Source organism: Oculina patagonica, chromosome 4, assembly GCF_052425735.1.
Source record: "Oculina patagonica isolate OP01 chromosome 4, crgOcupat, whole genome shotgun sequence".
Lineage (NCBI taxonomy): Eukaryota > Metazoa > Cnidaria > Anthozoa > Scleractinia > Oculinidae > Oculina > Oculina patagonica.
The window spans coordinates 37,273,011-37,345,099 of record NC_135761.1 but is presented as its reverse complement, the minus strand read 5'-3'; the positions used below and the strand labels follow the sequence as shown (position 1 = coordinate 37,345,099).

Below are 72,089 nucleotides of genomic sequence, written 5' to 3'. Positions count from 1 at the left end.
TCACCACCCTCCTGCCAGCCCTCTTGCCAGTCATACTGGGTATAATGGTTCTCCAGCAGACATAACACTGATGATGGTGCTGATTACAGTTTTGCTACTGGCCTTGCTGATCACAACCCTCCTGCCAGATCTAAATAGCATGACGTCGGTTCAAACAACTCTTCTGAAAATGTTTTTACTGGTGGCAGTATCTGCTCCATTGGCGTTGAGGAGGAAGTTGATCCAGAGGGTTTTTCAAGTCTCAGAGAAAGTAATTTGGACAGTTAGCTCGAGATTCAAAGGAAAAATTTGAGTTAAATGATCTTCTATTTTGCTTTGCATAGGTTTTTGCACTATTTAAGTTTTGACTAAATTAAGCGAGTTATATTTACTAATTTTAAGTGGTTCAACACGTTTTAAACGTTTAAGTTTTTGTGAAGATTATATTCTTCTAGATAGCATATTTTGTGTCCTTTCAAATGAGATATTGAAGACTCATTTGCATGTCTGAAGAAAGGACGCAAAAAAGAAAATAGCGAACTGAGAGATGTATTGGCTAAGATGAAACAAATGGAAGAGCTTTACAATTAAAGAGAATAAGAACACCTAAAAACTAAAGCTGCCATGCATAAACGCATCAAGGAACTTGAAGGGTACACTGAACTACTTCCAACACGAGCCTCATAAAAACTTATCATATCGGTTAGAAAGGATAGGTTAGGTCATGAGAAATTAAGCCTGATAAGTTTGCCATAAATCAACTAATCACATTGGTTAGAAAGGGAAGGGAAAGACAACTCTTCGGTAGTGCAATTGCGTTCAGTGGCATGTAGTTTTCCTATAAATACTGCAATTCAAACAGATTAAATGATTTTTTTTTTACATTTTAGAGTTATTAATTTTTTACAGTAATGCAGTAAAATTTGGGAGTGATATCTTTTATTTTGTAAGGGCAGCAGTCCCTAAGGGTTAAAGGAAAGACATCTACAATGAAAAATAACAAGAAAACAAATCTAGACAGCAATGAAGATGCTGATGGATCCAACAGCGGACAAGATGAGCCAGGCCCCAAAATACCAAAGGTTGCTGTTTAAGGGGTTAAAAGACTTTACTTACAATCTTTTGACATTTTAAAAGCAGCAGAGTACAGAGGATGTTCGAGAGTGTATTCAGACATGTGAGAATGTGGATTTGAAGGCTGCTGAACTAAGCCAGGGTTTTCATTAAGAAATGTAATAGGAGGAGAATAGTGTAAAGTAACCGGAGGATGATTTTTAAAGGTTCTGCATCTTAAAGAATCCCGCCCACCCACTTTGCATTGCGCGCCTCAAAAGCATAATCCGCCATTTTGTATGACATCTAGTTTTGGATAATTTTAATATTGTGGTCAACAATCCAAGCGCATCCTCGCGTACACGCTGTGTTCGCTACTTTAACTCCCGTCAAAATCTTTAGTAATTATCTGTGGTTTATTTCGAGTGTCTATTTTATTGGTTTCTTTCAATTTGTCATTTAAATACTCGTTTGTATGTCGGATGGCATTTCGTGTTTCAAAGTGCGGTCGGCCGAAGACGGAACAAACCAAGAAAATTATTCTGCGGCAATCAACGTTCGATCTCTGGATTCAAAGGAAGGAAAGCCTTGGTATCAAAGGGCTTAGTAATAGCCAGTTTGCCGAAATATTACTTCACCAAAGCCTGGAAGACCTTCGTGAACGGTGCAGATCATACGAAGCAGATGAAGATGAAGTCGTTCCAAGTTAAGTTCTGAGCGAAATATTCCTTGTTTAAACCAGTCTACTAAAATATTTCACATCAGTCTAGAGAGCAACAGTAATTAATTTTGTTAGTTTTAAGTTTGTTTTCAAGCCATTTGTCCATTTGTTGACGTTCCTGAACTGGATCTTGTTTTCTTGTGTTGAAATCCTCATATTTTCTCTGCATGTACACAGATACGGTGTCTTAGATCTGTGCCCATATAAGGAACGGATATCAGGAGTCCCCAGATAATAACAACAATAGAGGCGCGCAATGCAAAGTGGGTGGGCGGGATTCTTTAATAAAAAAATAAGTACAGGCCTTTGAAATTTAGCCGGAGAATTCTCCGATCTCCGATGCCTAATGAACACCCTGCTAAGCACTGAAAAGTAAAGAAACAAATCCAATAAAAAACTTCATTCCTGATCTGTATGAAACAACACTGAATGTGAACTCTGATATGCCTTAATGTTGCCACAGGGTTTTGGTTCAGGCAGTTAAAACCCGAGAAGGCACCCTAGAAACCCCCACATAAAGAGAAGAAAATTTCACAGTAGCAGAAAAATCTCCATTTTTTAGAACATGGTTCACAAAGGATTGCCAAAAAGTGCGCAAAGGGTTGCTTAAAGATTGCTGGGGGTGAATAATGTGCCGCAAGGGGAAAAAAATGGCCATTGCACTGCACGTGATAACAGGAAACATCTTTTGCTTGAATAAATGCTTGATTTTTTTTTTTTTTTTCAAAATAAAAATTAGTGAAAGTTACATAGGATGTTTCAACATTGTTGGATGTCAAGTAATATGTTTGGCGTTAGTTCTTACATATAAATATGTAAACAATTGAGCAGATAAGGTGACAAGTATATGTAGTTAGTGACAATTAGGTAATTTAACAAACTTTAATTTAATTGATACCGAAAATGACATGGAAAGCATTACAGGCATATCATCCAGGGAAGTAGAGTTTTTAAGAAGTCAATGAAAGTTGTGAAAACAAGTGAAAATCAATTGCGTCTGTTTTGCACATATGTGAGATTATTATAATTTATAAGAGAGTGTAATGGGCCGAGAGAACAAAGAGAACATTTAAATACGCCCTTTAGCGGCGGTAAGCTTACGAACATTGAGTTAACCGGTAGATCAAGTACAAGAGTAAAAGTTCAAGGACATTTTTCTAGCATTGTAAGTAGTGTATTACATTATTACAATAACGTTATACTGTCCAGTTTAGGATTTTCGAGAGCTATTCGGCACAATTAAGTTATATTTTGTTCTTATTTATAGAACTTTTGACTACATTATATTGTGAATTGCGTACAAAGACAATCACGATCCAGTACAGAAATCAAAGTCACCGTTTCCCCTAAAGCTGTGGTGTTGCTACTTATGTCTCATCACTTCGAACGGCACATTGTTCGAAACAGCGTCTTATGGTGTAGGTTAACAGAAACCTTTAAACGTAAACACTGTCATATAATTACAAGGTTATTCATTTCACTCAAAAACTGCTTGTATTTGATTCATGAGTGGGTAGAATAAGGATCAAATATTGTTTTTTGATTCTTTAAACATGGCATATTTTGAAATTCCTGGAATTTTAAAGCTTTTTGGCTTCTTGGCAAGACATTATTGTAAGTTCATTTTGAATGTAATAGGGTTGCATGTAGTCATCACATGTTTTCAACATTATAACTAAAATGAAAGGAAAGTAAGTAAAATTTAATTTACTATCAGCAAGTTAATCGTACGAATCGAACACCAGTAAGAGTTCACATTGCAATGTAGTGTGTGGAAAGACCACCTGTGTACATGCATTAAATCGAGGTCAATAACATAACAGCAAGGCATTTTCCTACTCCAAAATTTCCCCTGATATATGCAGGACACCCAGTATGTGCACAGGACACCACACAAAATTAGGAATGCGGTCTCCTTCGTGGAGCGCGAAAAAATTTAATATGCAAAGCTGGAGGCAGTTTTAGTGAGAACTATTTCTAGTAAGCTAATATGTAGAAAGAGCATCTTTCAATTGCGAATGGAATTCCACAAGGTAGCAAACAAGTCTATCAATAAAGCTTTAAAGGAGAGCAAATGGATGCTAAATCATTTAATCATTGTTCAATATAAACATACCTTTACGACGGATAAAAAATATACCACTTGGATCGAGTTTCCGACCCCATGAATACACCAACACGGAACTGTCAGTAATCAACTCCGCAATTTCAAACCTGCAAATTACAAAGCACGAATTTCAGTGGGATAAAAAATAGCTAAGAAAGCTACAGATTAGCTAAGAAGAGCAATGGAATGCTCTTACGACCAGAGTTTGTGAGATATAAAGTAAAACGCGGGCAAAACCGGTGCGAGATTTACATCACACCCCGCGTGCATCTTAGCTCGACAGTTTGCAAGCACAACATGCATAAAAGCGTTTAATTTCGCACAAAACTGCCCAGCACGAGGTGAAGTTTGTATCGAACAAATTATTTTACCTTATTGAAGCTCTGTCTGGTGTGAAAAGCTGCCCCCGTTTGCTGTATTAGCTGCACTGACTCCCAGACTGGACCTTGGCTCGACAACATTCGTGGCATAATGTTACGCTGAGTAACCAGGCCAGCGTGAACTCTTCGGCCTTGGCGACGAGATTGTCGAACGTTGCCGAAAGTTGCCGATCGGTTGTCAGAGCTTGTCGTGATTAAGTTACTGTAGACCTTCAGAGGCCAAATTTTGCAAAAAAAAATTATTTGCTCGTTCTAAGCTAAAACACTTATTTAAAGTTTGGTGAAAAAGTTAATGTAATATAGTTAATTACCGTACCCAAATTCGCAACTAGCCAATCAGGAGCGCGATCTACTGTCCTGATATCCTACGATATCAAGTCATTGCTCGTTTGGTCTCGCCATGGGTATTTTGGCTCGATTGCGTCTCGCCAAAATACGAACCATGGCTAGACCAAACTCGCCTGATATGCCACCGAAGCGTTCCAAAACGGTACGATAACTTATAAATAGTTACGAGATATCGAATAAAAACTTCTTTTGAGAAGAGTTAATAAATCTAAATAGCTAAAGGTGTTACAATCCTAATAAAACATGGAGAACCCTGTCCAATTTTCGCGGTAAACTTCATCCGGCGACTCAAGTAACGCAGATTTGAATGTTTTAGTAACATCAAAAGAGCTGTGTTGTTTAGCGTGGGTTAGGCCATAAGGATCCCTGAATTTTTATGAAAGAGTCTGTAAAACATTGATATGATTTCGTGTAAAAAAGAAAATCGGAAAGAGAGAAGAAATCTTGGACGAAACATCGTAAAAAAAACAGGCCGAAAAAAAAAACGCCAATGAACGTCAGAAGCAACTTGATGTTCAGTCGGAGTTCAATAATAAATCGAAGAATAACACTCCAGGAAAAGCTTTCCCGAGCGAATTCATCCCCGTACTTTGTTTGGGATTGCCGCTCAGCCGATTTTGGCTGCTATTTTCGCCGCTAGTTTCCTGTGTTAGAATCCATTCTGTTTGTTCTTCTATCCCCAGTTACTAACTGCTAGTATTCCAAATATTTGGACCAAATATACGGTTTCTGAAAAGTGTGTTATCTTCTTGGGCCACCGTACGAATCAATTTGATTTGAGTGCAAAATAATGTTTTCAGAGTATTTCAATGGTTATCTTGGTAAGGAGTCTTTGAGAGAGGATGATTTTTTAACTTATTATTCCCTTCAAAGATTACAATTTTCATGCGCGCCTTGCGCGGTAAATAGCAAATGATATTTGGAGCTTGAGTAGCCAGTCATCGCGTGACAAAAACGCTGTCCATTGTTTAAGCTTGTTTAAGTACATACTCATATTATCCGATCTAAGCCAACTCATACTGGAGACCTAATGTGAGTTATATGTAGACTGACTAAAAATCTTCGGGTGAAACGACGTTTGGTTGTGTTGTCCTGCATTTCCTTTATAAACAGTTGAGTCATTTTTCTCTTTAAAACAGGAAGTGCAAAATTCAAAGTGACAGTCGGTGGTGGACATGTGCATGTGTTATGTGGTGACAATTTCAAAATGGATGTGGCTGACAAGGAAGGTGAGATAACAGAATACTTTAAAGAAGTGGTAAGTGGTAAATGTTAGATATAGTGAAGCAAATATCTTTTTTTTGGAGCCAGAGACTTCAAGACATATGGTGTACATGTAATCTTGCAACAAAGAGAGACAACTGAAATTCTTAGTCAGCTTTGCAAAATCACATCAAGATGGCAATTATTACCCATAATCTTGTGTCGAAATTCATTAAGACTGACAAAAGTTTTAGAGGACCATTTGCTAACCTATAGTTAGTGCTATAACTTTTTTGAATTTCCATAGCAATTTCTGAAACAACAATCTCCATCACTGTAAAAACCTTTTCGTGTGCAAAAGCCAAATTTATAACAATCGGTATTTCAGTCATCCTGGTACGCGTCTCAGTCAACTTGAGGATCCTTTCCTTTTAACATCACATGCCACATATATTTTGCACAATTTATGGTTATATAAATTTCTGTCTCTTTTTATATGGAACATACGGTATCACTCCCTTCTAGGAATATCATGCAAGAATTCACACAATGTCAACAAGATCAAGTGATGTAAAGATTACTGGTCCAGGTAAAAGATTGAATTTTGGTTGTTGTTGGGTTAAAAGTAGCTACGGCCTTGTTCAGACATCGTGCTCCTGCCGTGCCGAACTAAATTGCAATTAGGTTCGACTGTAGCACGGCAGAAGCACGACTCTGATTCAGACGTCGTGCCAGAGTCGTACCAAATACAGGAGTACTGAATCAACGTAACAATTAGTCAGCGGTGATCCAACAAAAATGGCGCCGTTTTCCAAATTGCAGCAAAAACTCAAAGAAAAGCAACAGAAAAAACTTTTCCTTTTGCAAGTACGGCGAATGTTAGTTTGTATGCCCGACTAGTTTCCGAAAACTTGCTTATTTTGGATTTAGACCCGCTAGTTCTTCTTCGCCCTGCTCCCTGTCATTAGCGTCATGTACTTCGTTGAATGAAACATCCTCGACGTGCTTTTTAGCAGAAAAATATTCATTGTATTCCTTTGGCTGGCCGCCATGGTTTTTGCCGTCTGGCAAGAATAAAATTCAATTTGCATACTTTTAAGTATGCAACTGGTGACGATGTAAAACATTGTCACCAGGGTCTTCCCCGTTTTCAAAATGGCGGCTAAAAACGGAGAAGACCCTGGGAACGAGGTTGTGCGCATGGACCGTAATGGAGAATTATTCTCGGGTCTCCTCGTAACTCCTCGCGGGAACGTAATCCCGCCAAAATACATTAATATAATTTATGAATTTGGTTTGGTGCGGCAAAAGCACGACGTTTGAACCGCTGCCGTGCCAGAGTCGTGCGGCACGACATGCCGTGTCGAACTAAATTGCTTAGCCGAACTCAATTCAAAAGTTTGATTCAGACGCCGTGCTTCTGCCGTGCTTTTGTCGAACGTAATTCCTGAATTTAGTTCGGCACGGCAGGAGCACGATGTCTGAACTAGGCCTACGTCACGAACGAGGCATCTTGAAAAACTCGGCAAGTTTTTTTAAAGTTTGTCTGTCGTAATCCATCTTAATCTTCGTCAGTTTTCTGCGTAAAAAAACTATTTCCCCTGGTGTGGAAGTAATCAGAAGTATGACTTGCAATATCATGACATTGCGCCTTTAATTACATGGTATCTGTTTTTGTAACACTAAGCTCTTGTTTTATTTCTCAACAGATGAGTTGGTATCAGCAATAACCTACAGAGTGTACTGCCAACTGGCCACACTCTTAGTGAGAGACATAATAAATTTTGCAGGTAAATTGTTCAACCTAACCCTGGAGGAAGCCATGTCTAACTCAAGTGTGGATGCTCTCTTCCAGTTGATGAAGGAACGACGTGTGAATCATGGTCAACTTGTGCAAGTTCTAGTTGAAATGCAAAGATTCGATGTCTTAAGTGTGCTTACTGAATTATTGAATCAGGCTATCCAGATCATCCGGAACAACATCCCAATGTTTCAGATAATATTATATAAAAGGTTGATTGGTTGGTCGGACAGATAGTAGTGTAATGATAAACATCATAGGAGATACTTTTCCTATGATGGCTTGTGACTGTAATATGAAAGGTTAAACTTAAATCGAACAGCTAACTAATCCAGTTTGTTATTTTATCTCATCAGGTGCTGAGAAAACTCTTGAGGATGGCAAAGCTGCTTGAACTGTTAAAAGAAACCGCATCTGACAGACTATTTGACCTAAATATAACACATGCATGCTTTTACGAATACCGGTAGCTTTTTAACAACTTAATTTTTAAGTGTCCAGGCAACTATGGTGTCTTTGTTAGCAATCAGATAGCTTAACTGGTCTTATAGTGCCACAATTACAGCAACCAAAAATGCACAGAAAGAGTTGCAAGTGGTTTTTATTTTTTGCAACTAAATTTGCTATAAATAGTGTATTTTGCTCATATTAAATTTTTCTTCTTTTATAGGGTAGACAGATTGCAATATTTTTGTATTCTTTTGCATTTTTGTAATTTTATCTCTTAATTAATTAAAATAAAGCAAATAACAAATAAAAGCAAAAAAATGGAAAAGTTTTTTTTTGCCCTCTATAAAGGCTCTTGTGACCTAAACATATGCTAGTTCCATACCCTTCCTCTCTCGCAGACATAACCCCTCTCACGTCAATACATGTATATTGTTTAATTTGTAATGTTTATTGTTTCTGAAGATAAACACCCATTTTTTGATACACTTAAAAAAAAAACACGTACATACTTACACTTACATACAGTATTGGAAATTACAGTGTTATTTAACTTTTTTTACATGATTAAAAAACACAATATAATAGATAATCGATCAAAAAAGAGGTGGCAAAAGAAATGAAATCACAAAAAGTACAAAAAAGGAGTCTATGCATTAGCTTTAAGTATTACAATTTTTTTTTAAAAAATCACTATGTTATTGATATTAATTGAGAGCATTTTTTTTTAAAACACCTTGATCTTCAAATGGAGATGGTTTCTTATCAAGTCTCGAACACTGGCTGTCCGTTCCGTAAAAGGGAACGGACAACAAAGTTGGCTATCAAATAAAACATAATTATATTCAAGTTGTAGGTTTCTGCCGCTAACCCTTTAAAGAATCTATCAAAACAATAAGACAACGAACCCGAGTTTCCTGTGAGCGAACAGTCAACGAATCACGCAGACTTTTCAACATTAAGCAGCTCGCATGCCATCATAATCAATCCAACGGTAAACAGATCAATACAGCTGTATTGTAACAATTAAATTCATGTCAGCTTGCAGAGCAAGGGCTTTAATAAATTGAAAACTTAGGGGTAACCCTTCTTGTATCACGGTGGGCTACGAGTTTGCCTGTACGTCCGAGGGTTAAGATAAGAAGCATGTCCACAAGATCGAATCAAAAAACATTTTGGCCTTAAATTAATTTAGTTACCTTTAGTGTAAATATCAGAGACTTCGCTCCTAGTTCGTTCTTTTATCAAGAATGGACCTTACAGTTACTAAAACGATCGCGAATTAAAAATAAGTCGATAAATATTTTATAAAATAATACTAAAAAAAGAGTAAATATTAAATAGCATCTCTGATTTTGAAATTCGATGAAACATTCTATGGCTGTTCATTTTAAGCCTCGACTGAGGAAAATACCGCATTGCTTTTAACGCAATAGTAGATCCCTGCTCCATTATGCGTCTCTATTGTCTCGAGATGGTGGGTGCTTACGTCATAACGCTACCATGGTAACCTATTTCATCTGAAATTTTAAACGGCTGTATTGATCAATTTTCCGTCCGATTGTTTATTGTCGAAGGTATCGTCACTCAAAAACCCGACAGAGCCACCTTTTATGTGAAGTTTCGTTGTCCTGTTATGAGACAATTCTCTCGAGTGGTTGTAAAGTTTTAATGTGACACTGTTTGAAAGGAAAATGCACATGGAATTTGTTGAAACAGCGCTGCCACTATAATAATAATAATAATAATAATAATAATAATAATTTTATTTCACACAGTCATTAAAAAATACAAGCAAGTTAGGCGGGCGGTTGCGTTATCTATTGCAATGTCTACATTGTTAGTATCCTGTGTTCTTCTTATGGATCTTGATCCTCTAAGGCACAGTAAGGCCGAGCGTATTAGAGCAAAGGAGACTCTTGCTCTCACCCATTGCATGGGTGAGAGCAATTACTAACCGAGCGCGAGGGCCGCACTGGGGAATATTGGCCCGAAGTCGTGGCAGTACGTACAAAAACGACCGAGGGCCAATATTCCCCAGTGCGGCCCTAACTGAGGAAAAGACGACGAAATTCAGAACAAACTTCGGTTAATTCATTTGTAAGGTATCATTAAAACGATAACCGCCAAGGAAATCATTCACCAGCTTGGCCGCGTTTTTTAAGACATTGTAGTTAAGTCAAAACAACTTTCAAAAAGTTCTTTCTCATTTACATATACAGTGGAACCCCGATATAACGATCTTCGATATAACGATATTCCCGATATAACGATGAATATGTTATGTCCCGGCAATAGTAAAACGTATAGGACGGAACCTAGATATAACGATTCCTCGATATAACGATATAATTTTACTGCCCCCTTGGCATATCGTTATATCGGGATTCCACTGTAGGTAAGTTTTTTAAAACGTTGCCAATTAAGAATAAATAACTTAATCACAAGTGGATTTTGAAACAGACATGTCAGAGCGGTCAGATCGTTAGAGAATGTTGTATCCTTATACTAAATTTTACTCGCGTAGAACGCATTTATAAGCTAATTAACTCAACCACAACCGCCATATTAAACACAACTGGCGTTAAAATATAATGGAAAACTAGCTTCACGGTTGTTAATTTAGTCTTACTTGTATGTACTTAGCGTACATAGGTTAAAATTTGTAAGTCTGTTCTCAAAACAGAAATAAAACTTTTTTACCTTAGGTGTTTAACAATCTAGTAGAAACTTCGAATTGCCATCGAAACCTTCCAGTTCTTAGAATCAAGATTTGGGATAAAACTCTGAGTCAATGATGACGCGTGTGTGATCACGTGACCTCCGAACTTACATGCAGATTTTCTCGATGTTGTTCTTCTTGAGATCAGCGAAAATGTTTTTTGGGTAGCATCTCGGTTTTTGGTCTTTACAAAATAGAACAATTTAAATGAATGGTTCATTAGTAATATAAAATCGAGAGAACTTGATAACATAACTTGTTGGATATAGCTTCTTCGGCTTCTGGGAACAATAACTACTGTATAAAATATAAATTGTCTGCCTTCAAAAGCCAAAACTCGAGGAAAGTTTTTATTTAATTTCAATAGCCCGTTCATTTTAGGATAACACACACTTTTACAATCACACATAAATCATTGAGTTTAAAACATAACAGAACTTTTCACTTTGTTAAGATGTACTCTCAGAAAAGTCGACCAAAATTCTCAGAAAACCGCAGCATGAGTTGTATTGTTTTAAACTCAAACATCGTTGGATCGATTACTCGCCGCTTGTTATTTAAAATTTGGACAAAACAAACGATTTATGTTTTACAGTAGCTGAAAAGGGGTCTTTTGATTGTCAGTATTCGTCTCTTGCTGACGAGAGAAGTAATGCTAGCTGTCCTGGCAAAGTTCCCGGCCTTCACAACATCTACAGAACAACGCATTGTAAGCAGTGGGGCGAGAAATCGTAGCGACGAAAGTTTCTTAACTTTCGTTGCTACGATTTCTTCCCGGTTTATTTTTTCTTTGCTTTCGTCGCTACGATTTCTTCCCGGTTTATTCCTTTTTTTCGCCCCACTATTAAACTGCCCCAGTGCCCCAGCTGGGTCTCCGAGGATGCAGGACCCCAAGCGGATCCTGGGTTCTAGATTAATTGGATCATGGAGAGAATAATTGTGTGTTTTACACGAAGTTCAACTTGCAGAGCATGTCGTTCGTTCGGCCGCGGTTCGAGGTGTGATGTTTTTGCAGTGAATTATTCCGCCGTACAAGTAAGTATTTATGTCTTTTACTAGCTTGCTCTAAATCCTAGTGCTTCAACACGCTTCAAAGACTGCTTAGACTCTGGGTCTTTAAGTATCGAGCGTGTTGACCCGACTCTGATACGATGAAAATATGACTTCAGTTCTTTATGCCTTGCAGGAATCCTGCAGAATCAGACGAGTCATTATTTGCACGAAAACAGTACCAAGTTTTCGCTCTAGAGGTTCAGGTGGGCAAATTAAATCGTTTAATACAAACTGTTCTTCATTTTGAACAGTTGTGGGGGGAATTGTACGCTTTTATGCGATTGTCTTGAAAAACAGTCGAGCAGAAACCCACGCGGGGTGTCTGTGATAAATTATCACACCTCTGTTTCTTGTAGATTTTGATCGTTAAATGGAAGTTAAATCATTGTTGTACCCTTTAAAGGTGGTTTGTAACATCCTTAGCTTTTTTTTACCTTGTTGAGGCTTGTGCTTTGTACATTACAGGTTTTAAATGGTAAAAACTTCGGAGTTTATAACTCTAGTCGATATTCACGTGTTGTCATTTCACGAATTCGTAGGTTTGATTCAAGTGGCAGGCAGGCACATGGTTAGTGGAGCAAAGTTAGTGAAGTCAAAGGTTTTTTTCATCCACCCTAAGGTTTGTGTATATTGAAAAGTAATTTATAGATTTTTCTTAAAGTACCCTCCTAGTCAAATTTGGATATTTTTGACTACTGAAGAAAGGGACATTTTCACTCAGATTAGTCTTGAAAACTTTTAATCACAATAATGATAATGACTATTTATATACACAATCACTTTTATATCTGGTAAATTAGTTGCTAACACACGGCACAATGGAATCTACTTGTTAATTTGACATTGCAGGATCATCATGTATCTGCAAAACAGATAACTATTTATTACAAATTGTGAAGGTTCTAACTTCAGCATTTTGCTGTTGAAATAATATTTAACAAATAGATTCCACTTTGCCGTGCGTCTGTTCAGTTATAGACCACAGATGACGTCAAAGTATGGTAAGAACAAAAAAAATCACCCACAAGCGGTTAGGCAAGTGGGTCACTGATGTTCTTACCACATTTTGAGGTCTACTGTGATCTATAACTGAACAGACCCATAACAAAATGGAATCTATTTGTTTTATATAATAACAGAAGATTACATTACACTTTAGTGTGGGCAAAGCTGCATGCAAACGGTGGTGAAAAGTTGTTTTCATTTTACGCTTAAGTTTTCCGTAACCACGAAGCACTAGTAAACCGATTTAATAAACAGAATAATAAGGGAATAAAATGACTTTTTGAGGGAATATTGTTTATTTGCTCCCTCGTAGTGTCATTTGTGGCCCGAGCGCGAAGCGCAAGGGCCAAAGTCATTTTATTATCATTATTATCAATAAACAAGGCCAAATAACATCCAGATAGGTAACACATTCAGTTTAATGAAGTTAGCATAATGATTTTCAATTCAAATAACACAAGTACTTCGTCACAAAAATTATGAAAATTATACACGATGCTACTGAGGCTTATGTCTTATTGTGTAGTTGTAGTATAAAAGAGCTAGCTGCAGTCTCTCTGAAAATAATGTGCAATGGGTTGATTCATGGATAATAATACTTTACGAACTTACATTTTCCAATTGAACTTCGGCGTAAAATTCCTGCAACTGTTTTAGCTAAATTAGCTCGACCGGAGATACACAATTCAAGTGAACAATGTCTCGTTTCTCGCAAGACAACAAGGAGTTGCTCTCTTTGTCTCTTCCGCCTTGTGCATTTGCTTCTAAATCCGATTTTTTGGCTGTATTTTGTCCGATGTTTGAAGGAAAGCTTATGGTTATTGAACCAAGCAGATTACTCTTAAACAGTAACTTTAAAATATGTTGAAAAATAAACTATAAACTACGTGTCATCAGGGATACTGCATAACACTAAACTGTTTAGCATCAACTGTAAATGTTCATTAAGGAATGTTGTGCAGTGCAGGGTTCAGTATAAATATAAATGGACCAACATTTCTCTTCTAGCTTAATAATGTTCTCGATTAGTCCTTTTGTTTACTATTTACTGGAATCTTCAACTTTTGCATTTGGTTTGTAAATGTTGTGCAGTGTAATAAGTTTTACGTCAAAATTGTCAGGGAGGTCTGCTCTTCATTTTTGATAAAGAGTGCTTTTGTGATGGTGCGTTTTGAAAACTTGTCTCTTAGTTCTGCACATCCACAATTTGCACAATGCGGAATTCTCTTGTCAGCATTTAATTGGAAGGTGTCATTACACTTCTTACAGGATTGGTAAGTTGTTACCTTTTCCACCCCATCAACTGGGCATGAAACTGTGTTGAGCTGGTTACCAATCAGTTAGTCATTTTGCTGTATTGTGATTTGTACTTGTGATATCGTAGATTGGCAGTTGAGGATGTATTTGTTGCTGTTGAAGCTTTTGACCAGGGCTCGGGTGAGATTGTACGTTTGTCCATTCTGCACACGGTCAATATCTGATTCCCCTCATTACTTTCCTGGGTGTTTCGTGTATAACCATCCATTCCCTTTCATTCCAATCGCTTTAGAAAACTGCCTAATGTATCAGAACATAGACTCAATTTGAAAAGCGTCTATGACATTCCCTGTAATTTGATCACAAAATTGCAAATGCTTTCTGAGAAAGCAAAATTTAACAGGAAAATTACAAGCAAATAGCCAGAATTAACAAGAACAAGATAATGTTGTTTCTGACATTAACACTCTTTTCAATGCCAATGTAAATGTAAATGTCGTAATGTATCTTTTAGCAATAGTAACTCTCAATAATACAATGAGAAGAAGTTAAATCAAAGTTAAGGTCGAGGTTTAAACTTATAAAATACAAATTGACAAGCAGATAAAACAAACAGGCAAAAACATCAACTGACATTGTTCTGGTGCTGGGGCTGTGAAAAAAAAAATTAACATCAAGAAAACTTATGAAACACAAATAGTTGACAAACAAATAAGATAAATATGCAAAAACATAAATGGACATTGTTCTGGTGCTGTGAGAAGAGTCACTTAGTAGTAAACAGGAGAAAACTGCAGAAATCTGGGCTCATAATAAAGGTGAACAGTAAGATGGAACTGATGGTTAGCGACATTTAAGATTTGAATATAAGGTGAGCCAAAAATGCTTATGTTAACTAATACCCAGCCACCTAAGGGATATTCCCAAGGAACTACCACACAACAAACCTTGGGGTTTCTGCTCTCGCCTGTTGTACCAGTATTCCTTTTGCACAAAGTGCAGTTTCTTCTTCATTATTTCCCTAACTTTAATCTCTTTTATTTCGTACTTGTTTGCCCTTGTTCCATATGGCTGGTTTGAGCAGGTGCTCTCCACCGCTTAGATCTGTCACTGTGTTTTGACCCTCTTTGCTTACAAATGAGGCATGTGTACCATTGCAAAAACACAGACCTAATATTAAAAAGAAAAATCAAAGGTACAACTGTATTAAAAAAGGCCTCCTTGGGCGTGTAGATTATTTTAAACTCGCACATGAATTTGGTTTGTTATGAATACCTTTCTGCTTACATTGCCTACAGACATTCTGGAGTACAAGCTTCTGCTTCAGCATTTGTGAAGGAAATTAAGTACAAGAAAGTACAAATATTTATATAACTTTATTTATTTACTGGTTGTTGAGGCTCACTAGACCTCTAGCAATAAAATATGCTTAATTGACAAGAAATTAATTACATGTAAAGAGAAATGAAAAGAAATGAAACATGATGACAAGAAAAAATAAAACATATATTTAAAGAAAAGCAATAAATAAAAATACAACTTTGTCTAAATTTCTGATTCTATAAGTTAACTAAACAAAGCAACACGCGGTAAGACTTCTGCTACTGCTTTATAAGAAGCTGGATTTACAAACACTGGATCAGAAACTGATATATCAATTAGATGATTTGGATGTGAAGAAAGAACACCTGACCATTCAACTGTGTAACCTTGGACCATGGAAGAAACCTGGTGTGATAGACATTCCTCTTCATTTAAAGGCAATCGCCACTTCATTTTCTTTAAACCTGTAGTTTAAGTTTCTGATAGGTTCCACCAATGCTCTAAAAAGAACATCTTAGGCCAACTCTTGTTTCGTAGCTATAAGGTCAACCCTCCACATGTAATTGATGAAGAGCTTTTTCGTGTTTCTGCAAATTGATCAGCAATCTCTACCTTTGTTCCTTTAAGTAAGTACGTGGACTTGCCGGTATATTCTTTATCTTGATAGGGAAGAAATCTGGGTCTGTTTTTTGTTGTTGTGTTTTGCACCTAGACTGTGGGCCCTTTCAGTCTCTATTTCATTGTTTGTCAGCTTGCATCTTGTTTGCTAGAACATCTTTTACAGTGGCAAAGGCATCCTCTTTCACAACCTCAGGCAGATTTTAGAAAACCAGCCTGCTTCTCATTGAGTTTGAAGAGGCACTTGGGATTGATACACTCTCTTTTAGACTTTGGTCTTTCTTTTTGGCATGTTTTCCAATTCGGGAAGATTCTAGTGTTTTGCCTGTTTTGCCTTACTCTAACTTTGACTATCCATTGTTACTAAATGTATCTTTTTGCTGTTAATGTGCCCCTTCGACCATTGCACTCTACCTGTGTTCAGCATTGTATGGGTCAAGGCACTTGAGAACATGTGATCCTCCCAATTTCTTTGCCAAAACATTTGCTTACAGGCAGCAAATGGGCAGGTCATCACCTTTTCTGGGCACTGGCAAATGTGCAAGGTTTCATGGTGCCTATAATGAAATGGCATTTTAATAGATACCAGGAAAACATCACATACAATATATTCAAAACGTTGTTATAACGCTTCATGAAGTCTTCTCTTTTTTTGTAAACGTCAATCTCCAAGCTCGGTTGAACATGGACTAGTTAAGTTAAATTTGGAATTTTAAACCCAGCTTGATTAAAGCAGCATTTAACCAAGCTTGGTTAAAACTGGACTTAACTGAGCTTGGTTAAAACAGGACTCTTAAACCGAAGGCTGTTCAAAACCAACTTAGATACCTATGGTCACTGGTCAACCGTTGGTTGGTTGCCGCAGTTGGGCAGTCAAAACCTGTTGGCAGTAAAGCGGTTGGAGTCAAGGATGATTGTTCCAATTGAATTTTTTTGTAAAAATTCAACAAGTAGGTGGAAGATAGGACGACAAGCTTAAAATCACCATACTCACCAGGCAAATCCAATGCAACACAATATATGTTGCATTGTTGGAATGACTTGAATCCCTCCAGAGCAGTGCTAGAGAAATTACCCATGCCAAATAACCTATAATGAAAGAACATCACATTCAAATCGACGTTTAAAAAAAAAATCAATAATTGAATAAATTAATAAATAATTAGTAAATAACTAAATAAACACAAAGCAATACTACCGAAATCACTAAACTGTTAGCACCCCGGAAAAAACGCTCGATCGCATTTGAATTTTGGGCTTGCTCACGTGACCATTTGGAGCGGCCGGATTGGTCACGTGATATTTTCGCGGGTTTGTTTTTGCTTTCACTCCTGGCTGAGTACGAAGTGAAGGGATATTATGGAACAGGTTTGCACAAGTGTGGAAAGTTTTTCGCCTCTTCGGCAGAAGACTTCAATTTTTACGGATTCATAAGTAGGAGTGGTATCACCAAAACATTTCAGGATATTTAAGCTGCGATCAAATTCGTCTTCATTATCTTTGACGATGAGAACTGCTACCTAAACTTCATAGAAGACGGCATCATGGGCGAAGTGTTCAGACCACAAGAGACAAACTACAAATTCTCGAGGACTGTGGTATTAAACCGTTTTTCGTGTGTTAAAAGTTGCATGTTTGGGTTGATCGAATTTTCTTTCAGATTATTCACACAGATAATACGATACGTTATTTTTGCTCAGACAACGTAACTATAAAGACTCTTGAAAACTGTGATTTTCAGCCGTTTCCATTAAGCTTAACATGTTTGTGTTAGTTGCACGTTTGTGTTTACATAAATCGATAACTTCTGTTTTGACATTGAAAGATTTGAGACCACGATTTCAACCAAACTCGGGATTTGTGTTTACAGAAATAGAGATGTGTTGAAAGCGAGTTACTAATTACAGAAATATGAGAACTGCAATTTTACAACCCACCAACTTTCAATATTTTTGTCTTTATTTGCAACATTACTGTACTTACTGAAATATTTGTTGTTTACCAATTAAAAGATGGTTTGCGTTAAATTATTATTTTCTCTTGATTATATATAATCTAATGTAATATGCTTCAGGTCTAACAGATTAATACCGCCGGTTTCTTGACTTAAATTGTTCACGGGTTATTTCGTGACTGAGGAACGCTAAGCGATTTACAATCAGCCTTTACCAAAACAACAAAAGATGAATAAAACTGAGTTAAAATATACCTGATACTCAACATTGTGGAGAAAATTGGCTTCATCTCCAGTGTATAAATTGGACATTCGATACTGGTTAGCAATACAGTGTTGATCAAATGAGAAACAACAAAGCCTGTTCCATTCGCTCGATTAGTTGGCTGCTGCTTGTAAGTTATCGAAAGTCTACGTTTCATCATCAGTTAAAGTAATCTAGTTCTGGGTCCTCCAGCCTTTTCGGTTGATCCCTAGCTGCAGTGAGGGAGATTTTTTCCGTTTGACAAAAGGTCTTCCATATGTTTGAAACGATAACACCGCACCGCTCACTTTGTACTTTTATCCTGTTGCTCTAAAACTTCCTGGGTCGAACTCTTTTGAAACATCTCCGCCTCCGCTCAAAATGTAGCGACCTCAAATCCTTTCCAATTGATTTCCCACTGTGGAAAGCTCACCCGTGAGCCTTCCTTTGAAAGCAAAGTTGTTCTGCCCGCGAAAAGAAACAGAATGTCACGTGACGAATTCGGCCGCTCCAAATGGTCACGTGAGCAAGCCCAAAATTCAAATGCGATCGATCGTTTTTTCCGGGGTGCTAACAGTTTAGTGATTTCGGTAGTAAACAAATCATGCACTTTGTTGGCCGAGGTACCATCAAAAGTTTTTTATATATTTTATATTTATTCTTGATCGTTAGCTTTCATCCGCAGAGGCGATCTCTAGATCTGAAAGGTGGTAATTGGCACCTAATAAAGATTAGGATGTTAAGGACAGTGAGAGCTGAGCACACCAGATATAGTTTTTAATAGTAATTGTTGTCCATCAGTTCTTTTTTTCTAGTCATTTACATCAAGAAACAATGTCTGAAAACTGTTAAGTTTTGATGAAAGAACTGAAATGTAGTGGTACTCGGCTTGTCATTCTCTATTCACGCTATTTTTGAAAATGAGAAACTACACGTCGACTTTATACCAGTTTTAAACAAAGCTTGCAAGTCACAGACAAGCAGCTTGCCATCGAACTTTTGAAAAGTCCAATGGGCGAATGCCAACGCCTTTAATCTGAATTCGTCCTGGTTGTCTTGGTCACCAGTTACTATACCATTGTTGTTAAGAAACTTCATCCACATGCCCTCTGCATCCTTTAAATTTTGTGTGGATTTTGTTCCAAGAATAGCCCACTATCTGATGGAATGTGTGGTCGTAGGTCAGCAAGGTTGTTTTTTAGGGATTCTCTCAAAACCATAAGAGGTTCCTCTTTTTCACAAAAGCATGTTAGATCTCTCAGTTGTGCCAGCAGCACCCTACATTCTACTGCCCAGTTCTTTAATCTTGTACAGCTTCCTTGCTGATTTGAAGACCTCTGTTCCTCACTTGTCTCCAATGTGGAATCAGATTGTTGCTCACAGGAAGACACTCCAGTGCCAATTGGTAACTCCTGTGCACAGGGTTGCTGGTTTGACTGGGATTCATTTTGAACTTGTTTACTTTTCATGACAGGAATATTACTGTCTACACAGAAATAAGGACTCGGTCTGTAAACTGATGATAAGTAGTCCCAGCTATACTTTGGTACAAAATGATTTCCTTTTCCTCACTACGTTTATACGAAAGAAAATCATTTTTCTTCTCCAGAAACGCTGAAGTACAGAACACACTACAGCGATGTAGAGGCGGGCAGAATGTAAAACACTTGCTTAGTAAATCATAACACAACTAATCAAAGATACAGAGAAAAATTGCGGATATGCAGAGCTGACATGACATTTTCTCTTGCCTGAGAGAAATTTATTTGATCCTCTGCTGCCAAAGCATCTTCGGTTGTCAATTTATTTTATTTTATTTTATATACACTCAGCTCAGTTCCTGTTCAAAAAATGCTTTTTTTTCAAGGCCATGTCATTGTTATTGTTTTTGTTGATGATGGTCAGATCAGATTATAACTGTTTGATGGATCATTTCATATACATTACATCACTGTTTGGTTATTATTGTGAGGATCAGTGTCTGTCGGATTTATTGAGAAATGATTATTATTTGATATGAGTAGTAATTTCTCTGTACAATGCGATGATACCATGATGACTTCATGTATGTGTTGTCCTTGAACAAACCATTTGTCTGTTTCATTCTTATCAATTTGGATGCATTCTTTTGGTATCACAAGATGTTTGGTACTTTGTCTTCCCCTTTGTCAATTTAATTGCATGGTCAAATGCCTTGTCACGAGATAACCTGACCAAATTAACAAGGCAGACATCCACACGTTTGTTGACCTTTCCCTTTAGATAGACCCTTTTGAACACACGGTGAAAGGCTTCTGCAAACATGTTTGTGTTCATAGTAAAGCAGAATCCCCATTGTTCCTTCTCGGTGACCTACTCTTTCAGAAAATACAAATGAAAACTTCGTGTTTTTTTGTTTTTGTCTCTTAAGGCAATCTTCAAAGTTGGCTCCAGTCATTTGTTCCAGACAGGTTTTTATTAGCTTATAAACTTCAGATTCCACTGTGGCATCTCCAACCCTTCTTCTCAGCTCTTCCTTCCATGCTTTGTCTACAAGCCAGGTACAAAGCAGCTTTTTTGGTCTTGGGCCTTCAATCATGACAGCAACCCATGCATTGTAGAATTGATTGGCCATGTCACTCATGAAAAAGTCACTCTAGATGTTTCTGCAGTTATTTCTTATGTTCTTGAAGATGACCATAGCTTTCTGGTCTTCATGGCTGGATAGGCACCAGGCCACAGGAATCCCTTGACCAAACTCATCTACCAAATGAATGGTTGTCAAGAAAAAATCATAGCCATTTGTGCCATGCGTGCCATTACAGCACACTTCTTTTTTCCCAAATTTTTGCAACATCTCACTCTGAAATGGGGTCTGGACAACCATACAGAAATCCTCTTTTGCGAGATCGTAGTCATCTTCAGCCTTCTCATCTTGTAACTTGATGAATAGGACTGGACTATCTTTGGTGTCCTCCCATTCGTTGATCCATGCCAAAGGGCTTTGTCAATCATTTGCATGTCGTTGTACCGTCTTCAGCCGGAAAGCTCTTTCAATATTGGTTATCTCTTGTCTTTCTAATATATGATGCCTTTGAAAGTCAGAGGTAAAGTCCTTGCAGATATCATCCAATATACGTTCCTTTAAAAACACCTTGTTGGAGTTTGGCTGCAATGACCTCATGCTGTGGAGTTGGTATTCGCACATGTTCCAAGGACATTTCATGTCCATAATGATTATAACAGACACTGACATTAACTTGCCCGTTTGGAGTCAAAGTCACTGTCTTGGTAGCTTTATAATTGAATTCAATTTTTGTAAATCCTAAAAGAAAGGAATATATAGACAAGCCTAAAATCAGAGCCAGAATAATTTGGCATGCCATTTTTGACATAGTGTACTTAAAGGGGCAGTATCAGAAGAATTACTTCAAAAAGTCAAAGTCAAAAGAAGCATTATCAATGGAAACCAAAAAATAATGGTCTAGCTTTGTTCTCTTGCGGAGTCTTTCGCCGTTTCAATCATAACTATGAATAAATCCAAGTCGTCAACGGGGAGCTCAATCCAGTCATTGTTGTCTGCGTATTTTATGCTTACTTCCTTGCCACGAAGACTTGTGAATCGTGTTGATATACGCTCTGTCAAGGATTCCATGCATATCATTTTTACTTCTTACGAAGAAAGAAAAATTTTAACGCATTTTTCTTTCGGTCCTCTCACTTTAAATTTGAATCTATCCATGTCAGCCGCGCGTACACTACAACAGTTCATGCAGGAGGCAAAAATTCTTGGAATTCATTGAAGAAAGTGGGACGGGCAGTAAAAGAAAGTGGGTGGGACAGTGATACAAAAACTCGGACCCAATCCACAGTTCGGTGATTTTCGTAGTAGCCATAGGAAAGGATTCTTCCGATAAGAACAAATTGCTCCTTTGTTATTCCAGTGGCGTGGGGGACGAAAGAGTTGTTGTAACCTTCAATGGCAACGGGCTTGCTGCCACAAGAGAGTAAATACGTCTCTCTCTCGTTGTTCACCAGTGCTGCAATAAAAACACCATTTGTTGTTTGAGCCTCATAATATTAAATATATAAAAGGACTTGGGAAATCTAGAGGAGCTATTCAAGTCAAAAAAGGGTATAAATCCCTGGAGTGTCAATTGCCAAAGTTTGATTAGGTTTCCATCAGAGATTGTGCAAATATTGCACATGTTATTTCAAAATTTAGAGAGTAACCTTAGAATGTGCAGTTGTAATGCAGAGGAACCATAGTAGACTGCTTTAAAATTGTGCTATAAAACACTCACTACTGTACGTTGTAGTATTTACCATATGTTAAATTGACTACATACTGTGTTATACTTACCATGTTTGTAAGGTGTAACATCCTGTAATGAAAGTGATAAGGATAGTGTTTCCGTTATGATTATTCTGCCATAGATAATGTACAATATATTACCATCTAGTCTTGTCCATTGTTTTTTGAATGGCAAATCATTGCACTGAACCTCATAGAATTTAAAGGGAACACCAATCTTTTCAAGTTCTGTTTCAAGGCATTTTGTTCTTTTCTTGTAAATGTCAAGCTCAATAACCTTTAAACAGAAATGCTAAAAATTAGGCACAGATAAATGTTCGTAACCATAAACAAAGTGTTTCACTTGATTTCCTTTATTTTTTCCCAAATGATTAAGTAGTCTGATGGTTTTAATGAACACAAATGTAGACAGCATAAAAAGCCTTTCTTCAAACATATACCGTAAAAACCCGCAGATAAGCCGCACCTTTTTTCCAAAAATTTTCGCTCGAAAGCGGGGGTGTGGCTTATCTGCGGGAACATTCGGAAAAGGTGCCGTAAATTTTTGTTAACTGATGATGGAAAATTATGTAAATTAAAAAACATAAAACTACAAGAGAGTACCGGTCATTGCTTTTGCAAGTTTGACAGCTCCTATACTGTTTGCAGTGTCGACAATGGCCTATAACTTTAACAGTAATATTGATACTTTTACGAGCGAGAAAATACCACGAGTATTCACGAGTAAGATGGCCAATTGTTTCTCTCTCATTTTGCACTTTGATGAAAAATTTGTCAAACTGATTACGAAACTCTCATTATGCAACAAGTTTATCTCCAATAGATGGCTCCCAAATCTCTTTAATTTGTCAATAATGAATATGATAGCCACGAAACTCGAACGCCTCCATTATCGCCATCCTGTTTTGCTTTACGTTCTCGCCCTAGTCCCATATTTCGCGTCCGATCAAATGCCTGGTTACTAAGCTACGAACGTTTGCAAACGCGTGTTCTTGTTGTTGTGACACAAAAATCTATGGAAAAACTGCATTGAATGAAGAAATACCTGTCAACAAATGCCAGAAAAAGATCACCCATAATATGTCAAAGTTGGTTTTCATTATATTAAAGAGCTCAAATTGTGGGTAAGACTGAAATATTTTCTGTTTCAATGTTCATTGAGTTTACGTTCGATGAAGAAGACTTCCCAAAGACTCAACTTTGGATTTTTGACTCGACTTTGGATTTTCTTTGATTTACTTTCAAAAAACTTTTTTTCCAACATTTGAGTTGTTAAACTCAGGGTGCGGCTTATCTGCGGGTGCGGCTTATACGCGGGTGTTTACGGTATTTACCTGATGAAAGACTAGTCCCATAACCCTGAGGAAGAGGTGCAGTGTATCAATGATCACTTTTTTTTTGGCCCGTTGCTTGGCCAAGGTTAAATTTTTCTTCGAGGTAACTCTTCTGGGTGTTGTTGAAACAGGTCACCTTTTTAATTGTCTTCAAGGCCCAGCCTTCAGGTAACAGGCTTGCACTTTCAAAGGTGTGGCCTTGTTGAGGGGTTGCCAACACTGTCTCACTCATGCCATCAGCTAGAGGGCGTGGTACTTTTTCATTGCAATGTCATAGAGTGTTTGTTTCTCAGCTACCATCTTACATTTCTGTCCAAACAGAAGGTGTTTTCCTAGACTGGAGTGTCGCTGATACATCTTTACACAACCTTCATTGGGGCACCCAAGGAGCTCCCACGAGGACTCGTCTTTCTCAACGGCTGGTTACAGGAAGTAACACACCAGTGGATTGGAACAAATGTCTGGCATATAAATTAAAATAGTACACATTGTGAGCATTTGAAAATTGAACACTCACCGCAAGATAATAAGTCAAGGTCTTGAAAAAATTTGCTTTTAAGCGTTTATAACCACGTAGTCTGCACATGATTCGACAATACATTAACATATGAATTGGTTGGATGGATGATGAAGCCCACATGCAAGATGTTTGGCCATTTTTTAGTATCCCTGGCTATACAGTTTGTACACAAAAGCAGGTCCTAGATGACCAGACATCTGCACATCTAACTTGCTTATGCAGTGGGAAAAGAAAGTGTGTAAGACATCAATTCGCAATGAGAGGAACTTTCAAAGTCACATAAGTGAAACCAAGTCATTGTTGAGGGACAGAGAATTGCATTTCCATTCTAACAGGTCCAACAAGGCGTTGAGTCTTGTCAACGTGAACAGGTTTGGAAGGCAGAATGAATTATAACCATGTTGCCTGGAGAGAAGAGAGCACACTCAAAGTGGTTGTGTGTGTTGGAGAAAGGCTGGATAGTATTCGTTTGCCAAGTTCAAGAGCTTAAGTGAAAAGGATTTAGGAAAGTTCCTTTCGGGCTAACAAATAAGTCACCTTTCATCGCTTGTTACATACCACTGGTAAAACTAGGGAAGTATGTCAATGTCGTTTAGTATTGCAACCAAAGTTTTGTGGTCTACGCAGTTTTTTTGTACCATTGCTTTGGGATGAATCAAAAAGATGTGGTAGCATGAAAGAGAAGAGAAAAAAGTGTTTGAGTCAAAGTATTGCAATTACATGAAAAAATGTACAGTTCTGATACTCTTCGAAGTCTAAAAATATTAGAAAAGCTGTGATAACTGCAACAGACTAATTTGGTCTCTACAGGTATCGCTTTAAAAGTTTCTCACACTCGATTGTGAAATTGCTTGTAGGACTCCTGTGTAATGGCCCTTTCTAAGGCATCTTTCCTCAATTTGTCTGCTGCGATATTTAACACATTTTCACAGGCGAACATCTTTTACAGTGGCAAAGGCATCCTCTTTCACAACCTCAGGCAGATTTTAGAAAACCAGCCTGCTTCTCATTGAGTTTGAAGAGGCACGTGGGATTGATACACTCTCTTTTAGACTTTGCATCTTTCTTTTTGGCATGTTTCACAATTCAGGCAGATTCTAGTGTTTTGCCTTACTCTAACTTTGACTATCCATTGTTACTAAAAGTATCTTTTTGCTGTAAATCTTCCCCTTCAACCATTGCACTTTACCTGTGTTCAGCATTGTATGGGTCAAGGCACTTGAGCACATGTGATCCTCCCAATTTCCTCGCCGAAACATTTGCTTACAGTCAGCAAATGGGCAGGTCATCACCTTTTCTGGGCACTGGCAAATGTGCCAACGTTTAAAAAAAAAAAATCAATAATTCAATAAATTAATAAATAATTAGTAATAACTAAATAAACACAAAGCAATTAACAAATCATGCACTTTGTTGGCCAAGGTACCATTCGCAAAGGCAATCCCTAGATCTGAAAGGTGGTAATTGGCACCTAATAAAGATTAGGATGTTAAGGACAGTGAGAGCTGAGCACACCAGATATAGTTTTTAAGAGTAATTGTTGTCCATCATTTCTTTTTTTTAGTCATTTACATCAAGAAACAATGTCTGAAAACTGTTAAGTTTTGATGAAAGAACTGAAATGTAGTGGTACTCGGCCTGTCATTGTCTATTCACGCTATTTTTGAAAATGAGAAACTACACGTCGACTTTATAACTTTATACCAGTTTTAAACAAAGCTTGCAAGTCACAGATAAGCAGCTTGCCATCGAACTTTTGAAAAGTCCAATGGGCAAATGCTAATGCCTTTAATCTGAATTCGTCCTGGTTGTCTTGGTCACCAGTTACTATACCATTGTTGTTAAGAAACTTCATCCACATGCCCTCTGCATCCTTTAAATTTTGTGTGGATTTTGTTCCAAGAATAGCCCACTATCTGATGGAATGTGTGGTCATAGGTCAGCAAGGTTGTTTTTTAGGGATTCTCTCAAAACTATAAGAGGTTCCTCTTTTTCACAAAAGCATGTTAGATCTCTCAGTTGTGCAAGCAGCACCCTACATTCTACTGCCCAGTTCTTCAATCTTGTACAGCTTTCTTGCTGTTTTGAAGACCTCTGTTCCTCACTTGTCTCCAATGTGGAATCAGATTGTTGCTTACAGGAAGACACTCCAGTGTCAATCGGTAACTCCTGTGCACAGGGTTGCTGGTTTGACTCGGATTCATTTTGAACTTGTTTACTTTTCATGACAGGAATATTACTGTCTACACAGAAATAAGGACTCGGTCTGTAAACTGATGATGAGTAGTCCCAGCTATACTTTGGTACAAAATGATTTCCTTTTCCTCACTACGTTTATACGAAGGAAAATCATTTTTCTTCTCCAGAAACGCTGAAGTACAGAACACACTACAGCGATGTAGAGGCGGGCAGAATGTAAAACACTTGCTTAGTAAATCATAACACAACTAATCAAAGATACAGAGAAAAATTGCGGATATGCAGAGCTGACATGACATTTTCTCTTGCCTGAGAGAAATTTATTTGATCCTCTGCTGCCAAAGCATCTTCGGTTGTCAATTTATTTTATTTTATTTTATATACACTCAGCTCAGTTCCTGTTCAAAAAATGCTTTTTTTTCAAGGCCATGTCATTGTTATTGTTTTTGTTGATGATGGTCAGATCAGATTATAACTGTTTGATGGATCATTTCATATACATTACATCACTGTTTGGTTATTATTGTGAGGATCAGTGTCTGTCGGATTTATTGAGAAATGATTATTATTTGATATGAGTAGTAATTTCTCTGTACAATGCGATGATACCATGATGACTTCATGTATGTGTTGTCCTTGAACAAACCATTTGTCTGTTTCATTCTTATCAATTTGGATGCATTCTTTTGGTATCACAAGATGTTTGGTACTTTGTCTTCCCCTTTGTCAATTTAATTGCATGGTCAAATGCCTTGTCACGAGATAACCTGACCAAATTAACAAGGCAGACATCCACACGTTTGTTGACCTTTCCCTTTAGATAGACCCTTTTGAACACACGGTGAAAGGCTTCTGCAAACATGTTTGTGTTCATAGTAAAGCAGAATCCCCATTGTTCCTTCTCGGTGACCTACTCTTTCAGAAAATACAAATGAAAACTTCGTGTTTTTTTGTTTTTGTCTCTTAAGGCAATCTTCAAAGTTGGCTCCAGTCATTTGTTCCAGACAGGTTCTTATTAGCTTATAAACTTCAGATTCCACTGTGGCATCTCCAACCTTTCTTCTCAGCTCTTCCTTCCATACTTTGTCTACAAGCCAGGTACAAAGCAGCTTTTTTGGTCTTGGGCCTTCATTCATGACAGCAACCCATGCATTGTAGAATTGATTGGCCATGTCACTCATGAAAAAATCACTCTAGATGTTTCTGCAGTTATTTCTTATGTTCTTGAAGAATTGACCATAGCTGTCTGGTCTTCATGTCTGGATAGGCACCAGGCCACAGGAATCCCTTGACCAAACTCATCTACCAAATGAATGGTTGTCAAGAAAAAATCATAGCCATTTGTGCCATGCGTGCCATTACAGCACACTTCTTTTTTCCCAAATTTTTGCAACATCTCACTCTGAAATGGGGTCTGGACAACCATACAGAAATCCTCTTTTGCGAGATCGTAGCCATCTTCAGCCTTCTCATCTTGTAACTTGATGAATAGGACTGGACTATCTTTGGTGTCCTCCCATTCGTTGATCCATGCCAAAGGGCTTTGTCAATCATTTGCATGTCGTTGTACCGTCTTCAGCCGGAAAGCTCTTTCAATATTGGCTATCTCTTGTCTTTCTAATATATGATGCCTTTGAAAGTCAGAGGTAAAGTCCTTGCAGATGTCATCCAATATACGTTCCTTTAAAAACACCTTGTTGGAGTTTGGCTGCAATGACCTCATGCTGTGGAGTTGGTATTCGCACATGTTCCAAGGACATTTCATGTCCATAATGATTATAACAGACACTGACATTAACTTGCCCGCTTGGAGTCAAAGTCACTGTCTTGGTAGCTTTATAATTGAATTCAATTTTTGTAAATCCTAAAAGAAAGGAATATATAGACAAGCCTAAAATCATAGCCAGAATAATTTGGCATGCCATTTTTGACATAGTGTACTTAAAGGGGCAGTATCAGAAGAATTACTTCAAAAAGTCAAAGTCAAAAGAAACATTATCAATGGAAACCAAAAAATAATGGTCTAGCTTTGTTCTCTTGCGGAGTCTTTCACCGTTTCAATCATATCTATGAATAAATCCAAGTCGTCAACGGGGAGCTCAATCCAGTCATTGTTGTCTGCGTATTTTATGCTTACTTCTTTGCCACGAAGACTTGTGAATCGTGTTGATATACGCTCTGTCAAGGATTCCATGCATAACATTTTTACTTCTTACGAAGAAAGAAAAATTTTAACGCATTTTTCTTTCGGTCCTCTCACTTTAAATTTGAATCCATCCATGTCAGCCGCGCGTACACTACAACAGTTCATTCAGGGGGGCAAGAATTCTTGGAATTCATTGAAGAAAGTGGGACGGGCAGTAAAAGAAAGTGGGTGTGGCAGTGATACAAAAACTCGGACCCACTCCACAGTTCGGTGATTTTCGTAGTAGCCATAGGAAAGGATTCTTCCGATAAGAACATATTGCTCCATTGTTAGTCCAGTGGCGTGGGGGACGAAAGAGTTGTTGTAACCTTCAAAGAAATGGCAACGGGCTTGCTGCCACAAGAGAGTAAATACGTCTCTCTCGTTGTTCACCAGTGCTGCAATTAAAACACCATTTGTTGTTTGAGCCTCATAATATTAAATATATAAAAGGACTTGGAAAATCTAGAGGAGCTATTCAAGTCAAAAAAGGATATAAATCCCTGGAGTGTCAATTGCCAAAGTTTGATTAGGTTTCCATCAGAGATTGTGCAAATATTGCACATGTTATTTCAAAATTTAGAGAGTAACCTTAGAATGTGCAGTTGTAATGCAGAGGAACCATAGTAGACCGCCTTAAAGTTGTGCTATAAAACACTCACTAGTGTACGTCGTAGTATTTACCATATGTTAAATTGACTACATACTGTTTGTTATTGCAGCAACTGAGTGAATTATTTAAAAGAAATGGCTCTTACTATGTTTGTAAGGTGTAACATCCTGTAATGAAAGTGATAAGGATAGTGTTTCCGTTATGATTATTCTGCTATAGATAATGTACAATATATTACCATCTAGTCTTGTCCATTGTTTTTTGAATGGCAAACCATTGCACTGAACCTCATAGAATTTAAAGGGAACACCAATCTTTTCAAGTTCTGTTTCAAGGCATTTTGTTCTTTTCTTGTAAATGTCAAGCTCAATAACCTTGAAACAGAAATGCTAAAAATTAGGCACAGATAAATGTTCGTAACTATAAACAAAGTGTTTCACTTGATTTCCTTTATTTTTTCCCAAATGATTAAGTAGTCTGATGGTTTTAATTAACACAAATGTAGACAGCATAAAAAGCCTTTCTTCAAACATATATTTACCTGATGAAAGACTAGTCCCATAACCCTGAGGAAGAGGTGCAGTGTATCAATGATCACTTTTTTTTTGGCCCGTTGCTTGGCCAAGGTTAAATTTTTCTTCGAGGTAACTCTTCTAGGTGTTGTTGAAACGGGTCACCTTTTTAATTGTCTTTAAGGCCCAGCCTTCAGGTAACAGGCTTGCACTTTCAAAGGTGTGGCCTTGTTGAGGGGTTGCCGACACTGTCTCACTCATGCCATCAGCTAGAGGGCGTGGTACTTTTTCATTGCAATGTCATAGAGTGTTTGTTTCTCAGCTACCATCTTACATCTCTGTCCAAACAGAAGGTGTTTTCCTAGACTGGAGTGTCGCTGATACATCTTTACACAACCTTCATTGGGGCACCCAAGGAGCTCCCACGAGGACTCGTCTTTCTCAACTGCTGGTTACAGGAAGTAACACACCAGTGGATTGGAACAAATGTCTGGCATATAAATTAAAATAGTACACATTGTGAGCATTTGAAAATTGAACACTCACCGCAAGATAATAAGTCAAGGTCTTGAAAAAATTTGCTTTTAAGCGTTTATAACCACGTAGTCTGCACATGATTCGACAATACATTAACATATGAATTGGTTGGAAGGATGATGAAGCCCACATGCAAGATGTTTGGCCATTTTTTAGTATCCCTGGCTATACAGTTTGTACACAAAAGCAGGTCCTAGATGACCAGACATCTGCACATCTAACTTGCTTATGCAGTGGGAAAAGAAAGTGTGTAAGACATCAATTCGCAATGAGAGGAACTTTCAAAGTCACATAAGTGAAACCAAGTCATTGTTGAGGGACAGAGAATTGCATTTCCATTCTAACAGGTCCAACAAGGCGTTGAGTCTTGTCAACGTGAACAGGTTTGGAAGGCAGAATGAATTATAACCATGTTGCCTGGAGAGAAGAGAGCACACTCAAAGTGGTTGTGTGTGTTGGAGAAAGGCTGGATAGTATTCGTTTGCCAAGTTCAAGAGCTTAAGTGAAAAGGATTTAGGAAAGTTCCTTTCGGGCTAACAAATAAGTCACCTTTCATCGCTTGTTACATACCACTGGTAAAACTAGGGAAGTATGTCAATGTCGTTTAGTATTGCAACCAAAGTTTTGTGGTCTACGCAGTTTTTTTGTACCATTGCTTTGGGATGAATCAAAAAGATGTGGTAGCATGAAAGAGAAGAGAAAAAAGTGTTTGAGTCAAAGTATTGCAATTACATGAAAAAATGTACAGTTCTGATACTCTTCGCAGTCTAAAAATATTAGAAAAGCTGTGATAACTGCAACAGACGAATTTGGTCACGAATTTCATATTTTGAAGACTCAGTTTGTAAACGTGACTACTGTGGTCACCAAAATCCGATTTACGGATCAGATTTTGGATTGTTGAATAAATGCAAAACCCAGGCCACACACCTTCCAGGCAGGTCGCCGTGCAATTTCGCCGTGATCCCCGTTCAAGTAGGTGAACTACTAGCTGGAAAGGTATTTTTTTGTTACTTTAAAGAAGACCATTTTAATTGTTTCTATAGCTTGAATGTATCAGGGAAAAAATTTATGGGGAACGCTGAGATAATTAATTTATTGCTATTCTGACACGGGGTTTACTGAATGCGAGTTTTTGAACAGGCATTGCTTCAAGTGTTTCTTATCTTACCCTGCCTTGCAATTGCAATGTGCCGTAAGAATTTCTCTGTTGCTTTTGCAATGATCCAAGGCAATTATGAAACTTGGGACTTGGCCTGGCCCGGTCTTACTTCAGCTCTAAGTACAAACAGGCCGGCATCTTTCTGTACTTCTTGACTAAAAACGCATCCATCTTTGCGGGATAGGAAGTACTCATAAGCTTCCAAACTTTTGTAACACTTTAGATTTTCAGCGTTGAATGGTCCTCGCTTGTCCACAAGATACATCCAGAGATTGCCAAAACTTATGTCCGGCCATAATGTTGGCTTATCGTTCCAGAGATGAACTTCATCCCAAATCTCTTAGGGATTCTGAATAATCACAAAACCCCCGGCAACTGGCACTTTAAGTTTTTCTTGAAACTTTTTCCTTTCTTCGGGGTCCAAAGTGTCCACATATCTTGAATCATTGCCACTGATCCTTCGGTAACTCTCCACCTTGTCCCCCATCTTGTATTGTTATTGCCACCCAGGCTCTCGCGCATGCTCCGTTTAATCAAAACAAGGATTAGCCTAGACGTAGTTTAAAACAGCAGCTAAACACATATTTTGAATCTAAATGTTCACTGTACATGTCTGTAATGCATTAATTAAACAGTCTCACATGTTTCCCCTCTGGAAAACGTTTCCCTGCCTTTTTCATGGGTCCAAAATTCGTCTTCAATATTTCAGTCCTTCCCCATTGTCTATAATTTGTCTGAGTCGACCATTCATTGATTAGATTTTTTTATCTATTGTCTCTATGGGTATCGCTTCAAAAGTTTCTCGCACTCGATTGTGAAATTGCTCGTAGGACTCCTGCGTAATGGCCCTTTCCCCACATTTTCACAGCCGTTTAGTTCTGGAGATCTCGGTGGGATCTTGAACAGTTGACAGCCCACTCTAGACATAGCTGCTTTAGCTCGTGCACTGTTTTGGGAAGGATCTCCATCCATCGGGAACGTCCTACTTTTTCCTCTTCCTGCGGTTTGAAACATGGACTCAAAGTGTTCATCTATAAAACCCTCAAAGAAAGCTCCACACATTCGGTGGTACTGTTGGCATATGATCACACTCTTGTTGTAGCTAATTACGACAATCATTTTCACGAGTTTTCCACCCGTTCCAGCCTTGCTTCCTTTAGTGAAACATCCTTGTTTAAGTCCTTCCGATGCACCAAATTCTGCCATGTGGGGCGTGGGCCTGATCCATGGGGTTAGTCTTGTGTACGAAGGATACCCCATCCAAGTAAAAGGCAATCTTGCTGAGGGGTCATGCCAATCAATACTTTGACAGTGTTGTGATGCTTTTAATTCGAAAATGTTTGAGCCCTTGTCAATAGATTTGATGGCATGTCAATGAATACTTCAAAACAGTCAATGATAACACTTGTTTAAAGTCAAAAAAACACCTTGGCATTGTCCTTTGTAGTTGTTCTCTATCTGGCCAGGAAATTAATGATGATAATGTCACATCCATTACAGTCAACCAGATGACAATAATTCTTGACACTACTGCCCTAGATACACTAAAGCAATATGCAAGGTCTTGATGTGGTACACCGAGATGTAATTTTATGAGAACCAAAACAAACTCCTGAAATTTACTCAACACAAGAGGACGTCTGGTCACACATGATGAAACGAAGGTGAAAGTTTTCTTTGATATCTCCAAGGACGGCAAACCGGTATAGAAACGCACTTTCTTGTTATCTCCTATAATGTAATCTTCAAAAACAGTGAATCTTCTCTGTCAAGTCAGCTGGACTAATGGCAGCTAGCCACCGAGTTCGCCTTTCGGTGACGAGGCATTGTCTAAGGCGTTACTGTCTTCACTATTTCTGCAAAATTTCAAAATGTCAGTGTGGGTAAAGTCTGCTCTTGCTTCAGTGATTAATGTTGAGCAAACGAAAAGTGCATGCCATAATAAAATCCCGCCAATTATGCAAATAAGTTCCTGGCAATATTCTATGGAGTGGATTCACAGAAAATAAAATAGTAAATGACTGCCACTAGTATGTAGTAAAGTTACAAAAGTTATTTGGATCTTCTTAAGTGTTCTCCCTACATTAGCTGGGACAGGAATTTTGTCCACTTTCTGCTGACTTTTAAGTTAATTGTCCTTGTGCAGAAGTGGTTTATCAGCATCCATCCAAATGTTCTTGAGAACATGCTATGCTGTTCCAGTGAAGAGATTGTGTATTGGATCAAATATATGAAATCTGACACAGTCAAAATAAGGCAACCTTATCATTAAGCCCGTCAGTAGCACCTCTTGTGCTTCTCTGCAGTGTTCATTGTTTTCATTCTTTAGGGCATGCTTCAAACCCAGAAAAGTCCAGTGAAGTACTTACATTTCTCAGGAATAATTTGTTGCATTTGGAACATCCTTTGCAAGAAGCATGTCCAGTGAAGCCAGAAACTTTCCTTGCTGCTGAAACATCGCACCCAACACACAGCAATGCTACATGGAATTAGTGTTGGACTGATGAGCCATGCTCAACTTCATATATACTCTCATTCCAAAGGACATTCAATTCATCAACAAACAAACACATTCTCAGGTTTAAATTTCTCACTTCTTGAAAGATTCATCAAAACAAGTAGAAGTGCGCCAACATGGTATAAAGAGTGTTAAAATGGTTGAAACCAGCCAACATTTAACATAAATGCACTCTTTCTTGGGGCAGATAAAAAGGGTTGTCCATTGACCACTCGCCATCCCTTCCACACCTTTCCATCAAAAATGTCAGCTAGAAACCTATCTGGTACTTTTCTGTTTCTCCACATTCCCAACAATTCATAAAAAATCCGGGCCTTGGGTGAAAAATATCTTTATGCCTGCAGTACCTTTTCGCTGATTTTACTGTTAGAGGGTAAAGGGTAACATGTTTTGTGTAATGGTCTGTCATATTCATAGCCCAGGTATGTAATTCTGTGCATTCCCACAGGTAAAGAAGGTAAAACCTTTCTTTGCATCATCCCCTAAGTTTGAGGATGGCATCACTCGATGGCCTTTGGGCGACTGCTGTCACTCTTCTTCCTCTTTTTTTGTTGACCTTTGGTCCTCTCTTCCTTTTTGTACTCATGTGCCTTCATTTTTTGCTTTGCTTTTTTCTCATTTATTTCACCTTAAGAAGAATTGGTCGATGTTGCGACCAGCTTTACCCCTGGTTTGAAGCCAGGAATGTTTCCAAACTCGTAATAAAACTTACAGGTTTTTCTTCCTCCCTCTCACTCTGTTGTTGTCTTCAACTTCAACAAAGGTTTTTTAATTTGCTGATGCCATCTTTTTTGTATACAAAGAATGTCGTGGAAGCAGCATTGATTACATAACTAATCGTACAAGCAGCAGCATTTTAGAGCGCACTAAAACCAATGCTTTTTTCAACCGTTTCAACCCAGTTGGATGCAGGTTGGAATAGTTGATCAACCAAAGAAAACAAAGCCGTTTTTCGCCAGTAGAACATGAAAAAACTCAACTTACCTGAAATGGTTGATCCTAATAGAAAATGACCCAAATATATTAAAAATATTCAAGTTCACATGTCCACAGGTCTCAATTTCGTTTTTCTTTGCTCTAGTTAAGCTATCTCTAATTCAAGTTAATCTTAACCTCTCTGCCAGTTTCTCGTCATGGGTTATCTTCCTCTTTGATAAGATAAGAGAAAAATTGGAGGACAGATGCAAACATCACGCAGTTGTCCAAGGTACCCCTGTTGTGTGTCGGTTAAACACTCGGCAAATATCACGCTAGCCTTTTATGTATTTGTTGCATAGTGAGATCGGTGTAATCTTATTTAAGCTTACCGTTGAGGATAAATTTAATTTTCTTGAGAATTAAATTCTCATTGTCGACGCTTCATCTTTTGAAAATTTATCCTCTTCCCCTTTTGAGAACCACAATATAACTTTTCGCATGCCTTCAACTGTTGATATAAACGGTATCACCAGTGGGGGATGGACGTCTTTATCTTCATCATACTTTTTTACAGCCATTTGCTGGCCAGAGATCATAACTTCCTTAGTTTTTTTACATTTTACAAGTAGCCTTGACATCTTAAGTCGCTTTTATTTGCACATGCATCTTCACGAAACTCCTCCAGATGCTCGGGAACTGAATTCTTGTTGGCAGGGGCCTAGCTTGTGTTAGGTGTAGACATTGATGCTTGTAGCAGGAAATGTTAACAAGATTGTTCCTTATTTCTGCCTCATAGCCTATAGACCCAGAAAAAAGTTATATAGAATTTGTTTTATTATATTTTTATTTCATTAAGTTCTAAACTGGCTGCAGTATGATAGGAAAACTATAGTTGAACATGGCAACTCAATAAAAAGTGAATATCTTCACACATACAAGAAGGTTTTTTTTTGTTGCATGTTAATAAACCTTACCATAAGTCGGTGGAACATCGATCTCTCTCACAACTTACTCACAAAGTTTAAATTTTAGGTATGTCAATTTATAGTAGTCATCCCTTGCTCCTGTTTTTTGGGTTTGCCTAAGGACATTCTCGTTGAAGTGGAGGCAATCCAAAATATGCCTTCAGGGGAAAGATATACCCAGAAATGTGTCTTCTATAACAAATTAAAATAATATTTACCTCAGCTATAGCACATAAAACTGAATAAGCTTACCAATTAAATGCCCATAATGTAATATGAATTTAAAGTTACATTCAATATGTTTCAACACATTTATTAAAAACTAGCAGCAAGTTATGGTATATTGCAATCCCTGCATTTTGATTGGTTAACATTCACCACAAATGTGGCAGCCAAAACGCAGACGGTAATTACCACCCTGTTTGGTGATCATTGTCATGTCCTTTACTTTTCCGACACCAAGATCACATATAATAGCCTTTTTGGAATGTTCTTCCAGCTATTCAAAAAGAAAATGTAAGAATAATCAATGTATAGGTTTATACATTGTGTTGTCAGTGTTTCGATTCAGATTGTACAATATTGTTTACGTTATTTTATGCCATTCTTTCTCATTTTCTCATTATTTCCATTTCTCAAAACTTTTTGTTAAGTGCATTGGAATGATTATCATGTTTGTTGGCAACATGGTCCATGAATGACTTCCATTTGGCTGCAACCATCTCCTGGTAGCCCTTCTTTGTATATGTAGCACGCCAATAGAGATGGTTGTGGACACCCTTACCCAGTCAGATATCTTCTCACAGCCTTTTTCCTTTGCCAGCTTTATCGTCGACTTTGTTGGCTTCAACTGTGATGCGTAGGTTGTTTTTGGCAAACACTTGCAGATTTCTTTTTTAATTTTTTCAAGTTTTTGTGGGGTTTGGCCCAAGACTGCAAAGTCGTCATCTCTGTAAAGCCCAATTTCCATGTCATAAGGGATTTCTTTAAGTTGCGAGAGGATGTAGTTTCCGACTAATTCGCATGTTTCTGCTCTGTCATAACTCCCTACAGTAACGTCAAATAGTGTGACAAGGGTTTCCCTTGTTAAAAAGAAGAGATTGCTTAGCTTAAAGTATTATGTGACAGTCATGATCGGAGATGGTCACACAATTGGCTGCAAAGTCAAGGGCACGTTCAAGTAGAGTCTCTGATATGGAATGGCAAAATTCCACTACATCAAAGGCTATATTAGACTGGTTAGAAAGAGCTACCTGAGCCAACGAAGATGCTTCCACCAAAAGGATCGCCAATGGATTCTCAGTCCAATTTGATAAAAAAATTTTTAAAAAAATTAGTTAAAAAAGAGCGAAAATGGGCAACTTTTGCTTTGTAAAAATATATTCTTAAAAATTAAAAATTTTAAAGATAAAATGTTTCGGTCTTAGACCTTCATCAGTTACATGGAAAATAATACAAAAACTAACTTTAAATAAGGTTACAGTATGAACGATTACATAACGAGATAAAAATTACAATATTGTGCTAAATAAAATACGTAAGACAGCGTGATTATTATGATACAAAACCAAGATTACAATGCGGCGTGATTTTTACAATAAGACGAACCGAAGAGTACAACAACAATACTAATGAGGTATTAACTAAAAAGCAAGTAAAAATATTAAAAACAATAAAAACAATTAATGATCGGAGTCATAGGCTCGAATGGCAAAACAAGATCCCAACTTGGGGCCTTTGAATAATCGCAATTAACAAGAAATAACAAAATCCCTGGGTAGAGCCCTTAAACAATACGTTATTAAATCCCCCCCAGAGCCTTTGAACAGCTAGCATTTACGAAGATAACAAAATCCCTAAGGAGAAACCTTGAACGTCAAAGCATCACCAGTTGACGAATCTTAAGGAAGAATACAACAATAGTACTAATGAGATATTCAGTTCTGTATATAATGAGATATTAACTGAAAAACACGTAATGATCGAAGTCATAGGGTCGCCCAGCACAACAAGATCCCAACGTGGGGCCTTTGAATCAACGCAAATAACAAGAAGTAACAAAATCCCTGGGTAGAGCCCTTAAACAATACGTAATAAATTATCACCCCAGAGCCTTTGAACAACTAGCATATACGAAGATAACAAAATCCCTAAGGAGAGCCCTTGAGCGTCAGAGCAGCCCTAATTGACGATTATCATAATACAAAATAACAAATATTAAAATGAAAAACTCTGTCTTATGAAATGCGCAATCTGGTATTAAAAGGGGATAATTTATGTGTAATGTAAAAGAATTGCATACATAACACAGTCTCTCTGATGTAGGAGACCTAGCAGTCGGAGCATTTGATCTTGTTAATCGCTCTCTGTCTGTCGTTAGGTTCATCCCTGTCTAATGTTGGTCAGTTAAATGTCGTAACGTTGTTATAAGTTTGTTTGTGAGCTACATGATTATTGTAGGAGGTAGAATCTGTGTAATAGTTTCAGACGTGCCCTTGATGTAGGGTGTTAGTCGCTGTAGTAACAAATGTCAGGTGTCTGTCAGTTTCGGTAGTTTCAGTAGTTCGGCGAATGTTGCCTCTAATAAAGTCACTGTCTCCACTTTCTAGTGAAAATTTTCTGTGGAGAAAAAATCCCCTATTGTTGTGTACCAAGACATGTGAAAGGGGAAACTTTATCTAACAAAAGATATAAATGATGTTCCTTGCCATATAATTTAACTGTAAATAAATGTACACAATGAGTTGTGGCTCAATGTTATCCATGATTAAAAATTAAAAAAACCCAGTTGATTTTGATTTGCCATTGTCTCATTTTCTAAACAGAGAGAAGAAAATAGTATAAAAAGTTACATACAAAGTAAAGTTAATATTGAGCCACTACATATACCTTCATCAATGCTTTTCAGCTTTGAATATGTACACATCATGAGACCTGTTTCCTCCCCGGGAATGTCAGTCTCCCTACACATCCTCTTGCTGTTTTGGTGATGAAGCGTTTTCAAACCTGCTTCTTTCCCTTCTCTCCAGCAAACAAAAGTGCTTCATCGAATTTGCATCCCAACACGTCTCCGCATTTACACTTGGACACAGATGTTCTTGGAATGAAAAACTCTTTGGCCTAAAAAGGGAAACATAAAGAGAGTCAAATTGAAATTTTAGACATACCCTTACAATTGCTTATTCGTTTACCCCTGACTGTTCTGTGAGAGGACAAGTGTAACAAGTTGAAGGGAAAAGGTGTTCCCAGAAATTAATATGATCGTGTAAACTAAACAAAGTACAAGTGTAGCTTTAAGTTTAAACAAATTAGAAATAGTACATTTCAGAAGTGCTGATCACCTTGCAAATAATGTCACAGAAACTTTTCATCCATAGGCACTTCACGAAGAAAGTATGGTCCAACAAACTCAAATCCAGGTGTTAGATCTCTCCAACAGGTTTGCAGAACATAAATTGCTTTTTGTCCATTTCCCTTTTTAGAGGTATCCAGTGATTCATACACATCATACAGGCATGACCAGCTATTTTCACTCATTGCATAAGCAATGGTCAACTATTTGTACAACGGATCTGGATCTTCTTTGTTCTTTATCCATGCTTTTCATATAAAACATACCTCATCAAGAGGCAGGCAGGTTCTGGTCTTTTGCATTTATTTGCAAGTCTTTTGACACAACAAAAGTGCCACACTTTTGCCATGCAGGACACTTTGAAATCAGACATCAAACTGACCTCGAAAAATACATTCACTAAACACAGGTTACATTAAACTGATTACAAATGCATTTCCATCCAGTGGTACATTTTGAAGAAAGTTTGGTCCAACAAACTCAAATCCAGATGTAAGATTTCTCAGATAGATTTGCAGCACCGAAGTTGCTTTTTGTACAGAAGTGATCAGTGACTCATGGACATCATGCTGGCATCACCAGTCGTTTTCACTCATTTCACAAGCATTGGGCATACTATTTGTACAGTGGATTTGAATCTCACTAGGCAACCATTATAGCTCAAAGTATTCTTATTTGCAAAGGTATGAAGACATTTAAACGCCAAGATTTAAACACATTTTGAAGTTTAAATATCAGGTCAAATTGTATTTAAACCTGTTATAAAAAGTAACAAAGACTACCTTTCAACTGTTAAATGGAACTTGCACTGGGTTCTTGTGTCGAAAACCTGTCTGAAGAAACCTCATCAACTCAGCAGCATTCCTTATCTTGGTTGCACATTTCACACATTCTCTGTTTGAGACATTTTCGCATTGAGTACAGTTGAATCCCAGTTCAATTAAATTGAATCCCAGTTCATTTAAATAAAGTTAAGTTATAATTAAGAATGACTACGTGTCTAACTAAGAATAAATTATTAAAATTACAAAAATGTTGTTTAAAAAAGTTTTTCCTACCGTCCTGTTCAATTCCACCAAACACCCACCAGCATTTCATGTGATGACCTCGATGGTATTTTCCTTTAGCAAATTTACTCTCGTCAATCTGTATTTTTCCTTTTTCCAATGTAGTTATTTCGCAAACTTCTTAACAAAAGCTGTCCTAGTGAACACCAATACCTTCCACGAGTCCTAATTTGTGTTTTATCTGCGACTGAACAAGATCCTGGCACGACGAGTACGTCAACTTGAGAATCTTTTCCAAAGTCATTTTGCTCTTCTTGAACCAGCTACCTTTCCTGGTCGATATTTTTACATTGTGTCTTTGACCCTTTTCCTGCTTTCTGCATTCCCACTTGAATAAATCTGATTGACCTGCACATGTTGTCAAGCTCATCTGTCCATCGCAATTTGGACACAAAGGTTCCTTTGCTATTAGTCCCACCAGGAAAGGCCACATCAGAAATGTGCAGCAAGCCAGGCTCCCTATACTGCCGATCTTCGGTAATATCGAGGGACCCCGGGAACTCTGTGTGGTCTTTCAACCATACTGCACAATAATGTTTTCTTCCAGGAGGTCACACTTCGCATGTGCAATCATAACATTTTGGCATGTGCTGGTCGACTGTGAGTATACCAGGATGAACCTGCGATAGCACTCCGGTTCCTTGCTTATGGCCCACCTGCCAACATGCCTTTGTTTTGCCAGGCCTTCTGAAGGCATGTCTGACACACTGAAGTTCACTTCCTCAGATTCATGATGCTGTGTGAGCTTTTCGGTGACAGTGTACAAAGGAAACAAATATGTCCATGCACATTGAAGAACCAGTGGAAACCATAGCCTCAGAGATCTCCTGAACATGAAACAGGACACACAATTCTTTATGATATTCAGCGGAACCAATGATTTCCACATAAACTTGATGTGTGACATCAATCAGGTGTTTGCATAAGATGACAACTTCCTCATGATTGCTTGCCAAGTAGTCACCCATCAGCTGGAAGATTCTTCCAGAGGATTCTTGACAGTATTTTCAGCTCAGGCACAAAGCTGGCCAAAACTTTGTTGATTGCTACATTTTGTTCGACACCAAATTGGTCTTTCTCTTTTTGGAATTCTCGTTTTTTTTAAAGATTTCAACAATGTTGAAATGTTCTGGTGGGTGGCTTAACTCATTCTTACTATCATCCAGTGCTACAAACACAGTCACCAAATCAACAACAACCTCCTTTTCACCTTTTTAAATAGGATTAAACCAAACCATCTGGATGAGTGCCAACAGGAATTACTTCGTGAGCATCACCATCCTCCTCTCCAAAATTTTATTCATAATCACAGACTTTAAAAAATATGCTGTCCAACTGCTGGTTGACACAGCAAGTCAAGTCTGCAGATTCCTCTTCACTGTGGCTACAGACTTTAAGGACATCAGCTGGAGGCTGAAACAGTTGACTAGGCTTAAACCTCAGGATCTGAATATCCTCTGCTGTGCGCACCCTTGACACTGCAACATAAATTAATCCAGGGACAAACTCCTCTGAGCAGTGAACTACAGCAGTGCAGGCAAAGAAAAGAATAACAGGAAATTGTGTCTTATTTCCAAAAACTTGCCCATCCTGATTTCTTTTAGACCATGTCTCACGTTTCAACAGCAACCCACTATAGCCCTCAATCTCTACTTTCAGGCTTTCATCCTTTACTTCAATAAACTTCCCACTGGTACCACTCTTCACTCTATCTGACGCGTTCCATACCACCATCACTTTCACAGGGAGTTTCACCGCGGCAGGGCAGGTTATGCTGGTGACATCACCTTTGTCAATTGCATTTAAAATGATCAGCTCCCTTGACATATTAAATAAGGCTTCTTGGTTGCAATTGAACTGACAGCTTTGTGAAATAAATGTGCACAGCCTCTCCTTCAATTTCCCTGTTAAGGGAAGTCATAAGGGCCTCCGTTTCTTGGCTACACAAGCCCAGCCGGAGTTCCTTCAAAGCATTTATAAGCAGACTATCACTGAGGCTTTGTTGCATCATTGTTCTTAATTCAAACCAGTGCGTGATAACTTTCTTGAACAGCTCACAGCGAAACATACATTCTCCATCGTCAAATGTTCCAGGCACTGGCCTTAACTGGAGAAACTTTCCCTGCGTCTAATAAAGTCAGTGTCTTCACATTCTCATTGTGTCCACTTTTTAGAGAAAATTCGATTTCCTGTAAATAAAGGATACTCAACTGTGGAGAAAAAATCCCCCATTGTTGTGTACCAAGACATGTGGAAATTGTAAACTTTAACTAACAAAACATATAAATGATGTTCGATATAATTTAATAATCCTACGCAGGTTAATGAAGGACACACACAGATAAAACATATACAATGAAACTTTATTGTTTGCAGGGAAAAGCAAAGCCGCATCAAAGGGGGAGCCAAGGGACCGAGACCACGATCGTCCCCCCCCTGATGCGGCCCGCGGGTGGGAATGGGTGGGTAAAAGCAAAACGTTTACAATGCAAATGAAGGCGAACTGAAAACTAATAGGATATCAATGACCTGCGAACGTGTCCACAGCACAGTCAATGATTAACCATTTGGAGCTCCCTATTATAATGTCATTGGATGGAATCCAATACCTAACATGTTAATAAATATATACACAATGAGTTGTGTCTCACTGTTATCCATGATTTAAAAATTAAAAAAACCCCAGTTGATTTAGATTTACCATTGTCTCATTTTCTAACAGAGAGGAAAAACCTGGTATAAAAAATTACAAAATAAAGTTAATATTGAGCCACTAGATATACCTTCATCAATGTTTTTCAGCATTGGAGCAGGAAACATGTTTCATTGAATATGTACACATCCTGAGACCTGTTTTCCTCCCCAGGAAGTCAGTCTCCCTACACATCCTCTTGCTGTTTTGGCGATAAAGCGTTTCAATACCTGCTCCTTTCCCTTCTCTCCAGCAAACAAAAGTGCATCATCTACTTTGAATCCCAACACGTCTCCGCATTTACACTTGGACACACATGTTCTTGGAATGAAAAACTCTTTGGCCTAAAAGGGAAACATAAAGAAGTCAAATTGTCTCATCTCCTCTTTATTTACCCCTGTCTGTTCTGTGAGAGAACAAGTGTAACCAGTTGAAGGGAAAAGGTTTACCTAGAAATCAACATGATCGTGTAAACTGTCTGCTTGGAAAAAATCTGGATGTCTAACATGCAATTGCTCCAGGTTTACAAGGGACGGATGTTTGCTGACAAATGCTGCTGATACAGTCAAGCCAATGAAGGATAAGGGGTCCCCGTTTTTATCACACCATTTGATTTCAGGTATTGGGAGCAGAAGGATATCTTGTAGTGCAACTGCTAAGTCCTGGAAAAACAGAGAATGAAAAAATATGAAACCTGAAAAAAGGGAATTCCTTTATGCTTCGTTTATACATACATACACACTTGATTAGCAAATCCCCAAAGAGGCTTTTCAGTCACCAGAATAAAGGCAATAAGAATGCCCCCAGAACCAACAAAGACATGAGGCAGAAAAACCTAAAAAAGGATCGAAATGCAAATAAATATTACATTTAACTCCAAAAGTTCAAAAAGGTACAAAATTGTATTCCATGCCCTGACATTACTTGCTAATGCCTTGAGTTCCTGCGGCTACATCCTTGGCCACAATCCCTGGCAAAATGTCTTGGGTTGGCCACATCTATAGCAGTTGCCTGGACTATAGACGTAAGGCGGATACTGTAACAACTTTGTTACCCAGGCTCTTCACGTTGAGTAGTCTTGAGCAGCGCAAGTGTGTTTGAACGCTTTCCTTTCCCTTCCCGTGCGATTCTTGTTATCACATACACTTTTGTTTTTAACCAAGAGCGCCCGCCACTTCTCCTTTATCTGCGTTAATGACTTTTCAGACTCCACACCATTGTCAAAGAACTCTGTACCGGGTACAGAGTTCTGGTAAATCGGGTAGGGATTTAGCATCGCTGGATAATGCAGTGGAGCCTGATTTTCAGCAATTCCAACACCATACAGGGTATTACCAGTGTTGTTAATTGCCTGCGGCCTTGTTTGGTTTCGTGCCGCAAACAATTACCTGTTGTAGTAGGGATCTTTGTTTAGACTGGTGTTCCTATAAACAGATAAACATAAATATTTAATACAACTTAATCAACTGACAGTCTGAACGGCAAACTCATGAAAATAAAGAAAGAAATACTCACAGCGATGCACGAAACCCTGCCATGTTACCTTGTGCTACAAGTAGGCACGAAATTAGCCAAGCGCCTCAGAGGTCACTTCAGAGCCCTGCAGGCGATTTCCTGTATTAGCTACGTTCTGCTTTGTGATTGGCCAAGCCACCTCGGGGCGCAGATAAACCTTACTTTTCAGTTCAGAAACTGTCACGGGAAGTTCTTTTGTTCTTTTTGATGTATCCATGGAAATAACCCTAGGGGGGAAAGGGGAAAGTGGCTACACACAAAAACGTCTTTACCCGTGGGCAAACGGGCTAGTGTAACCACGACTATTGTATCCTCCGGATGAAATGTCCAGAATTGCGCCGCAAACATGCGCCTGGGGGTACGGCTCTGCCTCATTAGATTTATGGAACTCGACATTAATGTTTGATAGTGTCAGGGTTTCACTTCCCGTTACCAACCTAAGAAATGCCACAATGTTTTCTTGGTTAAGTCATCTCGTATATTGCCTTAGGAATGAAAAGACATGTTCATCCTCACGATTCGCAAAGTTAGTGCTTAGCATGGATGCTATCTTTTCCAGTGTAGGGAGGAGCTCACTGTATAAGCGATGTAGCTCGCTGGCCTTGATTCCACACCACATGTTCTTGCTACCTTGAACTTTAAGCATTCCCTCCTTGATTTTTACCATCAAGTGCATGGGCGCGTTAACGAGAATAGCCCTAGAAACTTCTGTAACAATATTGCTATTAGTAAATAATAAAGATGGTAAATTTTAAGCTCGGTAATAAATAATAAAGATAAGATGTTCTACATGACACGAGCATGGGACAAAGAAAAATTCATGGGACAAAAAAACGGTATCTGGGAGGCCATGGGTTCAATCCCGTCGGGGACTCAGAATTTTTCTTTGTCCCATGCTCGTGTCATGTAGACATCTTATCTTTAATATTGCTATTTTTGTCAACAGTAGGAGATAAGGCTACCCCTCCCCTATCAGCGAAATCAGCTAGAAAATCCTTTTCTTTCTCTGATATATGAACTGCACTCATTAGCCTCAACAGATGCTCGCGCTCGTACACTGTTGAGTAGTCCATACATACATTATTTGAAATAGGTTAAAACTACAGGCAGCCAGAGGCTGATGTGGACCTACATTAATCTAATTAAAATAGTTATTATAAAAATTGTAAAAAGTATAAAACTTATAAAAACGATCTAATTAAAATTGTAAAAAGTATAAAGCTTGGAAATAATCTAGGAACAATATAAATATAATTAACAGATATAATTATGGATATAATTATGACCACAATAGTGCATCAATATAATGGTGGTCAGCAAGGGAATCTTCTCTGCACAGTAAGGCCTGCATGAAGGCCTTGTTGAGGAAGGCAGAGAATATGCTTGCCGTAATGTAGCCATATGAAATGATTCTGCCCATGATAACATATTGTTCCCTCGACAAACCAGTTACGTGGAAAATAAAAGAGTTATCATTTCCTTCTAGAAAACGAGAATGGGCTTGTTGCCAAAAGAGAGTAAACACATCTCTCTTGATGTGACATATCTCTGTCTGACTTGACCAAACCTCAAAGATCCTTAAGTATTGACAAGATATTAGCAACCTGCAAAGTTTAGTAACATTTAAATACTGGATATCTTATTTCTTAAAATGAAAGGTAAGTCAAATGACCATAGAGCGTTATTCGTTAATGTCATTAAAAGAAAACTGAAGTTATCACTCTGGCGTACCACAAAAGACTTTACCAGTCAAAATGCGGGGTTTATACATGTAGCCAAAGTGCAGGAAAACGTGTGTGAACGGGCCATGATTGGTTTTCGGTATTACCTCTCATTGGATAAAAAGAAGGTGATGCAAAAGTTTTAAAGCAATAACAAAGAATAGTAATATGCAAAAACAATGATAATGCAAAATATTTTGGACACTAACATGAAATCTTCTCTAACCAAAAACTTTATCTAAAAAATATAAGCCTCATAGAAAGAAGGTCTGCACTGTGTATGATTATGTGTATGAGGTTTCATGGGATTCTGCATCATGTCATAGGTTTTGAAGTTTCATAGTTGTCGAGGTTTCATAGGTTTCGTGGTTTCCTAAGTTTTGTGGTTTCATAGGTTTTGAGGTTTCATGGGTTTCCGCATGATTTCATAGGTTTCGAGGTTTCATAGGTATAAATGTTTGGTGGTTTCATAGGTTTCGTGGTTTCCTAAGTTTCAAGGTTTCATAGGTTTCGAGATTTCATAGGTATATGTATTCCCTAAACCGACATTAATCCTTCCTATCCTATTTGGCTCATTGACATTGGAACAAGCCTCGAGAAGCTGAACTGCTGACTTTTGGTGGCAGGCGTACTGTTCCCAGTAACTTAGTATTTTCGCTTGGACAGAGTGATACTTTTTTTTTTGTAGTTTTGTTAATTTTCCTTCAGAAACTAATCTAATCTGAAGGGCCACAAGGCAGGCTTCCTTGTGCAGTAAGTGAATCAGCATGTAAAGAGACATCTGGGCTCTTCCTGAGGCATGTCTGTCTAGGCCATTATGCCATCCTTCCACGTCATTATTAGTGTCAAGCTCCTGTTTGTACACACTCCACCAGCAGGAGGTAGGTCAGGTAGTGCTTTGTATCCAGGTGCTATCAACATACTCCACATACTTATGCTGGGGTTCAGTGGTGGCTTGCAGCTGAAGATGGGTAAACATTGCTGGTATTTCACTTGGAGGCAGGAATGGTAAGGCCTATTTTACGGAGATACTTGAAGGTGCCATCATCTCATTGGTATGTTGTTTGAAGCCCAAGGTCTTGAATCTGTTTGCACTGGTCGTTGGAAGACATTTTTTTGGACAAGAGAGACGAGAAATTTTGTATAACGGATTTGAGTGGTGATCTATGATCGAATGACTCTCATGATCGGTATTAACCTCTTTTATACTGGAAAAAGGTGAATATTTTTCTGATTGGCATGTTGTGTCGGCATGTTAACTGACAAAAGGCTAACAAATTGTAATTAGGACCGCCCGTCTAATTATAAAAAACACAATTGCTATTCGTATTCAAATAACATTTGACTTCACTTTGGAAACAAAAGAGTGTGACAACTTTGTGCCTTTCTGAGTAAACTTAAGTTTTCTTTTCAAATTTTATTGACTAGTGAAAAAGTGAGATTTTTGCAAGAGTAAACACCAGTTTTCTTTTCAAATTCTATTCAGGAGTACTAGGGTGTGATTAATCACAACCTGCCTGACATCTTTTTTAAAGCAGTCCCCATGGCGGCAGTTGAAAAGTACTTCTTCTTTACTCCATAGTGATATTAAAAGTTCTGTTTCCTGTTCTGAAAAAGTTATCTTTGCTGTTGTACTTGGTGACTTGCCAACAATGGCAATGTCCTCTGCCATTTTGACGTATGACAGCGTCACCTTCCTTCCCTACTCAGTAAATTTAAATACGTCTTTCTTTGTCGATTTCGGCTACGATTGTCGCAGCGTTTCAAAACATGTTTTAAAATCCTACGACTTTTTTTGTGTAGTGCCGGACAGTTGTAAGCGAATTGTAGCTTCGATATACACGACACAATTCGTGTCGTAGCCCTGTCATAAGCATGTTGCATGCGACAAAATCGTACCGTGTAAATCGGCCTTTAGATGAAAAAGAAACACTGAAGTTAAATGTTGGTAGTCAAGCTAGAAACACTCTAACAATCTAAACCACTGACATTAACAGGAACATCCCTAAACTCCTTTTTAGAGTATTTGTTTTGAACAATGTCTTTCCCATTTAACAGTTTCCTCAAGTGCAGGTCCCAGCTGTTCAAAGGGTGGATAACGCTATCCACCGGATAAATCACTAGCCAGTGGATAACGAAGTATGTTTTGTAAGCACTTATCCACTGGATAGACGTTTATCCTGTGGATAGCGTTATTCACCTTTTGAACAACTGGGCCCAGGACCATAGGAGAGTGCTAAATTTTCTTCACTTGCAAACTTCAGGACACTGTAGATGGATTCTATTGCACTACCATCTATTCACAGAGGAACATGAAGCATTTTTCATCTAGTGACACTGTTAAAGAACCAATTGCAAAGGGACAGAAAGCCATGGACAATTAGGCGGAGGAGGACCCAGGACTACAAAAGTAATTAAAAACATAAACAATACTTCCTGTTACGTCTTGTTCTCCATGTGGTTTTCCAGTTTCTTAATGGAATTTTTTGATGCGAGACTGTGTCCATGTATTTGGGTTTTTGGCTTTGACATTCACCAGGTCCTTGTGACAGGCTGTTCTCTTCTTTTGTATGTCGTGGGTATTGTTTGACACATGGTTCATATTTGGATGATGGAGGGCTCAGTACTTCTGAATCCTCCACATCGTATTTGCTGTTGCACAATAGGACATACTCCTTGAGATTAAAAGTCCTCTGGTGTTTTTGTCGACTCAAAGTCATCATTGTGCATCTCAGATTGTGTGAGATACTGTTGTGCAAAGTTGTTTTCGGACAGCAAGTGTTACCATTAGTGCCTTGGGCAAAGATTTTGACCCTTCCTTTCCATCCAGTTTTTGCTTTGTTCTTAAAAGGCCGCAATAGGCTAGTGTCAGCTAAAGTCAAGAGTTCTCTTATCTCCGTCTGCCACATATCTCTGTCTGACTTGATCAAACTCCAAAGATCCTCAAGCATTGACAAAAAACTACCAACCTGCAAAGTTTAGTAACATTTAAATACTGGATATCTTATTTCTTAAAATGAAAGGTAAATCAAATGACCATAGAGCGTTATTCGTTAATGTTGTTAAACCAAAACTGAAGTAATGACTCTGGCGTATCACAAAAGACAAATAAAGACAATCCACTTAACCAATCAAAATTCGTCTAGTCAGAAGTCAATACAGGTAGCCAAAGTACAGGAAAACGTGTGTGAACTTTCGGTGTTACTTCTCATAGGATAAAAAGAAGGTGGTACAAAAGTTTTAAAGCAATAACTAAGAATAGTAATATGCAAAAACAATGAGAATGCAAATACTTTGGACACTTACTGCTCTAACCAAATGGTGTTAAAAAATGGGCAGAAAATCTAAGACAAAATACTTTTTCCCAACAACAACTGAAAACTGAAAACTTAACACTTGATCTAAAAAATATAAGCCTCGTAGAGAGAAGGTCTGCACTGTGTATGATTATGTGTATGAGGTTTCATGGGTTTCTGCATGATTTCATAGGTTTTGAGGTTTCATAGGTTTCGTGGTTTCATGGGTTTCGAGGTTTCATAGGTTTTGAGGTTTCATAGGTGTCGAGGTTTCACAGGTTTTGTGGTTTCATAATTTTTTTGTTTTTATTAGTTTCGTGGCTTCATAAGTTTTGAGGTTTTTATGATTTTTCTGCATGATTTTATAGGTTTCAAGGTTTCATAGGTATCAATGTTTCGTGGTTTCATAAGTTTCAAGGTTTCATAAGCTTCGAGATTTCATAGGTTTATGTATTCTCTTAACTGACATTAATCCCCCCTATCCTTCTTAATTTCGAACTGTTGGCCCATTGACATTGGAACAAGCCTTGAGAAGTTGAACTGCTGACTTTTGGTGGCAGGCGTACTGTTCCCAGTAACTTAATATTTTCGCTTGGATGAAGCGATACTTTTTCTTTTGTAGTTTTGTTATTTTCCTTCAGGAACTTTAATCTAATCTGAAGGGCCACAAGGCAGGCTTCCTTGTGCAGTAGGTGTATCAGCATGTAAAAGGCATATGGGCTCTTCCTGAGGCACGTCTGTTTAGGCCATTATGCCATCCTTCCACGTCATTATTAGTGGGAATCTGCTTCTTGTACACACTCCAGCAGGAGGGAGGCCAGGTAGTGCTTTGTATCCAGGTACTATCAACATACTCCACAAACTTCTGCAGGGGTTCACTGGTGGCTTCCAGCTGAGGACAGGTAAACATTGCTGGTATTTCACTTGGAGGCAGGAATGGTAAGGCCATTATTTTACAGTGATACTTGAAGGTGCCATCATCCGATTGGTATGTTGATTGAAGCCCAAGGTCTTGAATCTGTTATGCACTGGTTGTTGGAAGACATTTTTTTGGACAAGAGAGACGAGAAATTTTGTATAACGAGTTTGTGTGGTGATCTATGATTGAATGACTCTTATGATTGGGTGATCGGTATTGACCCCTTTTGTACTGGAAAAAGGTGAAGGTGGTCGGCATGTTAACTGAGAAAAGGCTAACAAATTGTAATTAGGACCGCGCGTCTAATTATAAAAAACAATTGCTATGTTTTGAAATCAAAAGATTTCACTTTGGAAACAAATGAGTGTGACAACTTTGCACCTTTCTGAGTAAACTTCAGTATTTTCCATTCAGCTATTGACTGGTGAAAAAGGGGATTTTTTGCAATAGTAAACTGCTGTTTTCTTTTCAAATTTTATTGACTAGTGACAAGGTGAGATTTTTTTGCAAGACAGTAATTCCCTTTTAGTTTGAGTTTTCATACTGCACGCTTTGTCCACCCATGCGCACTCATGAAATAGACTTGTTTTAATCTGATTTCAAAATATATGTTGCCATTACCTATGTCAGAAATACAATCTTTAAAAACTCTCAATTGCTTTTTTTTAGTATTCGCAAATCCTGGAAACTGCAAAGATTACTATAGAAACTGTGGCTACGAGTAATATGGTAAAGTTATACAAAAAAGGAATGGGCAAGAAAAGATGAGATTTGTTTTGCAAGACGGTAATTCCCTTTTAGTTAGAGTTTTAATACCGCACGCTTTGTCCGCCCGCATGCACTCATAAACTAGACTTGTTTTAATCTCATTTCAAAATATATGTTGGCATTGCCTATGTCAGAAATACAATCTTTAAAAACTCTCAATTCCTTTTTTTTAGTATTTGCGAATCCTGGAAACGGCAAAGATTACTATAGAAACTGTGGCTACGAGTAATATGGTAAAGTTATACAAAAAAGGAATGGGTTTATAAGAAAAGGGTGAGCGCAAAGCACGAGCATTAAAACTGTTAAGTATAAAAATTAGCGAAAATAAGCCATGTCGTTTCGAACTCATCTTGAGTTCATTATCAAGTGTTAAGAATGACTATGTGTTCCAATATTTGTCTGAGAATAAAATATTAAAATGATAAAAATGCTATTTATAAAAGTTTTTCCTATCGTCCTGTTCAATTCCACTGAATACCCATTGACATCCCACGTGATGGCCCTGATGGTACACAAGGGGAAAGCCAGTACTTTCCCCTTGTCATAATTCGTGTTCTATCTGCGACTGATCACAATCTTGGCACCATCAGTATATCAACTTGAGAATCTCTTCCAACGTTATCTTGATTTTCTCGAATCAGCTTCTCTTCCTGATCGATATCTCCGCCTTGTGTGTCTGCCCCTTTTCCTGCTGTCTGCATTCCCACTTGAATAAATCTGATTGATCACTTCACCGCAGTTTGGACACAAAGGTTTCTTTGCTATTAGTACTTCCTCCATCAACCAGTGAATCAACATCTCTTTATCCACCATTAGCTCTACTAGGTCATCGTATTGCCACTTTTTGTGTTGGTTGTTACAGCCATAGCTTTCTGTTTGCAGACTTCCGCACTGCGTTGACTAGTCCTCTTTACCTTTTGGATCACATACTCGGTGAGACTGCTTTAAACCTATTACAACTTGAATTGCCTTGTCAACCATCATTTGTCAACTCAGACTACAGACAACAGTTTTTTCACATATGTTCAAGTATTCATAATATAAAAACAATCAATTATTTCAATGACTGTTTATAGTTTATGTGACTACGGTTCATAAACGAATGTAAGTACTTATTTGCTCCCTGATAATGCAATTCTTGCTTCATGATTACCACTGGAGCGTTGTTAGATCAAAACCAAAGTTAAATCATTCTGTCTAATTACAAACGATGCACAAACAAGTGAAAAGTGCTACCTCCTGCAAATAATGCATCTTTTCTGGCCCAAAGTGCAGGGAAGTTTCACATATTTAAGTCACGGTTGTTTTCAATTTTATTTTTTAATTGACTGAGAACATTTTTAGACTAATCACAAAGTGCAATAATGTATTTAGAAATGGCAAACACCAATCACATGTACTTAAAGCACTCAAGTTGAAATAATGGCTTAAATTAGGTATACTGTACCATGCTAATCTTCCCTGGCTTTCCCTAGCTGGCCTTTTCTCTACATCACGATATACTGCACTATCACCATACAATTCTTGATATCATGCATTGCCATCATAAATGGCATTAAAAAATGAATTTACCCAACCATTTTGGCGCTGATTTATTTCGATGTTTTAGTTGTTAACTCACGAGTGGTCTTGGGTAAGCACATAAATGTGAGAGCTTACATGCAAAGGCAGAAAATTAATTTGAAAACAAACAGATAACAATGAATATGAAGTCTGATGGGGAATGTACTGAAGGCAAGAAACTTTAATGTAAGGGTTTCATTTGCACTCAGCTACTTGGAAAACTAAAAGCTTTTTTTTAAGGTGGCTCGACCCAGTTTCTTTCTAGCGATACCGATCAACTTTACAACCCTCATTATTAAAGGGATTAATGTCAATGACATATCCACTATATCACATGGATTACACATAGACTGAACTGTTATATGATATAATTTTTTTGGAGATCGGAATGAATATCACGTGACAATGACGTCACACAGGTTTTTGCTCTGAATCGAATTTTAGCCCGTAACCGCATTTTCTCTCGAGATCCTCCACGCTACGTATACCTTGGGTGTTTGCCTTCAGCTATGCGGAGTTTCATCAAAATCTACAAGGGGAATTTTGAAATATCTTGGAATTTCTTTTTAGATGGTCTAATTTATGCGTAAAATAAAGATTAGACTTCATATAAAGAAATTTGCTTCTTTTTGATGTTTAATGAAAGTCTTTAGCCCTCATTCCTTTTAAAAATGTCCCATATCTGATATCCAAACCGTTAGAAGGAGGTACACTTGCGCGATTTCAAAAAATATGAAAATATATGAATCATAGTGAAGCTCAATGTTTAGCTCTATTTACCATTTTTACGGCTACTTTCGCAAAAAAAGCGATTATTTCAAAACTCGTCGATGAATTTTCTCCAAAATTTTTCAGGGTGGCAATTGATCAGTACACTACACAATCCCTGAATTTCATGCTCATTGAAAACTTCTAAGCTTGTCTAACATAAACGCAAAGTTGAGTAAATATTGAAGCGATCTAGTAGTTTTGAATAATTTTGTGCTCTGGGATTTCCTATTGTCTCGAGTTGAGCACAACATCGAATTCCTGTGCACCACGCGTAAAATGACTTCGCTTGGCTACCTTCCGAAAGCTTTCCGAAATATGGTCCTTTTTAAAGAAAACAATGGAAACGAAATTGTCATGCAACAACTTTTCTTGTGTGGTCGACGTCTTGGCTGAGTTGAAAATTAAAATTATAAAATGCCAAGAACAAGAAATGCAAAATAAAAAAGGGCCGCCGTATCCTCTTTTGGCCATACTGAATGTAATGCTAAAGAGAAGTATATTGCTGTCAGTTTTCCTTTTTATTTCATTTGTAAATGATTGGAATGGCGTCAAAACATAACCGGCTTTGAGTTTCATTCATCCATTATTGTTTACTTGAACTCGAGAATATTACCATATTCCGAAAGATTTCGGAAAGCTTTCGGAAGGTAACCAAGCGTTGTCATTTCACGCGTGGTGCACAGGAATTCGATGTTGTGCTCAACTCGAGACAATAGGAAATCCCAGAGCACAAAATTATTCAAAACTACGAGATCGCTTCAATATTTACTCAACTTTGCGTTTATGTTAAACAACCTTTTTTTTATTTTTTTATTTTTTATTTATTTTTTTTATTGCAAAACACACACAGAACGTTCTTACAAAGTGACATGTTCGCTACTAATTACTTACTGTACAAGGCTTTACGCATTACTTACTATACAAAGCTTACTCTACTTACAGTACAATACACTGCTTACACTACCTACATGACAATTAAATTGCTTACAACACACTACTTACAATACAATACTCAATTTCTTAAAATTTAATATTTATACTTATAACAGCGCAATACAATTTATCTCTTTTAATACATTTGCAAAAAAACTACAACTACTTTTGGCTTATTAAAGATAATGAAAATAAAAATGGTAACTTATAAAAACTAAATCAAATTGCGCCATTTTTATCTTACCGACATTTTTTTCAAAAATTTTAACTGTTTCTGTCAGTCATTGAGAGGGGCTTGAAGGGCGTTGAAGGAATTACCTGTTCAGAGGACCTTAGAGCCTAATATATTGTGTATATTCGACTAGGGAGGGTGAAGATAAAGAGATTAGTTTTTATTCATTTATTTTATTTCTTCTTTAAAAGGCTTTCCAGCAAATCCCACTTTTTGTTGGTTGTGTCATCTGTTCTTTGTTCAACGACATAAATCGATTTAAGATAAAGTAGAAAACTTTCTATTTTAGGAGGTCTTGTTTTATTTTTACAAATCCAAATAAAGTGTCTGGCCAGTAGAAAGCAGAAATTAATTTGGCGATGATTTTTTGTGCAGTCCGGTATCAATCCTAAGGCGACAGAGATGTTTACTGTGTAGTGTTCTGGAAATATTTTAGATAATTTTAGCAGTTCGGTTAAGGAGTTCCAAAAGGAGGTCACCTTGGAGCACGACCAGAAGAGATGCTTTAATTTTTCTGGTTCTTCTTTGCAGAAAGAGCAGTTTGGGTCATCTTGTACTCCAATTTTTGTTAAGAATTCATTAGTTGATATTCGCCTATGTAAAAGTTTGAATTGGAACTCAATGAGTTTTGTGCTTTTGGTGCATTTAAAGGCTAATTGATAGGCATCGCTCCATTTAATGCATTTTGTTTCTTCTGTGTTACAGTCTTCAAACCATTTCCGTTGAGATTGGGAAGAAAGCGTAGATTTTTTGGATATCAGTTTCTGATACACTGGTGGGCTTGTTCGTTGCGATTTTATTAACGTTTCCGAAAAGGTTTCGTATTCGGAGTCTGTCATAATAAGGTTGTTTTTGTGTGCGTCCCAGAGCAGTTTAAGGGCCGATATGAGTCCATAGTATCTGAGAGGACAAATTTTAAGACTGAATTTTGTCTGTAGTTCAAAATAGGATAAGAAATTATTTGAGCCATCTTTCAAATGTTTCACCTTTGTGATACCTTTATGATAACATTCAGGGTAAAAGACAGGACGGTCATCAATTCTGTTAAACAACCTTAGAAGTTTTCAATGAGCATAAAATTCAGGGATTGTGTAGTGTACTGATCAATTGCCACCCTGAAAAATTTTGGAGAAAATTCATCGACGAGTTTTGAAATAATCGCTTTTTTGCGAAAGTAGCCGTAAAAATGGTAAATAGAGCTAAACATTGAGTTTCACTATGATTCATATTTTTTCATATTTTTCGAAATCGCGCAAGTGTACCTCCTTCTAACAGTTTGGATATCAGATATGGGACATTTTTAAAAGGAACGAGGGTTAAAGACTTTCATTACACATCAAAAAGACGCAAATTTCTTAATATGAAGTCTTATCTTTATTTTACGCATATATTAGACCATCTAAAAAGCAATTCCAAGATATTTCAAAATTCCTCTTGTAGATTTTGATGAAACTCTGCAGAGCTGAAGGCAAACACCCAAGGTATACGTAGCGTGGAGGATCTCAAGAGAAAATGCGGTTACGGGCTAAAATTCGATTCAGAGCAAAAACCTGTGTGATGTCATTGTCACGTGATATTCATTCCGATCTCCAAAAAATTTATATCATACTACAGTTCAGTCTATGTGTAATCCATGTGATGCAGTGGATATGTCATTGGCATTAATTCCTTCAAGTATGAGGGTTACAAAGTTTATTGGTATCGCTATGAAAAAACTGGGTCGAGCCACCTTAATTGAGTGTAAATGTAGGCTTCCTTTTTGGTGCACTTGCAGACAAATGGTATTCTTTCTCTTGTCCCTTTTTCAGTTGTGCCGTCTGCAAAATGTTTATAGAGGTGTTATAAAATTTAGTTTTTGTCTAGTTTAGCTTCGACTGCTTCAATGGCCTTATTAATAGCCCTATTAAGATGGGAAAATCCTGCATCCTTATCTATTTCCTTTGCTAGAAGGAATATAGGTACTTATTTCCTTTGCATCAAGGCATAGCAGAGCTAGTTGTTGTGGCACATTAGTAACCACGCTTATATGGGTCCTAACAATCAGGAACGAGTACATAACATTAAAAATTGAAATGGACCAATCACAGAGCTGGATTGCCTGTTTTACATATCCAAGACGGCCGACTTGACTTTTTAATGAGAAAAATTATGCATGCATGCCCAAATAAGGTAAGCTATTGTTTTTCTGCCCGTACCAGGACTTTAATGGTCGAAAGAATGACATCATCGCCTGTCAGCGAGGAGTCTGGTCCCTAAACCTTTTCAAGTCATTGTTGCTAGGCACCCAAAACTAGGTTACACACTCAGTTTCACGACAGACAACAAAAATAAGTTTTAAACTATTATATTATACAACACTTATCCTAAATACACAACTGCGGGACGTGTACGTGAACTTAGTAATCCGTGCCCGACTTACTCAAAATAAAAAACAGTTTACAAATTCCAGTGTGTGCTATACGGGAGGTAAAGTAAGTATGGAGACACTGTGTGTGCGAGCTGATGTATGTATGTGATGGAACAAATATATACAAGACAAAAAAAGGATGTTATAAAGAAATTATTCGTCGTCGCCACGAAGATTGGAGATAGAAACTGATGCTCCATTTCCCTATTAACAAAATATCGAAATCCCGTTCGCATTCGCGATGCATGCATGTGCACTGGTATTAACTGATCCACCATAGTTTCTAAACGATAGCGGTGTACAAAATGTAGCGACTCGCCCGAGAAGACGTTTCCACGGACGATGAGGGGTTGGTTCGACAAATGAAATGTAAGATAGGCATCAAGGGCTTCCCATAGTTGGAACCACGTCTCCGGATTGACGGAGAAAGGAAACTGAAAAACAACAAACATAACTTTTAGTACAAACTTAAGTGCCAGACAATGAAATAATTTTCCTATTCTATGCAGGAATTAATTTACTGTACCTGTGATATCATTGTGATTATTATTTTACCTCTTGCTGGACAGATACTTGAAGTCTGGGGAAACGCTAAAAATAAAAAGCTTAAAATTTTAGATATTGTCTATTTATGTCATAGGTAGGTGATAAGATAGGAGATATTAATATTGGAACTAACCCTTATTATATAAACCCTAAAAAAATGATATGCATGTATAACAGTAGGAAAACAATACGATTGCAATAACATAATAAATTAATTAAAAGTACCAAATATCCCGTGTCAGTCTTTGAAAATTTTTAGTACTGTAGGTTAACCATTTAGCAGAGTCTCACTCGATTTTGTTATAAGTGTGTTTGTGAGCTACATGATTATTGTAGGGTTGTAGAATCTACGTAATAGTCTCAGAAATGCCCTTGATGTCGGGTATTAGTCGCTGTAGTAACATGTCGGGTGTCTGTCAGTTTCGGTAGTTTCAGTAGTTGGGTGAATGTTGCATCTAATAAAGTCAGTGTCTCCACTTTCTAGTGAAAATTTAATTTCCTGTAAATTTCTGGACATAGGAGAGGAAAATTGTATCTAACAAAACATATAAATGATGTTCTTGCCATATAATTTTACTGTAAATAATACACAATCAGTTGTGGCTCAGTGTTATCCATGATTTAAAATTTTAAAAAACCAGTTGATTTTAATTTGTCATTGTCTCATTTTCTTAATAGAGAGGAAAAACCTGGTATAGAAAATTACAAAAAAAAGTTGATATTGAGCCACCAGATATACTTTCATGCATGCTTTTCAGCATTGGAGCAGGAATCAGGTTTCTTTGAATATGTACACATCCTGAGACCTGTTTCCTCACCGGGAAAGTCAGTCTCCCTACACATCCTCTTGCTGTCTTGGTGGTGAAGCGTTTCAATACCTGCTCCGTTTCCTTCTCTACAGAAAACAAAAGTGCTTCATCGACTTTGAATGTCAATACGTCTCCGCATTTGCACTTGGACACAGATGTTCTTGGAGTGAAAAACTCTTTGGTCTTAAAAAGGAAACATGAAGAGAGTCAAATGAAAATTCCATACATGCCCTTACAGCTGCTTATCCCTTATTCATTTACCCCTGTCTGTTCTGTGAGAGGACAAGTGAAACCAGTTGAAGGGAAAAGGTATTCCCAAAAATCAGTATGATCATGTAACCTGCCTGCTTGGAAATAATCTGGATGCTTGAAGTATTGAATAAGCTGATGTTCTAGACATTGACACAGGCCTGTACATAGCTTTGTCTCAGCGTCATTCTTCTTAAACACAGGGCAAATCTCAGCCAATTTCCATTCTGCTAGCACTTCACCATAGTTGATTATCTTGTTTAATAATAGAGACAGCGGATAAGCAAAAACAGTCACCCCAGCACAAAGAGCTTTGGGTGGAATATTGTTCTATCCAGTGGCCTTTTTGGATCAAGCAACTTAAAAATAATCCCAAGCTCAGGCGGGTAACATGTGTGAATTGGAAAGGCTGGGCCGCAGGGCAATCAGTCTGTATAGCAGAGTTACTAGGTGATTGGATGGGAGTTAATCAACGACAAAGTGCCGATTTATTGTGCAACGCTGTCACTTAATACAGATGAAAAATATTTTTTGAAGACCTCTGCAACTTCCCAAGCCCACGCAAAATTCCACAGTTCCTTCATGCCATCCCACCTTGATTCTACCATCTAATGAAACCACCTTCTCGACTTTGTAGTTCTCATCCTTTGACCTCTTCATGTGATGTTTACTTGTTTTGGAAAAGTGGACTGCTTGCAATGTTCTATCCAGATTCTGATCCCTGAAAATGATACTTTGAGGATTTTAAACTTGCTCCCATGGCATAGAATAGTCCGACAGTTTAAGCATCACCCCCAAGTTTGAGTCCTCTTGCAGTGATGTTGTCAGGGCCCACCCTTTTCCATGCTTCACAAGAGAACTCAGATTGTGGAGCTTTGGTTGGCTTTTCTGAGTCAGCTGATTTTTTTCAAGTTCCTGTAGTTTATTTTCTCCAATGTACAAACATCGAGATAAGACCAACAAAATGCTTTATCGCATCACAGTACTGTCAAATATAGTCGTAAGACAAGCTACTAACAATTGTGGGTTTGTAGTCTTGTGATGTTGACATCTTGTTCTTTAAAATCACGGTCTCGACTTTGGTAGCCAACATGTACTGGGAGTACACAGTCTGGGCTTCTAGGCTTTTTCTCCAGTTCCGATTTGCTTAACACTGCCTTTTCCCCTGCCTTTCTGGCTTGCAGGAAGGCTGCCATATGCTTTTTCCTCAAATTGATAAGTTCCTTTTGAATATCATCGTAGTTGGTAAAGTCAATGTTCTTCAGGTTAAAGGCATTTCTCATTGCTTTTTCTCGATCTTCATACCTCAGAAATCGCCCAATGATCATGCAAGGGCAACCTCCTATTTTACCCATTCTGCGGAGCCATTGAAATCTCTCCAGCACCCTCAATTCCAGTTTTATTTAAAAACAAATCAACTAATACTTCCTTGGTGTCTTCCTGCTTATCTCTTTTCCTTTGCGCCAAAACCCTACGAGATCCTTTTCTGATGTAGGGCAAAACTTGACAATTGAACGCCACCATCTTTAATCTGGTAATGCATGCGTGACGTCAAAGAGCTTAGCATGAAGTTTGGTGGGAAAATTTAAATACTTGAGACTCCTTGTTTCTTTGCAGTGGGTTTTGTCTGAAGTAGTGCTGTAGTGCTTGATTCAGAGTGGCAAATGGAGGTTGGGTTTCATTGGCAAAGATACCTCCACAGTCAACTGGACCTAACTGGCACTAGTTCTCATCTTCCCCCAAAATATGATTTACAGCCTCTGCAATTTCATCCAATCCAAGCTTGTCACTCTTTTCCCTTTACTTCCTTGAGAGGTGTTAAAGAGACTGTGGAAGCCATCCCCATTTTGATGGAGCTCATCCATTTCTGAGGTTTTTGCAATCTCACAAATGGCACTTTGCAGCAAGACGACTAGGCTGTTGATCGTACATTGTGTGCCCTGCGTGGTTTCAGGGAACATCTCAACCCCCTGATCCAGAGTGCCTTTGACCTCTAAAAAAAAGAAAGTGTAATGATTGGTAAATAAATAACTAGTCTATATGTAATATATAGTTAATCAAGTATGTGATGTTGATACCTTAAATTGCTTTACTCTAACCAACTACTTGTTCTTCTTGGGAGCACTATGGAACTTCTTGTTTATCATTGCCTGCTGGTACATGTGTCTTGGCAGTACTGTCATGGCTGGAGTTGGGAACTACCTTGGTAGTAGAGGGAAGATCACCTGATCACCTGATTTATTTTTCTGCTCTATTTTGATTTACTTTATTTTCTGTTTATAAACACTAAAGGTGTGGTAGTTAATTTAATTCTTGTAAGAGATATAGTTTTTATGTTTTTTTTTTTTCACCTTGGCTGATGGTAAGAACTTCTCAAACAAATCTGGGAGTCTCTTCAGGAGAATTTTTCCCTCCCAGCAGCACTTGTTGCCGTTTTTGAACAGGCTAAAACCAATGCCTAGAGCACGTACTGCTGCAAGAAAGGCCTGCTGGTGCTTGTCAGATCGTCCTTTGACTGGCTTTTTGTGTGTGAGTGAAACATTTTCCTGTACCCTTTCCCAACAGTTAGATTGATACAAATTGTTTTATTAATTGAAATGATTATTGCTTATGTCATCCCAATTCAGGACATCGTGGATTAAACCCTCTTCCAACCTGTCTGTTATCCTTAGCATGAGATGTAGTTCATCCAGGATAATGTTAGTCAAGGGGATTGAAAAAAAAGGTTTGGAATGGCATCCAGGTTGCTTCGTCCAAGAATCATCTATCCCTCTTGCCACTTCTGGATTTAAAAAGTAGCTGGGGCAGTGCGACATGTTACACCTATAACTTGTAAATAATGAAATAAACATGTTTTGATGTTTGTTGGCGGTCGTTTTTGTGGAACATTTATCATCGATACGTTTCCGCTCATTACGAATGAAGTTGTTATGCTTCTGAGAGTGTCTTATCAGTATTGATTTGCAGCATGCCGATCTTGCCTCTGAATGCTTGTCTTCCACTGCGATATTTGTATTCTCGGTATTGGACTAAAACTAGCTTAAAATGGAAGCCATGCAGGGGAATATCATTAAAAACAGCTTCATGTCATTTGCATTTGAAAAGATTACCCACATTAGCCTCCATAGCAAGCTAGTTCCAATCCAACCACAATTGACCCACGCCACCCTGGGAACAAGAAATTCATCTCCGCCTGATTGTATGATCGCAGTATTTTCGTTGACGTTTTTCACAAACACACCGTGAGTGCCATTGTGGAGTTGGTTGCTGATGTTATACAAGCAGATGACTGGAGCACCCGGCTTGAAAAAAGCGGTTTCAGTGGCAGGGCATTTCAAACCAGACACATCACCTGTATCTTGAGCCAAAAATTTTAGTCTGTTGAAGTAAAGCTAAAGAATTAGCATTGTGAACGCCTACCATGATGTTTGTAAAGTACAGGTGTACAGCGCTGGCTTGATCTAAAGCGGCACAGGCCAAAAATTGACCAATTTCGGTGAAAATTGCATAAATTGTCCAAGTAGGTGGTACAGATCATCGTAAATCGGCAAATTTACGACCTAGTTTGATGATATATCCTAGCTTCACGATATATCTATACGCCTTTTGCAGGTGCTCGTTACCAACTCAAACACTCTCTCACCACATGGAACGTAGCTCCAGAGGGATTCTTCAATTTCTGCAAGACTGCCATTCCATCTAAAATGCTGGTTGCATTCTCTGGGTATTTCTCTGTGCCTATGATGCCTCGCTCTACCTGTTGGGAGAGTTTGGCTTCCCTTGTCTTTCACGGGAGTCAATAACGACCGGTAAGAAGCCGAGGAGGAGGGCCTAGGGGTACTTGTGAAAACAACTTTCATGTCAGTTTGATGAAACTGTCCGAGAACTGCCATCCTAGGAAATACATCACGATCCATATGATAATTGTGTGGTTCCAGAAAATATCCATACCCCTACCATGGAGGGAATTTCGCTTGGGACTCCCCTCCTCCCTGGATTTTTCATTTTTTTTGAAGGAAGTAATGCCCCCCACCCCCCTCCCCTCGGGAAAAGTTCATTCCAGAAAAAAGTGTTTAAAATGAAGCAAATCGACACTGAATAAATGCCGAGTCGTTTCGGTTACATAGTACGTATTAAAGCTTGCATTAATTAATAGCGATCAAAATCGCACCATTGTGACATACTACAAACTATGGTGTTCTTCCCAAGTCAAACAGATGTTTTTGGTATTAGTGAAATTACCTTGACATAAGCTCAAGCATGTGAACATTCATTCTAATCTAAGAATTCTTCAAAGGGCTGTAGTGTTGACGTGACTTCAACATGAATGCAATCGTGAACAAAACAAGGGCACAAACAAAATCAAGGGGAAATGAACAAAATAGAGAGAATTAAGAATACTTTAAGTTATCTTTAATCTTTAAACTGCATACCAGCCCTCAATTGAGGGCCCATTATTGATTCTTTAACGATGGATAGTTTTCAGACTTTCAGGATGGTGAAAAGGAAGAAAGCTAGAACATAGTGCTTTTGATGTGAAAATGTGATGTCACCAATTTCTTCGCTCTGTGGGCATGAACAATGTGAAAGACCTGGTGGTTTAAGCCTTAGATCAGGCGCTTTTTATCTTCTTCTTCCTCATTTTATTGTTATTACATTTTTCAGTACAAAAGATGACAGCAGAACGAAAATATCACTGAAGGTTGGAAATGGCATTCTATTTTGATTTGCCTTAATTCTACACTTCGTCAATACGCTTTTCAATATCATACAATCTTTGAACCTTAAATTCAACTTAGCAATCATCTTGTATTCAATCCTGGTAAGTTGAAAATGGAACAGACCTTTTGATTACGGAGGTACAGCATAATGATAAAAGTCAAAACCTAACCCATTGGTTTCGGGTCACGTGTCATTGGTAGGCTCTAATTTTTCGTGAAATTTCAACGTTGCCTTTGACTATTGATAGCATTTTTCACAGTGCCAGGCTTCTACAGTTTGAATTAAATTGGCCTCATTTAACTTACGAATCAGAGTTTCTCTGTTCTCTTCGTATAGTGGATGCAATTTCCACAATCCCCGTTTTAAATATTCTTTTTGCAATCGTAGTTGTTTTCTAGCATTCTCATAGAACTCTGATGCTTCCTTGATTGAGACCCAAGCCAGAAAAGCTGCTGCTTTCAACTCTTCATCTGAGGTAAAGCGAATTGCTCAAAAACAGGTTTCCAAGATTTTTTCAGGAAAAAACAAACCAGGGAACTTGTCCCATGGCCCAGAGGGGAAGTCACGCCTGGCCTCGCCATGATGCGAGCCATGCGAGCCACTCAAGGCTGCTTTTTACGTTTGTTACGCTCACTGACCAAGAAATCAACATTTCAAAGTTTATATGCTATAAGCGTAAATATATCACTGTATGATAGTGTTGCGCCAACCAAGAAATGAAAGTTAACCGGCAGCAAACCAGCTTGTTGCACAGTGGAAAGGAAATATTAAATTGTTGCTATGCTTACAAATAGTTTTAGAGTAGAGGTATGTACAAGAAAAGAAAAACAAAACTCAACTTTCTGAAGTGCTGTGAAGGAAATATTAATAAGACAAACAGTTTTAGAGTATGTATTAGAAACAAAAGAACTTTTAAATTTCAAACTCGAACAGTTAATTGATTACGATCTATGGGTTACCTGTTCTTGAAGTTGGCTCGCTGGGGTATTGGTATCGCGGTCCGTCTGTAGGGTAAGTAGCGTTGCTTGTAGACTGTTGGCCTGTTGTTGTTAATGGGTACAGAAATCTGTATGCTAATAAAGATGCTGATAACATTTTCTCGTCTAGATGTAGAAACGCTTCATGGAAATCGCATTCCAATTAAGATTTCCACAAATAGTTGGGTGCACAAACAGTGTTAACATAATGGCAGGTCAACCTCAGGTTGCAAATATCTGTGATGCAGACAGATATTAAAATATACAATAACACCACTTCTGGTAAACATAGCAGCTATGGTAGGGTAGGTTTTGTTTCAGTGATTACGCCAAGCTTCCTGCATTGTGTGGAGCCAGGAATATTTGGTTACAAATGCCTTGCTTTGAGATTGCACTTTGACAAAATATTTTTCTTTCCCTTTGTCACAACCTTGCTGCCACCTGCTCAAATTTCTCTGACAAGAGGCACACAAACAGGTATTGCTGCACGATGTTTCAATATAAAACAATTTTTCACGTCTTTCACAATATCTTTGGCAATGCCATAACAGCAAGACGAGGATTTGCAACAGCATACATCTCATTTTTTTGGACAATTGCAACATGAAGGGCTTTAATTTGTTTAATTTCAATTTCCTGCCACAACAGGCACTGCAATGCGTGCATATGTTTTTAATTTAGCGCTGACATGGGAAAGCAGTGATTGTCGTAATTAAGTTGCCCACCTGAAACACTCGTGCCATCTAGAAACTCGTTGACATTTCCTTCAACCTGAAGTTTGTCGTCTTGCAAAACTTCCCTGAGACTGCACCTTTCTCTTGTGGACAGAACTGCATTACCCAGGCCAAAGATGCAGCTCTTGAAAATGTATTTCACATCAGTTTTGTCAGTGAGTATTTTATAAAGGTCTCGTAGAAATGAAAAATTTCTGATTAGTTTCAATTTTTCTTTTCTAAATGCGCTTACAATTTGACGACCTTTCAGCAACCCCACTCAAATTATCAGCTCACCCTTGAAACCAACTGAACAATGTCCATGAAACCGTAGGACTGCTTGCAATAAATGCACTAATAGTTTGTTCAGCTGCATCACGGAGGACAGAATGTCAGAAAGGTGACCATCATACAATTTTCACTTGACCCTTGCCACAGAAATCTCCTTGAGCATTCTTGGTTTTTTGACATCGTCGATCACAGGAGGAAGGTTCGTTCTGCTGCACAGACCAGGGATGAATCTATCTTTCACAGATGAGTAAAATGATCCAGTATTGCCAATAAGGCTGAGGGCAGCTTTGGCAGACTTTGTAAGACCCCCCGCTTATAAGCCCCCCCCCCCCCCCAGTTATAGGCCCATCTGCTTGGAACAAAAAAAAATAGGCCCACTCGGATATAAGCCCCTACTTTGCCGGATGAGAGTACTGAAAAGGGCTAATTGTTGCTTTTATTTATTGTGCTTTTTTAACTTTAAAGCACATTTCGATCAGCATTTGGTTTGTCAGTCGCAACATTGTTTGACGTGGTTTATGGGCAATGGGGCAAGGGGGTGAACTTTTTATTGTCCAACATGGCTTCTCTTGAGAGGTCATGTGACTAGCACGTTATAAGTTCTATGAACCTCTTGTTGTTTATGTTATGAAGATAATCCTATTTCACTTATTTCAGTATTCCTTCTGGTTTTCAAAACCAACTTAATACCCTCCTTATATATATTGAGAAATAATTTATTGCTATTGCAATTTAATCTAAAAAAATGCAAAATGTTTCTGTAATATCAAATAATTACACTGTACCTATACATGCATGTATGTGCAGAAAATACTGAATGCCTATCTGTATAGCTATTATACCTCTGATCGCAGTTTAGGGCATCTAGTGTTTCCCAGTTCACTGTGACCATAGGGCAGGTGCGAGGCATGCAAGTCCCATCCTTGCCCCTGAAAAAAAATAATAAAAAATAATAATAATAATAATAATAATAATAATAATAATAATAATAATAATAATAATAATAAACAAAAGGCCATGGCCATCTCCTTGAGCATTCTCGGTATTTTGACATCGTCGATCACAGGGGAAGGGTCGTTCTGCTGCGCAGATCAGGGATGAATCTATCTTTCACAGATGAGTAGAATGATCCAGTATTGCCAATAAGGCTGACGGCAGCTTTGGCAGACTTTGTCTTCCCTAGTCGATTCACCCTACAGACAACCGGAACAGGACAGCAGCCCAAAATTTCCATTATAGTCTCATAATGGAGACCCACTAACATTCCAGCTAAACAAGATCATTTGATTACAACTTCTCCATTTGATCATAAAATATGTGCACCTTCAATTTCACTTATTCATATATTTGTTTAAAATAATATTACTAGGAAGTTTTTGCTGTTGCATCCAAACACCGTTGACTATTTCTTGTCATTTTAGATGTTTTCCTAACTTTTTCAACTGGCACTTAACATAGTTTCCAAAACATAAAAATCATACATGTTTTATATACCGAGTAAAAATATTTTGATGACATCTATACCATAAAAATCATGGTAATTATACTATTTTATCACAGAAAAAAAGATACTTATAAATTGAATGTTTAAGGCTATCTTTCAAATTGTATATTGGCACAAACGATTCTCCAAAACATTAAAATCAATACATCTATTCGCTTAGAGTTATATGGGGTCAGGGATCACAGCCTCGGGATCGGGATCATGGACTCGGTATCCCGGGTCATGGCATGTCATGGGATCTGGATCGGCCAATCAGATGGGATCAGAATGGAATCAGCCATCAAATGTTGCCACATTTTGGAGATCAGGAATCAAAATTTAAAGCTAAAAACTGGAATCAGCGATGAAAAAATATACCTGGTTACGACCCTGTGATACAAAAATAGTGGAAAGAAATATTTTGAATTGGGAAAATCTTTAAGAAGGTATTATGGATCCAACAATCTTGTCATATTATATATACAGAAACTAACAAAATATCATTTGATCAAAATTAAATAACAATTAAATCTGCGAAGATTGCTTATTAACCATGGGGTTAATTAAGAGTTTTCTTGTTTTTTTTTTCGATGGTAAATACTTCTCAAACAAATCTGGGAGAACTGTTCCCCCTCCCAGCAGAGAAGTCCAGTCCCACTTGCTGTCGTTTTTGAACAGGCTAAAACCAATGCCTAGGGAACGTACTGCTGCAAGAATCAGATTGTTCTGTGGCTGGCTTGTTGAAGTTATCAACCTACCCAAAAAATTTAAAGGGATTTTTTTCCCGAATTTATCAAATAAAGAGCATTTACTAGTATTTAACAGAATGTTTTTGTTTTGAGAAAATAATTTTCCTGTACCCCTTCCCAACAAATAGATTTAAGCAAATTTTTATATACATAATAATAATAAAACCTTTATTTGAGTGCCAAAAACTGAAAATAGCAGTAATAAAACCACTAAATGGGGACACTTAAAAGTAAGTGAAAAATAACAAAATCGAAATATCCTAATAAATGCTAAAATCGGTTAAAATTGGTTAAACTATTTACAATATATACAAGTTAAAATACAAGATATACAGAAAATAATTATAGCTTTCCTCATCACAGAATATAATTTTTTGTGTGTGAGTGTGTGAATAATTTTCCTGTTCCCCTTCCCAACAGTAAGATTGATACAAATTGTTTTATTACCGTAATTGAAATGATTATTGCTCGTTTCATCCCATTTCAGGACATCGTGGATTAAACCCTCTTCCAACCTGTCTGTTATCCTCAGCTTGTGATGTAGTTCATCTAGGATAATGTTAGTGAAGGGGATTAAAAATAATGGAAAAGATGGCATCCAGGTTGCTTCAACGACAATCAGCCATCCCTCTTGCCACTTCTGGGCATGTCACAGTGTGAAATGTCACACTTATAAACCAGTAAATAAAGAAATAAACATCAGGTAAAGTAAAGTGAATTGTTAATATACATGACTTAGAAGAAGAAAAATAATGATATATTTAACTCTCATGTTAATGTAGTTTACACCAAATACAACTGTTGTATGAAGTTTCCCCTTTCATGCCAATTGCTATCAGTAAAAACTAAAATAAAAATAACTGTTATTAAAAAGTAAATATTATTCAGAGAGTCCATTTCTTCATGATAAACTACATTGAATAATAAATTACCTAGGATGAGAACTTAATGATGTCATGGAAGGCACTAGTTGGCAGGGCACTTACGTGTGCTAGTTAAACAGGTTAAATATCTAAGAATGTAAATTTATTTCAAATAAGAATTTAGTTCACCTTGTAATCTCCACCCAAATAGAAGTCCAGGTTAACTTTTTGGCCATCAACAGTGATGCTTCCTTCCTGAATAAGGGCATTCACATCACGGATAATGTGTGCAAGGGATAATTTAAGAGTATCGTACTCTTTGCCTGTCTTCACGACTGCAATGGTGTGATTACCTGTCAAGGATTAAAAGTGTTTTGTCAGTATTGAGTTGCAGCATGCGGATCCTGCCTCTGAATGCTTCTGTCTTCCACTGTGACACAGGGAATTTGACGATCTGAGGCTTCTAATAGACCATATTCGTATTCTCGGTATTGGACTGAAACTATAGCTTGAAATGGAGGCTCGTGCAGGGGAATATCATTTAAAACAGCTTCATGTCATTTGCATTTGAAAAGATTACCCACATTAGCCTCCATAGCAAGCTAGTTCCAGTCCAATCACAGGCTTGCCATCCTAAGTTTGTGAGGTCACAGCATGCCCATATGAATATTCAAATTTCTTCACTAATTGCTATGTAAATTCTAAAATAGGCTTTTACGACTTGTATTTGCAATAAATTGAAATAGAAATATTTTCGCATTGTTTCAGTTTGTTTTTATGCCGTTTTCTTGGCGATTTGTAGCGCACGAGAGAAGTTCTTGCGACTTGTGTATAGAATACAAATACGGTATTTACACAAGGCGTGCAACTTCGACATCAGCAAATTTGATACCGCCTCTGGAATGTAGCCGAAAAATCAAACTTTGTCGACTTGCTTTCGACGGAGATCCCGGTCATCAAAAGAACAACAATCTTCGAACTATATTCTGGCCCAATTTGAGTGCAATCAGTTCGTGCCGTGGTCCTTTTAAACTAGCTGGAATATCAAATTAGGTCGTAAATTTGCCGATTAACAATTTATGCAATTTTCACTGAAATTAGTCAATTTTTGGCCTGTGCCGCCTCCAGATCAAGCCAGAGCTGTACACTTGTACTTTGTTCACAATGCCAATTCTTTAGCTTTGCTTCAAGGGTAGACCGTGAAATTTTTGGCTCAAGACACAGGTGATGTGTCTGGTTTGAAATGCCCTGCCACTGAAACTGCTATTTTCAAGCTGGGTGCTCCAGTCAACTGCTTCTATAACATCAGCAACCAACTCCACAAATGGCACTCACCGTGTGTTTGTGAAAAAGGTCAACGAAAATACTGCGATCATACAATCAGGCGGAGGTGAATTTGTTGTTCCCAAGGTGGCATGGGTCAATGTTGATAGCCAAGGAAACGCAATCAGTTCATGCGCTAGGGCAGTACAGGCCAAAAATTGGCTAATTTCAGTGAAAATTGCATAAATTGTCGTTTGAGTTTAATGGAGGTCTGTTGTACACTGCCTTCTCTAGGGTGAGAACGAGTCAAGACATCCAGGTTGTGGGTTTAGCGCTGACCATCTTCAGAACAGAGACAAAGAAATAATGGAACTGGAAGCAACTTTTTTTATTATTATTTTTTTATTGATACTGCAAAACATTTACTTACAATATTTACAAGGACACAGTACCTACAAGACGTTTATAGTACAATAATTATTATGTTAATAGTACATTTATACAATGCAGTGCTTACAAACTTTTGAAATGCGCTAGTTTAGAAGGACACACAAAAAAATACACAAAAAAAAAACGATCAAGAAAAAAGATACAAACATCGGAATATAGGTAAACTAAGTTAAATAAAATATAAAGCAAATACATAAAGTGATTTTAGCCCTTTTTTTCTTTTATCAAAATTTACGGGGAAAGGATCACTTTTTTATAATATGAGAGGAAGAGGGGAAAGCTTTTTATCTCCAGAGAGGTGTTGCGTGTTTGGATCACTCACCGTTTCTGGGAAACGTATGGCTATAGACTCGATAGAAAACCACTCGACATGACATGTGTCCAAAAATTAATGAGTCTCATTGTTTTGGAAAAACGTGTCTCGATTTTGAAACAAGACACGTTTCAAAAAAGAGACACGGAACGAACACAGCACGAACGAAACTCGTTTACAAAACGAGTCACAAACTACTGATTTCTTTTTATAGACGGGGGGGGGGGGGGGCTGTAGGGGTGCAGAAAAGATTCCTTATTCCAAAACTTTGGGGAAGGCAGTTGGGACAAATGAATTTCAGAGCACCCTCCTTCTGCTTCCTGCCTTTTTCTCCCGCATTAGCTTCCGTAGTAGCCTGAGTATCAGGCTTTTCTAAAGGGGAAGGGAGAAAGAGTAGAAGTGCGAAAGGATCTTTCCTTCCCTCCCCTCCCCCCTCCCCTTAGGAAGGCCCGATACTCAGGTTACTTCTGTAGTGATTCCTTTCCTTTTGTCTCTTATCTATTTTACCTGCCCTTCCCTTATTCCTAGTATTTTGCCTTTTTCATTTAAATGGACTTTGGATGGAAAGTATAGTAGCAGTTTTTCTTGCACTTAGACGCGCGCTTGGTCGCGCAGAAGAATTGGTCATTAGATTGAGTAATTTTAACCCTAGCGCGCGCCCCAAGCAAGTAACGTCTCCTCCTTCTGATTGTTTTTTTTTGTATCGAGCTCGAGCTCGTCCGAGTAAGACGGCGAACGACGAGTCTTAAGAATAAAATTGGTAGAAACCGAACTAAAAACTTCTGCTCCGCCTAATCAAAGTTTCAGGAGCCTGAATTTCAGACGTCTTTTTCTTCTGGTCGCTACTGAAATTCAGGCAAGAGTTTCCGTAAATAAAACCGGTTTTTAAATTTGTGTTGTAAAAATTCTGTAGTCGGCAAACGAAACATTCGACGTGAAAGCAAATACAGATAAGTTTTGTCTTTGGAAAGATCCGTTACATAGTCCCTTTAAGTGCTCAAGGTCAAATAGTGCGCTTTGTGTCCACAACATCAAACATTGTGTTTCAGGATATCCAGCCCTAACAAACCTTCATTAGTTTGGCCTGCAGCCTTTAAGCCATTGTGAAATCATAGGCATTTTTACCTCACTATTAATTATATTGATTGAATGCATCATGAAATTTTCCTTAAGCCTATTAAACTGTTTAGTTGAACGGTCAAAGCAATGAACATTAACAAACGCTGCCTAAACGTTTTAAAAACATGGTTTCCCACCCACCCACCCCCCCCCCTAGTGCAGTCTACCAACTCAACTCATGTCAGATTATCATATTAATTATCATGTCAAATTTTAAATGTTATTTTACTTTCTTATTTATTTTCAATTTCTGTTATCTTTCTTCGCTTTGCTGTTGTCCGTCTGTCCTTTTTTCCTTTCCTTTTTCTTTTATTTTCATGGTTCCCTTTCTTGT

At 37.9% G+C, this 72,089-nt stretch overlaps 1 protein-coding gene, 2 long non-coding RNA genes and 3 pseudogenes across 3 annotated transcripts in view; 2 read left to right on the top strand and 4 right to left on the bottom strand.

Annotated features, from left to right (window-relative positions):
• Positions 1-3,866: 3,866 nt before the first annotated feature.
• Positions 3,867-4,316, bottom strand: LOC144649864 (uncharacterized). The gene is made up of 2 exons (XR_013569962.1): positions 4,232-4,316; positions 3,867-3,967 (listed from the first exon to the last, which is right to left on the bottom strand). It is a non-coding gene; the product is annotated as an uncharacterized LOC144649864 (long non-coding RNA).
• Positions 4,317-5,378: 1,062 nt separating this feature from the next.
• LOC144648412 (uncharacterized) lies at positions 5,379-7,801 on the top strand (annotated as a pseudogene).
• A 3,884-nt stretch (positions 7,802-11,685) lies between these two features.
• LOC144648411 (uncharacterized) lies at positions 11,686-41,883 on the top strand. Its single transcript, XR_013569691.1, has 4 exons — positions 11,686-11,796; positions 11,948-12,017; positions 12,354-12,433; positions 41,614-41,883. It is a non-coding gene; the product is annotated as an uncharacterized LOC144648411 (long non-coding RNA).
• LOC144647861 (uncharacterized) lies at positions 20,313-24,075 on the bottom strand (annotated as a pseudogene).
• LOC144647860 (uncharacterized) lies at positions 27,218-32,058 on the bottom strand (annotated as a pseudogene).
• A 28,689-nt stretch (positions 41,884-70,572) lies between the features above and the next one.
• Positions 70,573-72,089, bottom strand: part of LOC144648410 (uncharacterized) — a 5,944-nt gene continuing 4,427 nt past the window's right edge. The window contains exon 9 of the mRNA XM_078507978.1: positions 70,573-72,089. This exon is cut by the window's right edge and continues 21 nt beyond it. Within this exon, the coding sequence (XP_078364104.1) occupies positions 71,989-72,089 (101 nt within the window). The 3' untranslated portion in view covers positions 70,573-71,988.